General features: G+C 36.2%; 1 long non-coding RNA gene across 4 annotated transcripts; it reads right to left on the reverse strand.

Moving 5' to 3' along the window:
• Positions 1-3,771: 3,771 nt before the first annotated feature.
• On the reverse strand, positions 3,772-44,774 carry LOC143667995 (uncharacterized). Of its 4 annotated transcripts, XR_013168225.1 has the most exons (4): positions 44,651-44,774; positions 42,835-42,961; positions 16,861-16,980; positions 3,772-3,988 (listed from the first exon to the last, which is right to left on the reverse strand). It is a non-coding gene; the product is annotated as an uncharacterized LOC143667995 (long non-coding RNA). The 4 variants fall into 4 exon arrangements; XR_013168224.1 differs by lacking the exon at positions 16,861-16,980; XR_013168226.1 differs by lacking the exons at positions 3,772-3,988; positions 16,861-16,980 and adding an exon at positions 11,595-11,689.
• Positions 44,775-72,089: the final 27,315 nt, after the last annotated feature.

A 72,089-nucleotide genomic window follows, 5' to 3' on the forward strand; every position in this document is an offset into this window, starting at 1 on the left:
TTCTTTATGTCTCATCCTGACACCAGTGAGCACTGCAGCTCACCATAGGCTGATGTATTACTTAGTTAAGTTTCTCTAGAGAAACAGAATCAACAGGGAACACTCGCAAATATAAAATTTATAAAAGTGTCTCATGTGACTGCGGGAATGCAGAGTCCAAAATCCACAAGGCAGGCTGTGAAGACGACGACTCCGATGGAGGGTCTGGACGAACTCCACAGGAGAGTCTCACCAGCCAAAGCTGGAATGGAGCCTGTCTCTTCTGAATCCTCCTTAAAAGGCTTCCTGTGATTAGATTAAGCATCACTCATTGCAGAAGACACTCCCCTTTGGCTGATAACAAATGGAATCAGCTGTGGATGCAGCTGACGTGATCATGATCTAATTCTATGAAGTGTCCTCATTGCAACAGACAGGCCAGCACTTGCCCAACCAGACAAACAGGTACCACCACTTGGCCAAGTTGACACATGTCCCTGACCAGGACAGCTGGGGAGAGGGGTACGGTATCTCCTGCAGATAGAGTGAAATTGACTGAACTTTATCACAATTTACCAACCTGTTCCCTGTTTCTCCCAAGGTGCTGCACAGTTTTCCACTGGACTCCAGAGTTTCAAATAGTTGCTTCTGGCAGTTTCTGTTAGTTGAATAATTGTTTTGACTCAGGGACTGATTCCTAGAGTGTCTTACTCCACCATCTTCCCACCTATCTTTCTTTAGAGCTACAAATACTAGTAGTGGTATGTGTATGTGTGTGTGTGTGTGTGTGTGTGTGTGTGTGTGTGTGTTGGGGGGTGATGGATGGAAAGGACAACTTGTATTCTTTTAATGACCTCAGTCTGAAATTTTAACTTTGCCATTGAATGACTCTTTCAAATGCAGTCATTGTTCTTGGATATGATATCTCAGGTACTGTTTCTTCAATTCTTCTAGAAATTCTTTGCGATCCCAGTGTCTTTTAAAAAAATATTTTATTGAGTTAAAATATACATTCAATATAATTTATACACTTTTAAGCTCAGAATTTATGAGTTTAACAAATGTATTCTTGTATGCAACCATCACCACAAGCTATAGTATAGTTTCTTCACTCCCCAAAGTTCCCTGTGCCTTTTGCCGACAGCTCCTTCCTCACCTACCCCAACACTGGGCAACCACTAATCATCTTCCTGTTAGCATAGGTTAGATTTAACTTTTCTAAAAATTTATGTGAATAGATTCATATTGTTTTTACTCTTCTTTTGCTCATTATATTATTTTGAAATTAATCCATGTATCAGTAGATCATTCCTTTTTATTACTGTATGACATTCCATAGTATGGATAAGCCAAGTACTTTTCTATTCACTGACTTGCTGATGAACATTTGAGTTGTTTCCGGTTTTGAGCTTTTAGGAACAAAGCTTTTTGGAACATTCATAGAAAGACTTTGTATAGAAATATGTTTTAATTTCTATTTGGTAAATATCTTGGCATGGAATTGCCAAACTATATGATAAGTATATGTTTAACTTAGTAAGAAACTGGCTTACTGTTTTCCACAATGATGATACCACTTTAAATTCTCATTGGAAATACATGAGTACTGGTTTTCCACATCCTCTCTGATACTTGGAATTGTCAGGTTTTAAAATATTAGGCATTCCAGTGGGGGTATAGTGGTATCTCATTGTGATTTTAATTTGCATTTGCCTGTCAACCCTATAATGTCGAGAATCTCTTCACCTGCTTTTGGTTATTCATGCATCTTCTGTTGCAAAGTGTCTGCAAACCCCTTTGCCCTTTTATTATTGAATTGATGGTCTTCCTGTTACTGAGTTGTAACAGTTTTTTAATATATTCTGGGTACAACTCTTTGGCCACATTTATGAATTGTGAATGTATCTTTCCTAGTGTATAGTTTACCTTTTCATTTTTGGGGGTGACTTTCAAAGAATAGGAGTTTTGAATTTTGACAAAGTTCAAATGATCATTTTTAAATTGCTTGTCCTTTTTGCGTCCTTTCTAAGAAATCTTTGCTTACTCAAAGGTCACAAACTTCTTAGAAGTTTTTTACTTTTGGCTTTTATGTTTAGGCTTATCATTCATTTCAGGTTAGTTTTTGTATACCCATGTGGAAAGCCATTTGTGCCAGCACTGTTTGGTGAGAAGATTGCTCCTTTTCCATGGCTCCTTTATTGAAAATTGATTTTACATGTGTAGATCAATAACAGGAATCTCAGTTCCATTCATTCTTATATCTATCTTTGCAACAGCAAAACTGTCTTGATGATGTAATCTGAAAGTATTTCTTGAAACCAGGTAGTGTAAGTTGTTTAACATTGTTCTTCTTTTCAAAATTGGCTTTTCAATTTTAGGTTTTTTGCATTTCTATGTAAATTTAAGTTATTACAAAAAGTCTGTTGGGATAATGGTTATGCTAAATCTATGGATCAATTTGGTGATAATTGACATATTAATAATATTGAGTCTTCCAATTTGTGAACATGATATATATATATACATTTTTTTTTTCTTTAACCTCTTTCTCTAATGTTTTGTGGTTTTCAGGTTACAGTTCTTGCACATATTTTGTTAGGGCTAACCTAAGGTTGCCATGTTCTTATGCTATTTAAATAGCAATTAAAATTCCATTTTAACTGTTGCTATAATAGAAAAATACAAAATTTTATATTTCTTGTATGCTGTGATTTTGTTAAACTCACTTATTTGTTCTAATGGCTTTTTGTATATTCTTAGGATTTCTGAACATACAGTCTTGCTATCTGAGAATGTAGATAGTTTTACTTCTTCTTTTCCAGTCTTCATACCTTTTATGCTTTGTTTGTTTTATTTTGACTTATTGTACTGACTAGGATTTCAATACAATTTAGACTAGCAATGATAAATCTTCATCCTTGCTTGCTCTTCATCTTAGGGGGGGAATTTAGTCTTTCATCATTGTATTTAGGGTTCTTTAGAGAAACAGAACCATCAGGAAATATCTTTCTCTCTCCCTCTCTTTTTCTAGTTTATAGTGAGATTATAAAGAATTGGCTAATGTGACCATAGGAACGGGTGAGTCAAGACCCATAGGGCAGGTCACAAGATGGAAACTCCAATAAAGGTGATGACAAAGTCCTCAGCCCCAATTCCCCAGGTGAAGGTAGAGGCTGGAAATTCCAGCAAAAACCAATACTGAAGTTGAGTCAAAACTTCTCTTCTGACCTCTGAAATCTTCTGTTCTGGCTTTTAAGATTTGGAGGCTCCCCACATTGTTGACAGCAATCTCATTTGTTGATTACAGATGCAAGTCATATATTAAAATATCCTCACATTAACAAGCACATGAGTGCTTAATTGAACATCAGCACACTGTAACTCTTGTAGTTTGAAGCAGTATGTATCCAGAAAAACATGGTCTTAGATTTAATTCACATTTAAGTAGGACATTTTGATGAGGTTCTTTAAATTAAGTTGTGTCCCACCTCAATCAGGATGGGTCTTAATCCATTACTGGAGTCCTTTATAAGAATGAAATTCAGAAAGAGAAAAAAGCCGTAAGAAGCAAGAAGCTGAAATTGCCATGAACAAATAAATTTCCACTGTTTAAGTCTAGCCGTTTCATGATATTTGCTTAAGCAGCCTATGAAATGAAAACTTAGCCAAGTTAACAAATGAAATTAGGTATCAGAATCATTAAGTATAGTGTTTAGCTGGAGGTTTTTCATTGATGCCCATATTTGTTTCCTAGGCCGCAGTAACAAAGTGCCACAAACTGGATGGCTCGAAACAAGAAACATTTATTCTCGTCTAAAGGTTAGTAGTCTGAATTCAAGATGCTGTGAGTGACATCCTCCTTCCAAAGACTCTAGAGGAGATTCTTTCCTTGCATCTACTGGCTTCAGTGGTTTCTGGCATCACTGGCTTGTACGGACTTATCACTCCATTCTCTGCCTCCATCTTCACATCATGTTCTCTCTGTATCTCTCTGTGTCCTCTCCTCTTCCTAAAAAGACAACAATCACTGGATTTAGGGCCTTCCCTGATTCAGTATGATTTCATCTTGATCTTTAGTTAATGGCATTTGTAAAGACTCTATTTCTGAGTATATCGTATTCTTATGTTCCAGGTGGATATAAGTTTGTGGGGGGCACTGTTCCACCCATTACAATACCCTTTATCAAGTTAAAAAATTCCCTTGTATCCAGATTTGCTGAGAGTCTTTATTATGAAAGGATAAGTTTTGTGAAATGTTCCTTTTTTCATCTTTTGAGGTGACCAAATGGATTTTCTTCCCTTATGGTGAATTAGATTAATGTTTGCATGTTAAATCCACCTCACATTCCTGTGATAAGCCCCACTTAGCTGTCATGTATTTTCCTTTTGTATAATGTTGGATATAATTTAATAATTTTTAATAAATTTCAAAACTAATTAGTTAACATTAAGTTACTAATATTTTGTTAGGGAATTTTACAACTGCATTCATAAAGGATATTGTTCTATAGTTTTCTTGTACTCACTGTAGTTTTCCTTACTTGCAACAGTTAATTTTCATTTTACAGTAATAAAATCCTTTATTTCCAGAAAGTATTTGTGTATTTTCTTTTTAAAAATTTAATAAAATTCAACAACAATGATCCAGGCTTGCAGTTTCCTTTGGGGGAAGGCTTTGAATGAAAATTTCATTTGTTGAATAATATAGAGTAATTTGAAATCCCTGTTTCTTCTTAAATCAAGCCTGATAATTTTTGGCTTATATGAAATTTGTTCACTTCATCAAAGTTATTGAATTTATATTTATATTATTCCCTTATTATCTTTTTTTATATCTGTAGCATCATTTTGATGTCCTCATTTTTGCTCTTGATTTGGCAATTTTTTTTCCTCCCTTTTCCCTTAGTTCAGCTATAGGTTTGTCATTTTTTGTGTGGATCTTTTCAAAGAAGTAGCTTCTGGTATACTTTATTTCTTTTGTTTTCTGTTTTTTTTTCATTGATTGCTGCCTTTTGAATTATTTCTTTCTTTGTACTTATTTTGGTTTTAATTTGCTCATGTTTTTTTCCCTAGTTCAGAGAGTAAAAACAAAAAAAAAAAAAAGGAAAAAATAAACAGTTCCAGTGAGTTATGGAAAAATGACAAATAGCTCGACATATGTGTCACTGGATTCCCCAAAAGAAGGGGATGGGAAAAAATTGTTTGAAAAACTAATGTTCAAAAATAGTAAACATATAAAAACCTCAATAAACCTAGATAAATACACAAACACATAGGAAAAGCATACTGTATTAGTTAGGGTTCTCTAGAGAGACAGAATCAACAGGAAATATCTGTACATATAAAATTTATAAAAGCATCTCACATAACCATGGGAACGTAGAGTCCAAAATTTTTAAGGCAGGCTGTGATGCTCACAATTTCAAGGGAGGGTCTGGATGAACTCCATGGGAGAGGCTGTCAGCTGAAGCAGGAGGAGAGCCTGTCTCTTCTGAATCCTCCTTGAAAGGCTTCCAGTGATTAGATTAAACATCACTCATTGCAGAAGATACTCTCCTTAGCTGATTACAAATGGAATCAGCTGTGGATATAGCCAACATGATAATGATTTAATTCTATGAAATGTTCTCATAGCAACAGACAGGCCAGAATGTACCCAACCAGACAAACAGGTACCACCACTTGGCCAAGTTGACACATGAACCTGACCATGACAGTCCACCCCTTGTCAACTTGGCAGCTATACACATCACATTAAACCATACCTAATTTCTAAATAAAAAACAATAAAATGCACATTTTTTTTCTTTCACCTCACAGTACTCTACTGTCTTGCATATAACTGGAAACACATTAAATCTCTCCAAAATAGGGTGCAAGTCCTTGGTAATATTCATTCTTAAACTTGATATCTTACAATTTAGATAGTATAACACGAACAAAACCGCATTACAGTCCTCATTTCTGTAACTGATCACATGGTTGTTGTTCATATTTATCACTACCTTCTTCCAATCCCATTCCATGTTCCCTTTCTCATAAGCAAGCATTTCAGCTGGGCATGGTTCTTTGCCTGGTGGGGTGACCCAAACCTTCATTCCTGAAGTTTCAGAACCATTGGTAGTCCTGCCAGGTTTGGGTTATTGCAGTTTTCCATTGATTTTAATCACAGGGCGTGGTAGTACTAAAAGACACCCTAGGGGATCTCCTATGTTCCAAGAAAACTCTTCTTTACCTCTATTATGTAGTTGCAGTCTTATTTCCCCCTGATAGTCAGGGTTAATCACCCCAGCCAATAATGTAATACCCTTCTTGGCTTGTTGATCCATGGGCATGAGTAGCCCAAAGTGACCAGGCGACAATCTTAGTCCAAGGGAATCATTGTTCTTTCCCCTGGTGGAAGCACTCCCCCTTATAGAACAAAAACCTGTAGACCAGCAGTGTTCAGGGTCACAGGGACAGGAAGCAAAACTTTTCCTAGTGGATCATTAGGGGTAATAGCAAGGGGTGCCACTCCCATTTCCACCCCTTAGTTCCTGGACCCATGATCCTAGCTATGGGAGAAGCAGCACCATAGAGTGAATGCTGATTCAGAGCATATACAGCTTCCTGGAGAACATTACCCCAGCCCTTCAAGGTATTGCCACCTAGTTGGCACCGCAATCGAGTTTTCAAAAGGCCACTCCACTGTTTTATCAATCCAGCTGCTTCTGGGTGATGAAAACATGGTAGGACCAGAGAATTCCATGAGCATATACCCATTCCCATACTTCATTTGTTGTGAAGTGTGTTCCTTGATCAGAAGCAATGTTTTGTGGAATACCCTGATGATAGATAAGGCATTCTGTAAGCCCATGGATGGTGGTTTTGGCAGAGGCATTGCATGCAAGGAAAGCAAATCCGTATCCAGAGTATGTGTCTATTCCAATTAGAACAAATTGCTGCCCCTTCCATGAAAGGAGTGGTCCAAAGTAATCAACCTGCCACCATGTAGCCAGCTGGTTACCTCAGGGAATGGTGCCATATCAGGGGCTGAGTGTGGGTCTCTGCTGCTGGCAGATTGGGTACTCAGCAGTGGCTGTAGCCAGGTCAGCCTTGGTGAGTGGAAATCCATGTTGCTGACCCCATGCATAACCTCCACCCCTACCACCATGACCATTTTGTTCATGAGCCCATTGGGCAATGACAGCAGTTGCTGGGGAAACAGGCTGACTGGTATCTATAGAATGGGTCATCTTCTCCACTTGATTATTAAAACCTTCTTCTGCTGAGGTCACCCTCTGGTGTGTATTCACATGGAGCACAATTATCTTCAGGTTTTTAGCCCACTCAGATAGGTCTATCCACATACTTCTTCCCCAGATGCATTCTCACCAATTTTCCGAGGTCTTTCCAAGTCCCTGACCATCCAGTCAAACCATTAGCAATAGCCCATGAGTCAGTATACAAATACACCTCTGGCCAGTTCTCCTTTCAAGCAAAATGAACAACAAGGTGCACTGCTCGAAGTTTTGCCCACTGGTAAGATCTCCCCTCACAACTGTCCTTCAAAGACACCCCAGAAAGGGCCTGGAGTGCTACAGCTGTCCACTTTTGGGTGGCACTGCATATTGTGCTGAACCATCTGTAAACCTGGCCCAAGTTTTCTCTTCCTCAGTCAATTCACTGTAAGGAACTCCCCAAGAGGCCATAGGTCTGGTCTGGGAAGGAGAAGATAATGTGGCAGAAGTGGAGACTATGGGCATTAGGGCCACTACCTCATGTAACTTACTTGTGCCTTCAGGGCCTACTCTGGCCCTGTCTCGTATATACCATTTCCATTTTACAATAGAGTGCTGCTGCGCACACCCAACTTTAATGGCTTGGTGGGTCAGACAGCACCTAGCTCATGATAGGCAACTCAGGTCTCATGGCATCTTCATGGCCCAAGGTTAAGCATTCAGTCTCTACTAAAGCCAGTAGCCGGTCAAAATCTGTTTCTCAAAAGGAGAGTAGTTATCTGCAGCAGATGGTAAGGCTTTCTTCAAAATCCTAAGGGTCTGTATTGTGATTCTCCTATAGGGACCTGCCAAAGAAAGGCTCCAAACAGCATCTCTATTTGTCACTAACACTTCCAGCACCATTGGATCTGCTGGATCATGTGGTCCAAGTGGCAGAGCAGCTTGTGTACAGCAGCCTGGACCTGTTGCAGAGCCTCCTCTTTAGGTCCCTGCTAAAAATTAACAACTTTTCTGGTCACTCAATAACTGGGCTGGTGTAGCACACTCAAATGAGGAATCCAAAGCGAACAACTAGGCAATGTGCCTCTTTTTTGGTCGTGGGAGAGACCAGATGCAGCAACTTATCCTTCACCTTAGAAGGGATATCTCTACATGCCCCACACCACTGACACATAGAAATTTCACTGAGGTGGAAGGTCCCTGTATTTTTGTTGGATTTATCTCCCATCCTCTGACATGCAAATTCCTTACCAATGAGTCTAGAGTAGTTGCTACTTCTTGCTCACTAGGTCCAATCAACATGATATCATCAATATAATGGACCAGTGAAATGTCTTGTGGGAGGGAGAAACAATCAAGTTTCCTGCAGACAAGATTATGATGTAGGGCTGGAGAGTTGATATACCCCAGAGGTAGAACAGTGAAAGTATATTGCTAACCTTGCCAGCTGAAAGCAAACTGTATCTGGTCGTAATCTCTGCAATCCCTCCAGGAATCTGGTATTGCTTCTGATTTACTATTTAGCTAGGTAGGGGCAGTTCTAGTGAATTCCACTTGGCCTTTCCCACCACACCATAATAGCCCTCAGTGCATGAGTTAGAGAGCCAATGTGGGGATTCTACCAGTTGCTCAGTATGTATACTCCAATTGTATATTCTGGAACTGGGGAAATAACTACAGAGTGGATCTGGAGGCCCAGTGGACCCACTGTGAGATGGGTTAGAAATATCTTCCAAGTCTTTTGCTTCAGGGCATTCATTTGCAGTTTCATCTGGTGAAACAGGATTAATCACTTAGGGCTAATCCCTTCAGGTGGAGGTTGGGTGGCCAACTCCTCAAGGCAGGCTGGAGGTGGGGTGGCTATGCCCTCAGGGCAGACTATTACACTGTTATCTAAAGAGGACTCAGTATAACCTAGGGTTTCAACCTTGCCCTTGGCATCGTTATCAATCCATATGTCACCATCCCATTTTTTAGGGTCCCACTCCTTTCCAATCAATGCCCTCACTTTAATGGCAGACACCAGGCATGATTGAGATTTCAGTTTACATTGTAAAGTTGCCACTCTAACAATAAGATTCTGAGTCTGATTTTCAGAGATCTCAAGTCTACAGCTACAGGAAATAAGATTTTCCTTCAGGATACTCACAGAAACTTCTACATCTGTCAAATGGCACTTAAGCTTCTCATTTGAAGCCTTAAGTCCATCCCTTTCACTCCTTAATGTATCCAGTGTATCCAACAACAATCAGCCAACATCTCTATACCTCCTATTTCCATAAAACTCCATAAAGGTGTTAGAAACATTATTCCCCAGACCCTGGTTTCATACAAGCAAAGCATTAAAAGAATTGAAAGGTGATATTTTGACTATCTCTTTTGCCAACTCACTCCATGGATTGGCAGTATCATTCTGATTATAGGACTCAGAGTCCTTAGTGCCTTTCAGTCCAGTCAGAGTAGAAAACCATTCATAAAAAACCATTTTTATGTTTCTGTTTCATAAGAACCCCTCCTGGTACCAAGTTGTATTAGTTAAGGTTTCTAGAGAAATAGAATCAACAGGAAATATTTTTAAATATAAAATTTATGAAAGTGTCTCACGTAACCATGGGAATGTAGAGTTGTTAGTTAGCTCATGGCTGGGGGTAAGCGACCATACTGAGTCAAACACACAGCACACAGTCATGAAGAAACGACTCAGGAGACAACCCTCAGAGGTAAGTGGAAAGCATTTGCTTTATTGAGGAAGTGCACAGGCTTATATAGGCTGGGAGCATGCAGGGACATGTGTCAGGCTGGGATTGGTCACCATTGTTGCTAGGGTGGAGGGCAGATTTAAGGTTAGCGCTTTTGGAGTGAACCACTGCCAGTTCTGGGAAGAAAGCCGGTCACTTGTTAGGCCATTTTGTGTTGCCTTGCATCAGCCATGGCAGCCATGTTTGGCCTTATGACTTCTTCATCATAGAGTCTAAAATTCTTAGGGTAGGCTGTGAAGCTGATGATTTGGATGGAGGGTCTGGACGAACTCCACAGGAGAGGCTCACTGGCTGAAGCAGGAAGAGAGCCTGCTTTTCTGAATTCTCCTTGAAAGGCTTCCAGTGATTAGATTAAGCATCACTCATTGCAGAAGATACTCCCCTTGGCTGATTACAAATGGAATCAGCTGTGGATGCAGCCAGTGTGATCATGATTTAATTTTATGAAATGTCCTCATAGCAACAGACAGGCCAGCACTTGCCCAACCAGAAAAACAGGTACCACCACTTGGCCAAGTTGATGCATGAACCTGACCATGACATATACCAAGACATTATATTCAAATTGATGAAAAATAATCCTTAGAACAGCCTTAGGAAAATGACATATTACATAGATGGCCAATTACAGGAAAGATGTTAGATCTCTTGTCAACAACTGTGCACCAGAAGACAATGAAACAACACTTCAAAGTGGTGAAAGAAAAAACATCTTAACCTAGAATTCTGTATCCATTGGAAATACCTACAGAGGTGAAAACAAAAGAAAAATATTTTTGTGCAAATAAAAACTGAAAAATTTTGTCAATTACAAGAAATGTTAAAGCAGCAGCTCATGTGAAGGAAAATGACTAAATAGAAACTTGATTCTACACAAAGAAATAGAAATGGAAAATATGTGGGTAAATAGGAAATATGTTTTCTTTCACTTTAAATGTTTTTTAAAAATAATTAAATGTTTAAAGCAAAGTTATCACAATCTCTGCGACATTCATAACATACGGGGAAGTAAAATCTACAACATTCTTATCTTTGCTCCTCTTTAAATATTGTCTCCTTTCTCTAACTGCTTTTATGATTTTCTCTTTATCACTAATTTTTAGCAATTTAACCATGATGTGCCTTGTGTGATCTTCTGTATTCTTCTGGAAGTTCATTGGATGTGAAGGTTTATAGTTTATATTATTAGGACATTTTTTTCTGGGGTGGGGGAAGGTGCACGGTCCGGGAATCAAACCTGCGTCTCTGGCATGGCAGGTGAGCATTCTGCTGCTGAGCTACCTTGCACCACCCCTAACTGTACAGTTTTGGTTGTTGTCCCTTCAATTATTTTTCTGTTCCTTCCCTTGTTTTTCCTGTTTTGGGGACTTCAAGTTCAAGTATGCTTGGTACTGTCCCACAGCACACTGATTCTCGGTTAATTTTTTCAATCTTTTAACTGTCTCTGCCTCATTGAAGTTACTATTCTACATCTTCAAGTTCAATGATCTATTCTTCTACAATTTTTAATGTGCTTTTAATCTCAACTAGTGCATTTTCATTAAAAATATTGAGCTTTATATCTTCAGAAGTACCATTTGGATATTTTTGTACTTTCCATTTCTTTTCATTATAATACTTGTTTTAATGTTCTTGCCTGCTAAATCCACCAACTCTGTTTTGTCTGGATTTGTTTCTATTGGTTGATATTTTTCATGCCCATGGATCATATTTTCCTTATTCTTTTCATGCCTGGTAATTTTTTAAAAATTTTTTTTTAATTTTAAATTAAAAAATATGACAACAAAGAAACACAAACACTCTTAATATATAATCATTCCATTCTACATATATAATCAGTAATTCACAATATCATCACATAGTTGCTTCTTCATCATCATGATCATTTCTTAGAACATTTGCATCAATTCAGAAAAAGAAATAAAAGATAACATAAAAAGAAATAAAATGAAAACAGAAAAAAAATTATACATACCATACTCCTTACCCCTTCCTTTCATTGATCATTAGCATTTCAAACTAAATTTAACATTTGTTCCCCTTATTATTTAATTTTATTCCATATGTTCTACTCATCTGTTGACAAGGTAGTTAAAAAGAGCATCAGACACAAGGTTTTCACAATCACAGAGTCACATTGTGAAAGCTATATCATTGTTCAATCATCATCAAGAAACATGGCTACTGGAACACAGCACTACATTTTCAGGCAATTCCCTCCAGCCTCTCCACTACATCTTGAACAACAAGGTGATATCTACTTAATGGGTAAGAATAACCTCCAGGATAACCTCTCGACTCTGTTTGGAATCTCCCAGCCATTGACACTTAGTCTCATTTCACTCTTCCCCCTTTTGGTTGAGAAGGTTTTCTCAATCCCTTGATGCTGAGTCTCTGCTCATTCTAGAATTTCTGTCCCACATTGCGAGGAAGGTCCACACTCCTGGGAGTTGCCTGGTAATTTTTACTTGGAAGCCAAACCTTGCGAATTTTATGTTGTTGGTTGCTGAATTTTGTCATGTTCTTTTTTTGAAAAATGTTTTTATTGAGATTCTTCATACACATACAGTCTATCCAAAGTATAAAATCAATGACTCATAATGTCATCACATAGCTGTGTATTCATCACCATGATCAGCTTTAGAGCATTTGCATCACCCCAGAAAAAGAAGTAAAAGAAAAAAAAAACCCTCATACATCCCATACCCCTTACACTTCCCTCTCATTGACCACTATTGGTTCAATCTACCCCCAATTTGTTTTTATCCCTTATCTGACCCCTATTACTTATTTATTTTTGTCCTTATTGTTTTATTCATCAATTCATAGCCTGGATAAAAGGAGTATTTTCACAATCAGGCAGTCACATTGTAAAATCCATATGGTTATACAATTGTCTTCAAGAATCAAAGCTCTACTGGAATACAGTTCAATAGTTTCAGGTACTTCCCTCTAGCCCCTCCAATATGCCATATATTAAAAAGGGATATCTGTATAGTGCAAAAGAATAACCTCCAAGAGAACATTTTGACCCTGAAATCTCTCAGAGATTTCAAAACTCGATTTTGTCTCATTTCTCTCTTCCCCCTTTTGGTGAAGAAGGCTCTCTCAAGCCCATGATTCCAAGTCCTGGATCAACCCCTGGATGTAGGAGTTAAAAAGGTTATTGTTTAACCTAAAGCTTGCAAACTGTGAGGAAATGCAGACTTGAGCTTTCAGGATCTGGAACTTCAATAGAAGCTGAGATATGCAGATAAAGCACAATGAGGTGTGGAAGAGACTTGCTTAAGGGAAATCAACATCCTAGTGTTAAAAGTATTTACTTCCTGGAACTTATTTTTGGATTATATAGTTTTTGCATGCAAACAACCTTTATTACCTTTCTTTCTAGTATATAATTTTGTACTTGGCTGAAAATAAACTTGTCTGAAGACTGATGTCTCCGGATCCCCTGATCCCAGTCTCTCTCTCTTTTTGCTTTAACATTCCTTAAGGTCATAGCTGCGGCCAACACCTGGAGTCCTGTCCTACATTGCCAGGGAGATCTACACTCCTGAGGGTCATGTCCCATTTAGGGGGTGGTGGGCAATGAGTTCACCTGCCAAGTTGACTTAAAGAGAAAGCCTACACCTGAGCAATAAAAGAGGTTCTCTGGGGGTGACTCTTAGGCATAATTATAAGCAGGTTTATGTTTTCCTTTGCAGGTATAAGTTTCATAGGGTCAAACACCTATGAGGGCTTAGCCTGTTGAATTGGTTATTTCCACTACTTACAAGAATACCAGAAATTCTGCAAATAGGGAAGTTAAATATTTTCTCCTTTCTCCCCAATCTCTCAGTGGGCCTTGGCAAATAGATTTTTATTTTCTGCCCAGATTACTCTGGGATGTATTGTGGCATCACACTAATCTGTACAAACAGCAAGATCTCCCACCTTATTCAAGATTCTATGTAATGATGATGTTCGAAAAAACTGACCATACAAGTTAAATTAGATAATGCACAGCCCAAAATATACACTTTGTACCAAATAAGTTTCTTCTCCTTTGGTCTTAAACAGAGGTTGAAGTTTCAAAATATGGACCATGTCGTCTTTTACTCTGTATTCTGATTTACTTCAGCCTATCCAGATCAGCTTCACTTGTATCTCTAGTCAAAATTTGACCACTTTTTCACCTTTTTAAACATTTGCTGTATGGGGTAATGCTAACTTTCATAGCTTCAGAGCTCTAATTCTGAGTCTCAGGTATCACACAAATACCTGAAGTTCTAAGGAATAACCAAGCTACGCACAAATAGCTCAACATCTCAGATTCAGAAATAACAGATGGGACTGCTGTAAGAGCTAACAATCCTGGGTCTTTTACAATAAGCCCCATCCTGATGACCTGTGCTCTGGACTTCAATTCTCCTAGTTTGTATGTTATAGTTAGTCCATATGAGTGAGGTATGGTTATATTTATCTTTTTGTTTCTGACTTATTTCATTCAACATATTGTCCTTAAGTTTCATTCCCCTAGTTGCATGCCTCACAACTTCATTCCTTTTTCCAGCCACTCGTACTCCATTGTATGTATACACCACAGTTCGCCCTTCCATTCCTCAACCCTTGTCCCCTTAAACCCCTGCCATCCATTGTGACTGATAAGCACCATTGCCATAAATACCAGTGTGCAAATGTCCATTCGTGTTCCCACTCTCAATTCCTGCAGGTATATATCTAGCAATGGAGTTTCAGGATCATATGGCAACCCCACCTCTAGCTTCCTGTGGAACCACCACATTGCCCTTCTGAGGGGCTGCATCTCTCAGCTTCCCTACCAAAAGTGAATAAGTACATCTTATCATATTCTTTTAAATATTTTTAGGCTTTGTTCTGGCAGTCAGTTAAGTCAGTCAAAATCAGTTTGATCCATTTGAGGCTTGCCTTTAAGTTTTGCATGGGCAAGTCCATAGTAATCTTTAGACTAAGGCCATTCTGAGGACTGTCCTCAATACTCCTTATATTGAAAGATCTTTTCACTTTGGATTGTGGGAATACAAACTATTCCCAGACTTGGGTGAACTTTGGAAATGGCTTGATTGGCGCACACATTTTGGCAGTTGTTCTCCTATCTTGTAGAATGTCATCCCTTGCAAGCATGTGTCAATACTCAGCCAAAGTATTTGACCCTTGGAGTTCTCTCTCTGTGCAGCTACCTCTGCTTGAGTGTTCTGGCTCATAAATTCCAGATGCTTCTTCTTTCTCATATTCTGATATTTATTTCCTCAACTCAGTGTGATTTGCAGAGCTCTGTCTGTGGTCCCTCTCTTTGTGCTGAGCCATGGACACTTTCTTCATTCAGGAAGCTAGAGTAATTGTAGGGTTTATCTCATTCATTTTCCTTCCATTTGGAATCACTATCATTGATATATTTTGTTTGGTTTACTCATTGTTTAATGTGGAAGAATAAATTCAATCCTTATTTCTTTGTGGCCAGAAGCAGATGTTCATGTACTAATATGATTTTAAAAATTAAAGCTGTAGTAGGATTACAAACTTTTAATTTGATCAAGCAAATATGACCATTTATATTTACTATAACCATTACTTCATTGAAGAAAGGATATTTTAACAACAAAAATTTAGGGAAAACATACATTCACAATATAGGATAATCCTTTCCATTGATTGCATTTAGTTTCATGAAAAATTCACATTATAAATTTTCCCATTCATTTTGCCACATTTGACTGAGAGTTTACTTATCAATCAGTGCCAATCTTTGGCTTGTGGTCTGAAGCCATTGATTCAGGACATGCTCTCATTTTCCCATGTCTGTTTTGCAGATGAAGAATTGAGTTTCAAAGAAATTAATGAGAAAGTGGTAACTACTTAGCAACATTGCTGAGGCTAAAACTCAGGTCTCTGGACTCCCACAATAGTGTTCCTTTTCCTACATTGAATGACGCTTTCTATGTGTGTTATTATATTCAGATTAAGCTAATAGACACTAAATATTATCGCCCCATTGAGATGTTGCATCTCACAAAGTTATCTTGACACTTCCCCCTTAGTCTCTAATCTGTGTATTATTATTATGATAAAAACACTATCTAACATTTGAATAGAGTGCTTCATACTATCAAAACTGAGTTCATGTCATTTTTCTGCTACCAGAAATTAAACAACAAAAAATTAAAACAAAAACCCCAAGACTTCATAACACATTTAAACATATTCAAGTAAATATTTATTGAATTGCGTTGCATTTGAAAAATGTTAAATTTAGTAATTAACCTTAAAGGAAATCATTCACCAAATATATACTCTATTCATAAATCAATGAGAAGTTACTTAAACAGGCTTTCTCCTACAAAGAACATGAAATTTTTATTTGAATGTCTCCAAGCAATTAAAATATCTATTATTAGAAACTAAATTCATTGTCTCTCCATCAAAAACCTTTTTCTACAACTTTTCCTCTCATCTGATTGCTCTGTTACAGAAACTTAAAAGTCATACTTGCTGCCTCCTTCTTTTTTAAATGCCATATTCAATAATCTTTAAGTTTTTCAACCGTATATCCAAAACACATATCGAATCTTTGTACATTTCTTCATCTGAATTATAAATCACTATCACTTCTAACCTATACTTTTGTCTGGTTTCCTCACATCTACATCTGTTCATATTCTTTACTCAGTACACATGGTGATTTATAGAAAATTCAAATCTGCCAGATGACTTGTGGGAAGTACAGAGGTCTGCACTAAAGCTTCCAACTGCTCCCTGACATTTACCAACCTCTCTGAGTTAGATAGTTCCACAAGACTAGTCTGGCCAATCAACTGTGGGCAGAAGTGACATAAGTTGGTTCCAAGCAGATGTATAAAAAAACTGGAATCTGACTCAACAAATACCTTTCTTCTGCTGCAAGAACTATGGCGTTCATATAGTCCAGAAGGTGAAGCTAACAAGATAGCAGAATTTCCTTCAGCTTGGGTTTCTGAATGAGTCTATGGAGATGAGTCTCTGTTGACCTATAAGGAATATTTAGCATGAATAAGAAATAAGTTTATCTTTTCTTAAACCAGTGGGATTTGGGAATTACTGTAGCATAATTCAGATCACTTTGGATTTTCATTAATTGTGCTGGTTGAAGCTGTTATGGACCCCAGAAGAACATGTTCTTAAAGCCAATCCATTTCTGTGGGTGTAAATAGTAAGAACTTTTGATTAGGTTATTTCAATTGAGACATGCCCCAGGTGGGTCTTACTCCTTTTGCTGGAATCCTTTAGAAGAGGATGAAATAGAGAGAGAACAGAAGCTGAGAGAGAAGGACACATACAAAACACAGAGAGAAACCACAGAAACAGAGAGGAAGCCACTGAAGCCAGAAGCTGGAAGCAATGAAAAGAATGGAGAAACCAGCAGGTACTGCCATATATTTTGTCATGTGATATAGGAGTCCTGCATTGCCCACAGCCTGTCTTCAGAAAGAAGGTATCGTCTTGTTGATGCTTCGATTTAGACATATTCATGGCCTCAGAACTGTAAGCTTGCAAACTAATACATTCCCCCTTGTTAAAAGCTAGCCCATTTCTGGTATATTGCATTTTGGCAGCTTTAGTGAACTAAAACACTGATCATAGGATGAAGTCCTAAACCTTTAATAAAGTCTTGGATGAATAAAATCTGATTATACTTCATTACTCTTTTTGCATAGATCATTGGTTTTCACTCTGGTTTTCTCTCTTTGCTAAATATTTTTTCCTCAAGTTATAGCATATCCTGGCAGCTTTGAGGGTAACTGAGAATCATCTCTTGTATCCTGACAGTCACTGCAATTGTGCTAGTGGAGAGGGGTAATTATAGCATGTCAGCATATATAAGGTGGAATTTTTGCTAAATAGTATATTTTTCTTAGCTGGTATTAAAGTGGCTTTGTTAGTTCCTGAATTGTCATGAGTGGTCTGGGTTTGGATGGGAAAACAATAAAACAGTTATTGCTAATGAACAAAGAAACTGATTTGAGGTAGTTTTAAAAAATAAAAACCAGCAAGTGAAAGAATTTGCTGGAAAGATATTAGGGTATCACATAGTACCCAAGGGCATCTGTGTTTTCTGAGCTACTGGAACAGTTGTTGAATAAATATATCTAAGCCAGGTAATAGTCTTTCTCTCTCCGTCTCTGTTCTCTGTTGCGCTCACCATTTCTGATTTATTTTTCTGTTTATTGGCATTAATTGCTTCTTTTTTGATCATGGAGATATGATGTCTACTCTCAGTTCTGAAGTTGACAATATCTTAGCTCTCTTCGTAAGGCAGACACTAATCAGCTGTCTCAGTACTTATTCCAAATCCCAGGAAAAATATTGTTAGCCTAGGTATGGTCAGATGTTTGCCCTTGATTAAAGCAACTGTGATCAGTGGTGTAAGATATATTTTTAAAATTAGTTCAATTAAAAATTTTCCTTTTTAATTCAGAAAACAGAAGCATCAAAAGCATTTAGGATTTTTTTTTTTTTTTTTTTTTTTTGCGTGGGCAGGCTCCGGGAGTCGAACCAAGGTCTCCGGCATGGCAGGCAACATTTAGAATTTTATCAACTGAGATGTTTTCTGGGAAAAACAGTATAAAATACATAACTGAGATAACCTTTATTCTATAAATATTTAAAAGCTAACAGCTCACAAAAACACTTTACTTGAATAGGATCCTGCAGAGAATCGTTTTAAAATAACCGTATTTTTTAGAGTCTAAAGAACTTTAATTACAATTTACTTGCATTTATTTGTGACCTAAAGTAATATTTACCATAATGACTTTATTTCAAATGTTAAGAGTTCAAGAAAAAGGAAAACAACACTGTTGTTTCTTATTAATTCACTTAAAGCACTTAACAATCCAGAATCATAGTTAACAACAAGAATCAAGTTCAACTTTTTGGCACAAAATGAAATCATTACTATAAAAGGATAACATATAGGTTACTGAGGTTTCAATTATACTTCTCTCTTCACTTCCAAAAAAAATTTGCCCATTCCCCAAATATAAATGCCACATTATTATGTTGAATGGAAACAGTTTTAGGAGAACTGCATGGTATCGGGAGACACAGATGTCTGGGAACCCTCTGCACCGATTTTTGAGGAGCAGCCGCACATGGGCAGGTACAGGGTGGGCTCAGGACACTTTGTTCTCCCAAATCAGCACAGTCGTGATTCACTGACCAAGTAAGTGTCAAGAAGTACCACAAACTCCTGCTCCACTTCCATTCCTGCAGTGCAATTTTGGTCATTGCTTCTTTTGAGATGAATATCCAAAGAAAACCAAATTTTCACAGTCTGATTTTATTTCTGATTTTATTTTACAAAATCAGAAAGCAACTTGTGCTGTCCTTTGTCTGAATGCAGAATACATAATTGCTTGGTTTTTGCTCATTTTAAAGTCACTCTTAAGAGGAAGTAGTTTTGCAACTGGAACAGTGGTAGCTTCCTGGCCTCAAGTCTGAAGGTGCTCTGGTGGGGACACCAGCCTCAAGTCTCTCAACAGTTTTTCTGTCACTTGGTCTCCCCAAGCTGCTGCTCAAGGCCTTGCCAACCAGATCAGGGTCTTACCCAAAGTTGAACCCATCCCCTTGAAGTCCAGCAACCAGCAGATTCCCACTAAGGCCAAGTCTGGCAGAGTAAGGCATAAAATCTTGAAAGTCGATCATGGCCTCTGGGTGCCCATCTCTTTGTGTATGAGTGGGGAGATATGGTAGAAGAAGCAGTTCTTGAAGAGATGGAATAATTGTGAAATGAGAAAAGATCCTGAAGGAATTTCCCTCCATTGGGAATCTGGGAAGCATGGTTAAGAACAAACCAAAGGGTTGATAGGTTAAATTAATATACAATGCTCATGAAGAATTTATCTTGAGAAAAACACAAAATCTTAAATGCGATAACAAAGTTTATTTAAGGATCATGGGAATTATTAATGTGTAAAAGACATGAGCAGGTGATAAAATACATGAATACATGATAAATTTTGCCTTACTTTTTATAGAGGCTTGCTTTGATAGTCAAATGTTTCATCATTTAATGAGCTAGATATGTCATATACATTGCATATAGTTCCACTACCCCACCCACACTCTTCCACCTTAGGGTCATTTTAAAGGAACTCTGGTTGTGTCATTGACTAGACAGATCAAAGCAATTAAAAAATTAAAGGCTCTAGAATTTCCAAAAAATAAAAAAGAATTCAAGGACTCTGAAAGGCACTGAGTATTATGGAGGTGAAGGTGAGCTTTGATTCCTTAGCCAGAGATCTCCAAAAAGTGTATAGAATGCCTAAGTTAAAATGCTTAAGAAAGAAACCACCAGAATTTCTAATTAATTTATTCTTAACCTAAGATTTAAGAAAGAAATGAAGCTTTGCTGATGTTTTATATACAGGTGGTACCGGAAGCCTAGCTTAGAATATTAGGCTAGAGGTGTCAAAGGCAGTAAGCATTGTAGTTGAGATCATAAACTCTATAACCATAGACCCTGAGCCTGATTTCCATCTCTTATACCAAGTACCCGAGTGACCTTATGTGAAGCTCTTAAATTTTCTGTGCCTTTCTCACTTGCAAAATGGTGATGAAAATAAGAGTGATTATTTAATAGAATTGGTTTGAGAATAATTGAGCTACTACTTGTAAAGTGCTTGAAAAGGTTCTCATACACTGAAGCAATATAAGAGTGCTTGAGAAAAATCACACCCTGAAGTGACAAGTGGACATTCTGCAGCCTGGAGGAGTTGAGCATGGTGCCTTCCCTCATTTGTTCAATTTTAGCATTGTGTTTCAGATTGCAGTTAAGATGTATCTTACTAAATGGAACTCACACAGATTGCATCGCTTAGTTTTAGTGAGTACAGTGATTTTTTTTTTTTTGGCTTTTACAATGGGGATTTATTAGCTCACAAATTTACAGTTTTAAGGCTGTGAAAAAAGTCCAATTAAGGCATCAAGTGGAAGATACCTTCTCTGAAGAAAGGCTGATGGTTTCCAGGGTTCCTCTGTTAGATAACAAGGCACATGGTTGGTTGGTGTCTGCTGGTCCTTTGCTCCTGAGTTTTATTGCTTTCAGCTTCTGGTTCCAGTGGCCTCCTCTCTGAGCTTCTGTCGGTCTCTCTTAACTTCTCTGGGGATTTTCTCTCTAAGCTCTCTCAGTTTTTTCTGTCCTTCATCCTCTCACAAAGGACTCTAGTCAAATCTCAATTGTTGAACCTAACCAAAAGGTCCCACCCACAACAGGTCTGCACCTACAGGAATGGATTAAAACCACACAGTGTTTTCTGGAGTAGATAACAGCTTCAAACCAGCACAACTATATTTCATTTTACAAGAAGGATCACATTTTTGGTGTCTTTCACTATTTTTCTGTAACCTAGGACAGTTTCTAGACCCTTTCCATTTTTCTTATTACTCTTTATTTAACCTGAAATATAATAATGCTTTTAGTTATTCAGGGTCCCTTATGCTTCTATATACATTTTATGATTGGCTTTTCCATTTCTGAAAAGAAGGCTGTTGAAACTTTGATTGGAATTACATTGGATCTGTAAATCATTTCGGGTGGAATTGACTTCTTAACAATATTAGGTCTTCTGATTAATGAGCATGGAATGTCCCTACATTTATTTAGGTCTTCTTTGATTTATTTTAGCAATGCTGTTGTTTCTGTGCCAAATGCTTTTTTACATTCTTGGTTAGATTTATTCCTAGGTATTTGATTCTTTTACTTGCTATTTCAAAAGTGGATTTTTTCTTGATTTCTTCTTCCAATTATTCATTACTAGTGTATGGAAATACTATTGATTTTTGTGTCTTGATCTTGTATCCCACCACTTTGCTGTACTTGTTTATTGGTTTCAATAGCTTTGTTGATTTTTTCAGAATTTTCTGTGTATAAGATTGTGTCACCTGCAAAAGTTTCACTTCTTCCTTTCCAATTTGGATGCTTTTTATTTCTTTCTCTTGCCTAATTGTTCTAGCTAGAATGCCCAGGACAATGTTGAATAACAGTGGTGAGAGTGGGCATCTTTGTTTCATTCCTGGTCTCAGAGGTAAAGATTTCAGTCTCTCACCACTGACTATGATGTTAGTTATGGGTTTTCCATATACGCTTTTTATCACGTTGAGGAAGTTTCCTTCTATTCTTAGTTTTCTAAGTGTTTCTTTTTGTTGTTGTTTTTAGTTAGTTTGTTGTTTTTAATCAAGAATGAGTACTAGATTTTGTCAAATGCATTATCTGCATCAACTGAGCTGATCATGTTTTTTTCCTTTGTTCTGCTAACGTGGTGCATTACATTAACTGATTTTCTTATGTTGAACACCCTTGCATAACGGCTAAATCCCACTTGATCATGGTGTCTAATTCCTTTGATGTGCTGTTAGATACAGTTTGCTGGTATTTTTCTAAAAGGCTTTTTGCATTTCTATGCATAATGGATATTGGTATGTAGTTTTCTTTTCTTGTAATACGAGAAAAGAAAAATTTGATATGAGGATGATTTTGACCTCAGAGAATGAGTTAAGGAGTGTGCCTCCTCTTCAATTTTTAAGAAGAGTTTGAGGCAGATAGGTTTTAATTCTTTTTGGAATATTTGATAAAATTCCCCTTTGAAGCCATCAGGTCCAGGGTTTTTCTTTGTTCGGAGGTTTTTGTTATTTGTTTTTGTGTTTTTTTAAACGTTTTTTTAATTGTTAAATATAACATATGTACAAAAAAATAGAAAGAAAAAGCAATGATTTTCAAAGTATATTTGTTGGGAGGTTTTTGATTATGAGTCAATCTCTTAAGTGGTTATGGTTTGTTGAAATCTTCTGTTTCTTCTTGAGCCACTTCTTGAGCCAGGGTACATAGTTTGTGTGTTTCTAGGAATTTGTCCACTTCATCTAGATTATCTAATCTGTTGGTGTATAGTTGTTCATAGTATCCTCTTATAGAGTTTTTTTATGTCTGTGAGGTCAGTAGTAATGTTCTCCCTTTTATATCTGATTTTAATTTGGTGTGTCATCATTCTTTTTTTCTGTCAGTCTAGCCAAAGGTTTATTAATTTTATTGATCTTTTCAAAGAACCAGCATTTAGTTTCATTGATTCTATTTTTTTCTATTTCATTTCTCTCTGCTCTGATCTTTAGTTCCTTCCTTCTGTTCACTTTGAGTTTGGTTTGTTTCTTCTCTCTCTTGAGTCTCCAATTTTGAGGTAAGGTTTCTGATTTGAGATAGTCCTTAATTTTTTTCCTTATTTAAAAATATATAAGCATAAAGGGCTATAAATTTCTCTCTCAGAGCTACCTTTGTTGCATTAACAGTGAAGTTTTTTGGTATCATTAATAAATAATAAAATCACCAACAATTAGTTTTTCATGTGACTTAGAATAAGAGTCCTTGACTTTGACTCTTCATGGCTCTATTAAAATTTTTTCTCCCTCAAAATCACAGTTTCCAGGCTATTTGCTATTTATATTTTCATTATTTGAGGTATATTTTAAGGCATTTGACCTAATGCAAGAAAACTGATCAGAAAAGAATGCAATCACATTAATCACAGAATCAGAATTATTGTATCAGGCTTCAGAAATCTTAAGAGGTTGTTGAGGATCAAATGAAAGAGCAGATACTATCTTTGCCTTGAAAAAGTTAAAGCAGACTCTGAAGGGGGAACCTGTGCAGATAATTGTTGTAATTATCAGGAGGACCCAAGTAGTTATATTGTTCAGAGGCTATTCTACCTGTTTGGAAAATAGGTGCAGGTAATTGAGAGAACTTTCTTAAAGTATGGGCAAGACCAGCTTCAAGAATCCATCTTGTAGGGGAAACCTGTGTAAACTAAACCTTCCTGGTACCTATGCCATTTTTGCATAGTCAAGTAGGTCAGGAAACATTTTAAGTTTCTTAGAGAAGGCAAAAACTCTGGATAAGTGGTATTGAGAATTCTGGGAAATAGCTAGTGAATGTTTTTACTTGGTTTCCTAAGATTAAGGATCAGGAAGTTTATCCCGGGCCCCCCTTCCATTTTCTTTTACATATGCCTAGAGAGCCAGAAGTTCTCAGAGAGGAAAAACTAATTAGACTGATGCAATTGTACAAATGTTGATAGTATTAGATCAGAAAAACTGGGCCACATACTGGCTTAGGCAAAGCACAATTTAAAAAATGAGTTTAGGGTTGAGATCTGGTGAAAAAACAAAATACAGATAGTTTTGAATCTAAAGTATAAGGGCATCAAGAATAACTTACTTTTTATGCTAATGGCACATTTTTGGAGGGATTAAAAACAGCAGAAGGCTGTTTAACTCATTTTTTAGTAAATTGATAAATAAGGAAGTAAATGTAAGTCAATCTTAACTGAATGCTGCATATAAAAAGTGAACAACTGAATCTTTCTATAAAGACAGTCTGCTTCTCAGTATCACATTTATATTTTTAATGTATTTTATGGAACTGATAATATTATTGAGGATTTTGAATTTATCTTTGTCTTTTAATCATTAGTTAATATCAGCTTTCACTACTCACCTAGTAATATGGTTCTCTGTGTTAGTAGTACAGGAAAAAAACATAAGCTATATGGCATTTATTATTCTCCAGGCAGTCGCAAAATCAAATAAAGCAAGAAATGAGACTCACTGTTCCCAATTTCACATCTTTTCCTGAGTGCAAAATGATCTGGGTTTAGTGAGAAACTTTTTGCCCCTGAAACCTCAGAAAATGTTCACTTGGGCTAAACTCAAGAAAGGTTAGCATTAAAAAGAAGGGAAAAGACACATTTTAATAATCTGAGTGGAAGAAAGTATAGACTTTATAAATTCTTAAAAGGGGCTCATGGCATGTTTATGATGAATTCGATTATCTTGGCCTTTGAGAGAACTTGGGTAAATGTCTTGTTAAGTAGGTTGAGAGTGGTATCAGTGAAATGGATTTTTGTGGGCACTAAACTCAGTTCTGGCTTTCCTAGTCTGTACATGCCTTGGCTTTTCCGCCTGTCTCAGGTATGTTTGTAACAGTTGGAGATTCTGGGATTGATTTCCTCTACTTCACATAGACAAAAGCCAAATAGTATTCATATTTCATTCCCAAATTCACCACAAGTCCAAGCTTTTGCCAAATATTCCAGTCCAGAATTTATTCCTTGCAGACTTCCTTTCTTATAAGGTGTTATTTATGTGAATGTATCAGAATTTGATAACATGACTTTTAATTAACCAAAAGGCAATAGCAGTACCCTAGATGCTACTTATGAGAAAGTGTCTGTACGATAACAGTGGTCTTTTCTTGGAGAATTATAAGTACATATATCGAAATGAGCTGCCAATGCCTAACAATAAAATCAGACTTGACAAAAAAGTTCTGGGTTATATGTAACTTAAAATGCCCTTTTATTTACAGATTGGAGGGTTCCAGCTGATCTTCCTGTTGATACTTATATTCTTGCATAGTAGGAAAATAATTCCAGGAATGTGAAGTGTGGGGGAGATTGTTGCTATTATCGCCAAATTTGCAATGATGATGTGGCGCTTACCAACGGGAATGCATAGTTTGGAGAGCTACTTTTGGATTTTGGTGGGGGCTAAGAAAGGGAGGTTAGGTAAGATATTTTATGTCAAAGACTGAAGATGAATGTATTTCGATGAAACCTGAAGGGAAAGGGGAAGCCAGAGCTTGTGATTTTACTTAAGCTACAGTCATTAAAAATATGCTAATTGGAGCAAAAAACAATTATTTTTTTCTATCACAGTTCTCTGAGGCCCCTCCAGACTCTACTGATAAAACTAAAGTTAACTGGTGATAGTATCACTGACTTATTGTGCAATTTGTTATCCCTCCTAGGTAATTGTAATTTAACAATAGCTTTCTGCACTTCAATGCAAAGGAGTGACTCATGGTAAGCCTTTTAGTTCATTTTCTGTTTCTTTTTTTTTTCCTAAATACTACCAAAAGAGATAGATTAAAATAGTCTTCTAGGTCTTAGGATCAATTCAACAGCTATTTAATAAAAACTTATTATTTGTTAGAGATTGTTTTAGCTATGGGAATCCAAAGATGAATAAAATACAATATTGGCCCTCCATGAGTAACTGAAGATATAACTGGAATGAAGGTGTTAGAGTCTTCTAGGCATGGGCTGAGAGTCCCTAAGCAAGAAGGGCTTTTCATTGTAAGAGTGTGAAGTGTAGAAGTTAGGGTTAAAAGTCATGAGATTCCCTTTGGGCATGCGAATCACTAATGCTTGACTTCTCCTTGTTCAGGAAACAAGTCTTACTTATATCCATAATTTTGGCACCTGGAGTCAGACTGGTTCCATAACCTACCAATTATGACCTTGAGCACATTACACAAGCCCCAAATTCTTCATCTGTGAAAATTAGGAATAATAAATAAGTGCTTATTTTTGCAAAGATGTCATTCAATATTCCATGCAAAGCACATAGCACAGTTCCTGGTACATAGTAAGAACTCAAAATATGTTGGCAAATGTAACAAAAAATTTGGTGTACCATGTGGCCCAATCTGCACATTTTGTTGAGTCAAAGGAAATAGATATCCGACTCCAGATATCCTCATAAATAATTAGGGTTTGGTGTTTTTTCTTAAAAAGGCTGGCCCTGATATTTTATAAAGCCCAGCATATAAGAAGCTTTCCAGTAATACCCTCTTGGCCTTGTTTTATCTCTCCAAATTCCACAGCATTAATGGCAGCTGCTAAAAACCTCTTTCACTTTCTCAGGACCCTGATCTGTCACTAAACTCATACCTTCCTTGTTGGCCCATTCATACTCTTGCTTATGCTCCCTGCCCAGGTAATGACCTCTTCCCCCAACCCCTATTCTCCTGAAGTGTGACCAACTCCACTATGCATGCCTTGGAGAAACCCATGTCTTCTTCCACTTGGAGAATTTATTTTTTGTAAGCATTAGTCCTCTTGAAATTTTGATGGAGTAAATGTCTTTTGTTATTACATAGTAATAACCATTATTATTAAATGAATAATCAGTACATGACTCTGCCACTGTATCTTCAAAGAAGCCATAGACAACAAATGAACTGTGTCCCCAATAAAACTTTGTTTTACAAAAACAGGCAGATCATAGTTTGCTGGCCCCTGTGTAGAGCTTGTTGGCTCTTGTAAGGACTTTGACTTTTACTCTGACGATACAGGACAAAATTAGAGAGTTTAGGCAGAGGGGTGAAATGATCTTTCATTTACAAAAGATTATTCTGCTTCTGTGTCGAGAACTAACTATAGGGGAGCAAGAGTAAAAAGAGAGGAACAGGTGGAAGGTTTACTGCAAAAAAGGATGGTGTCTTGAAAGCAAGGAGTTATGGGATTCTGAAGATATTTTCAAGACAAATATTTATAGGATTTGCTGGTGAATTGCTTGTCAAGAAAAGAAGAGTAAAAGTCTTGGAGTGGATGTCCAGTCAGGAAACATTTAGATGCAGGGGAATGCTGGCCTCCCTGGTTTTATACAAAAAAGCTGGCTCTGTGCAATTGTGAAGTTGGATGGGTATTCATTGATACTCTTTTTTAAATGAGAAAACCATTGATCTGCCTCATTTTGTAGTTTGAGGAGATTTAAGAGAGAATGTGAGAAGTTCTAATGACATACCTTTCAGCTCTATGCCTGAAAATTCTAGTCTGACTGGTGAAAATTCTCTTAGCCTGTAGGGGGTGATGGTTGCCTATCTAATAAAAAGGGAAAAGGCTAAAGTTGACTTGATTCTTTGCATTATTTTACAATTTAATGTATGGAGAGCTGAACCTTAGTTATATTTCTAATAAATTATCTACCTATTTCCTCAAATTTAAGATGCCATTATGCTTACCCACCCAAATAGAAAAGCATCATTGCCAATTAAAATGAGATCCAATACCTTATCACATCAATAGTGAGACACATTCTGGTTTTAGAGCTTGTCAAAGTGTTAAAAGATATGCATTAAAATCAATGAAATACAGCATGATAAAACAGCAGCAATGTAAACTGGAAATAAATGAAAATAGGGGCTTTTGTATCAGGTGCCTGCATTTTATAATAATGCTTTATTTATCTGCCTCTTTGAAGGTTGTAGCGTTCACTATACATGAATTTTCAGAATAACTGGTGCAACTGATAAAAATAACTCTGGTTTAGTTAACTATAAACTGTTAACTATAGTTAGATAAACTATAACTATACATGGATGGATATCTTCTTAAAATATATTATACATTTTACCTAACCCAACCACTTCATCTTAAAAAGATCACACTGAATAATATTCTACCTTTTTATCAGTGACTCAAAGTCATCATTATAAATATTTTATTTCAAGACACCACTCTCTTTTGCTTGAGTCCTACCTTAATGGCTGAGCATCTCTGTCTCCTTCGGAGATTCCTTCTCATTTCTTCAACTTCTAAACATTGGGACACCCCCAGGTTCAGTCTTTGCACATCCAGTCTTCTCTTTCCACAATTGAGCCTCAGGTGAGCTCATCTGACTTCATGGCTTTAAATACATTAATTATTACTCTCTGAACTTCTCTCACTTATAGCCTATTGTGCATTATCTTTTCCATTTGGATTTCTAATGAGCATCTCAAAGTTGACATCGCCAAATGAACTCCTCATTGTACCCCTGAAATTTCTTCCTCTTGCAGTCATTTTGATTTCAGTAAATGGCATTTCTATTCTTCCAGTTGTTCAGGTAAAAAAATTTAGAGTGATCTTTGGTTTCCTCTCTTTCTTTCATACCACATATACTAATGCGTTAGTAAATCTTTTTGGTTCTATCTTCAAAATATATTCAAAATCCCAGCACTTCTTGCTATCTTAATACTACCACCTTCTCTCACCTCTCCCTGCTTCCACAGTTGCCTCCATTCCACTCATTTTCTACATGGTGATTATAGGGATCCTTTAAAAATGTGATCAGATTTTGTCATCTCTGTGCTCAAAATACTCCAGTGGTTTCACAAATCCTTCAGGGTAAAATCCCAAGTCCTTCAAGGCCCTACATGACCTAGTCCTTTACTTCCTCTCTGAATTCATCTTCATTCATTCTTCTACTGACTTTGTTTCAGTCCATTGGCTTCTTTTGTGTTCCCCTAACACAAGATTTCTCAACCTAAGATTTCTCAAGGCATATTTCTCAATATGCTTTGTTTTGGGGGCAGGGGGAGGGTTGTCATATGCATTGTAGGATGTTTTGTCACTTGCCAGGCCTTTCCTCAGTATATGTCTCCAGGCATTGCCAACTGTCGTACAGGGTCAAAATTGCCCCTGGGGAGATCTTCCCTGAACTACAAATATGCTGCTTCCTTAGGACTTTGCACCTTCTTTCCTCTCTGCTTGGAACACCTTTCTCCCAAGGACCCACATGGCTTTCTTTTTTAATTCTTCAGTTCTCTGTTTCAAGTATCACGTCAATATAATCTAGCAAAATCACCTTCATTTTCTGTCAACTTTGCATGGTTTTATTCTTCTTTGCTCCATTTATTATTGCTTTACTATAGCTACTTAATATGTCTAGGTGTTTTCTTCAATGTGGAGGGAGCACAAATAGGGTAAAACTCTTGGCCTCTTGCTCGCACCAGTCCAGTTAAGTGGAATGACTTATCTGATTGGTAAACTTGGTAAGAATAAAATGACATTTCTGGCTTAGTCCTCATTTTTTTACTCTTGGAGATGTGTTTCCCACAGTCAGGAGGCTTGCCCTGCGTAGTATTTGTGATTGTGTGGTTAATTTTGCCTCAGTCTGAGGTTTAATGAATCACCTTTACCAGTAACAAAAGTATTATTTTAATCATTGCATGCTTTTCATTCTTATATCTCAATTTATTCAGAGCTTAGTCAGGAAAAATGAGTGAGGTTTTTACAAGACCCCTGAGATCCTGACCTCAGATGAATTGAAAAAATGGAACAAAAGAAAGGACTGGAAACTGGGGAAATAAAACAATGGGTGAATGATTGAGGATCTTGGTTGGTGAGAAGTGAGTAGCTTTTGGTTTGGGACTTTATTGTGTGGGTAAGGTACACTGACCTTAGGTATTTATTAAAGATTATACTTAGCAGTTTTTAATCACTGTGGTCTAGGCAAGAGGCTTTAGTCCTTAGGCCACGCAATAGTTTGGATGACTATTTCTTACACAGGTGTTTCCATTGTCCACTATCTTTCTACAGAGGCAAGACTGCAGGTTCAGGGCCTCAAGAAAGCAGGGCTTCTTGGGCTTCAGCAAGGGCACAGGAATCTCTTGGGCCTTGGCCAATGCTGACTGTGTGGGTAGCTCTGGCAAATGTCAGCAAGAAAAGGTGGCCCCACATTCCATTCAGTATTTATAAAGAAGGGTCTGTGGAAAGCTATTTTTGGATTTGTGTATACTTTCCATAGATTCAACAGTTACCCTTCACGTGTCTTAAGTTGATTCTTTAATTTTATAAGGGAGAAATATTCTATAGGAAGAAGTTTTTGTTTGTTTTCTTTGTTCGGTTTTTTTTAGGTCTAAACAATCTTGAACAGAAATAGAGGAAAAAGCCACTGAAGCCTAAAACCAAAGATATCTCATCACAAGAGTAGGTTGAACATGGTGACCCTAGAGAAAGCCCACATTTCCTTTTCTAACTGGGTGCCATAAAGAGAGACTCAAAAGGGAAATGGAAATCAAGATATGCAAAAAGGAAAAATAAAGTTATGAGGGAAAGAACTGGCAATTGGGGCATTTACCAATGCACAATTTCAACCTGAACAGAAGACGGTAATTTTCAAATGCCGCCCACTGAAAGAGGAGACAGGATGCATAGGTAGATTTCCCATCCCCCATATGCTAAGTGTTTAATGCCAAAATGAACCTTTCACTGAGAGTTCTCCCATCTGAGGGTAAGTTCTCCAGGTCTTGGACTTTGGACAACAAGCGTAGGCTAGCAGACATCTTGGTAAAAATGCCTATTCTCATTTTTATAGATAACATAGAGTCTCTACAGCACTAAATAGTTGGTTTAAGAATTTTTTTTTCTGGGATAACAGTTCTGGCAGTGGGGATTTGTTTATTTTCTAATTTAGTGGGTACTGGCTGGTTTTGTGACATACTTGTGTGTCTAATTAACTTTTTGGACTCCATAATGAGGTACATCAAAGCCTTGGCACTATACTTCTGCAGCCCCCAGGCAAAAGGCAGTAAGCACACACTGCAACTGATGAAAAGACCCAAACTTCACCCAGGCAGCAAGAACCCGTTTAGGGCAGAATAAGAAACTCAGGAAGAAGAATTTTAGACCTGAATTTTGTTGAACTTTAATGTACATAAGCAAGAATATTTGATGCCTTTGAATTTTGATAATTTTGAGCATTACATTGCAAAGAGATTTAATCTTTGAACTTGAAGTTTTTCTCTAAAATTATGTAATGGAAGGGGTTTATATCCTAATGTGGGGCATCTCCAAGTCAACATATTATTACAGAGTGCCTTTAATTGTTTATTTTTACTAAAGAACTTCTAATATGTTGTCTTGAACCATGTGACTTTTTATAATTATAATTATAATTAGTGAAATAGAATAGGGAGGGAATTTCCAAACCTGGCGCAGATTCACCTTGAGCAGATTTAATTATCATGCTATTACAACCCATTTTAGGGTGTTCTGAGAGCAAATATAAGCCAATCATTCATAATCACAAGAATAGACCCCAAAAAGCAGTGGTGAAGTTATTTCATGAAGACAGCAGCAGGATTGTCCTAATAAATTGCTGATCTGTACTTTGAGAAGGACAGTAGAACCCATGATTGACATTAGGCTTAATGGTTAAGCACAATGGATTAAAAGTCTGTGGTATGTTGAAGAAGGGGGCGGAAATGTTGATGTCTCTTTCTATGTCCAGAGAGCTTAATTAGTATAATTCTAATGATATCTCTCTTATCCTTTTCTCATAGCATGCCTGAGGAGAGGAAATGACTTATCAGATATGAAAAATTTGGAAAGAATCAACTGCATGCTTGGGGTTCAGATCCTCTGTTGGGAGAGAGCTTCCTAATGAACTCTCAGCCTCCTCCTGGTCCTATCTGCCACAAGTCTTAACCTGGGTAGTTCTTCACATGGAGACCACCTACCTTGACCAGGCTTGCCAATGACTGGATGGTGTCTACCACTCAAACTTAGTCTTAGTTAGATAAAATAGATAGAAATAGAGCTGATATTTTGACCTACTATCAATCACACTCTTCTCTTTAAAAAAAAAAATTGCATGAAATCAGAGCAGAGAATAGTTATTTATTGAATTCCCTTGAAAATAGCCATACTTATCACTTCCTGATATGTTATATATATATTATGTGTCTCTCTGGTAAAATACAAGTTCCAGGACAAAACTTGTTTTGTTTGCTGCTGTATCCCCAGTGCCTGGGACTAACAGAAGGTTGGATCTCAATAAATATTTGTTAAATGAAGACATCAGTTATTATGCCTTGACAAACTGGAGTAATGACTTCAGGAATGATTGAGGTTTCCTTGCCTTAAATATCAACATGTATATTGTGAACTGTTAATCTTTCTTTGCCTTCCCTTCCTTTTCTTTCTTCCTTCCTCTCTGACCAAGTTCTAAATATTTTTTAGTTATCCTCTGCACCCAGCCCCTCTAATCTACTTTCTATCTCTGCAAATCAGCTATTTCTAGTCCTCTCTTCTAAGTGATATCATACAATTTTTGTCCTTGTCGGCCTTATTTATTTCACTGAGCAAATGTTTTCAGGTTCTTCCATGTGCATCATGTCTCCTAACTTATTCTTTCTTACAGTCAGGTAATATTCCATTGTGTGTCTGTACCACATTTTGTTTATCCATTCATCTGCTTATGTACACTTGGGCTGTTTCCACCTTTTGGCTATTGTGAATAATGCTGCTATAAACATTGGTGTATAAGTATCTGAGACCCCATCTTCACTTACTTTGAGTATATACCTAGAAATGGAATTGTTGAGTCATATTGTTATTCTTTTTGAGAAATTACCACATTACATTTTTCAGTGGCTGCACTGTTTTACATGACCAGCAATAAGGCATTAGAGTTCCAAATTCTCTGCATCTTTTCCAACACCTTTTATTTACTATTTGTTTTTCGAGGCATGATAGATATATATTTAGACAAATAAAAGTTGAACAAATGTTGAGTAATAGATCTGAATTACAAGAAACACAAAGGAAGTTCATTAATCATCATTAAATGCAAATTAAAACCACACTGAGATACCACTACACTCCCATAAAATACCCTAAATTAAAATTGCTAATAATACCAACTGTAACAATGGATGTGGAACAATTGGAACTCTCATATACTGCTGGCAAGAATGTAAATCTGAACAACCATACTGTTTGAGATGAAACAGGAGATCTGTTTGCAATTTCTGCTGAGGCTGACTATTATATATACCCCTTGACAGCAATTCCACCTCTGGTTATATATATATATCTCAAGATCAATGAATGCTTATGTTCATAAAAAGATATGTACAAGAACACCCAATCAGCACTGCTTATAATAGCCCCAAATTGGAAACAACTGAATTGTCCACAACACTAGCATCCGTAAATAAATTGACAAATATTCATGTCATGGAAGACAGCAATGCAATAATAAGTAAGGAGCTATTGGTACACGCAAGGATATGAACAGCTGTTTAAAACATGATGTGAAAAAAAGCATAATATGGAACAAAAACAGCTTGATACAAGAGTATTTATACTGTATGAGATACCTTTTTTATGAAGTTCATGAATAAGCAAACTAATCTACATCAACGCAGGTTAGATAGAGGTACATTTGAATGTGGGTATTGGTGTGAATTATAAAGAGGTTTCTGGGGTATGGTAGTGTAATATATTTATATATATAACTTTTTGCATGTTTACATGTATTTTATTAAATAGATTTTTATTATGGTACAATTTTAGATTTATAGAAAGTTGCTGAGATAATTCAGAGACTTCTTATGCCCCCTTCACCCAGTTTCTCCTATTGTTAACATCCTATATAATCATGAGTACATTTGTCAAACTAAGAAATGTAAATTGGTACATTAATATTAGCTAAACTCCAGACTTCATTCAGACGTAACTATTTTTTCCATAGCTGGCTTTTTTCTGCTCCAGGGTCTAATCCAGGATAAACTGTTACATTTGGTTTCCATGAAATTTGTTACTGGAAAATGGGGTGCATTTTATAGAAGGGTTATCACAATGCTCCCATTTTAAATGAATATAGTAAGCTTTTATTGTGTACACCAATGCTCTAGGAGTTTGTCAGCAAATCTGATTACTTCAAGGTAAACAATAAAACCAGTTCAAGGATAGGTCTGAAGACCAAAACTTGCTACCTGATATATTCATAAGGATAATTCACCTGAGATTCCTTAGCACTCAGGTTGATTTCCTTTTGTATTTATTGAGACTTGTTTTGTAACCTAAGATATGGTCTATCTTGGAGAATGATCCATGTGTACTAGAGAAGAAAGTGTATTCTGTTATTGTTGGGTGAGGTGCTTTCTATTGTATCTGTGAGGTCTACTGGTTTAGAGTATTGCTTATGTTGTGTATTTCCTTGTTGATCTTCTGTCTAGAGGTTCTACCTACTACTTTTTAATAATAGCCATCCTTGTGGGTATGAAGTGGTATCTCAATGTGGTTTTGATTTGCATTCCCCTAATAGCTAAGATGTTGAACATCTTTTCATGTTTATTGGCCATGCGTATATTTTCTATGGAGAAATGTCTGTTTGAGTCCTTTGACTATTTTTTAATTGAGCTGTTTGTCTTTTTGTTGTTGCATTATAAAAGTTCTTCATATATTCTGGATATTAAGCCCTGATCCAATATATTGCTCACAATATATATTTTTTTCATTCTGGAGCTGATCTTTTCACTTTCTTGATAAATTTTTTTGATGGCCAAAAGTTTTTCATTTCTATGAAGTCAAATCTATCTATTGTCTCCTTTCATTGCTCTTACTTTTGGTGTCATATCTAAGAATCCACTGCCAAATCCCAGTGGATGAAGGCCATGAAGATTTGTCCCTATGTTATCTTATTGGAGTTTTATAGCTCTACCTCTTATATTTAGGTCCTTGATCCATTTTGGGTTGATTTTTCTATATGGTATGAGGTAGAGATCTAACTTTCTTCTGCATGCAGATATCCAGTTTTTCCAGCACCAATTGTTGAAGAGATTATTTTTTTCCTATTACATGTACTTAGCACCCTTGTCAAAAATCAACTGATCATTGATGTGTGTGGGTGTATTTATAGACTTTCAACTGCGCTCCACTGGTATATTTGTCTATCTTTATACCAGTACCACATTGCATTGATTACTATAGCTCTGTAGTACAATTTTAAATTGGGAATTGTGAGTTTTTCAGTTTTGTTCCTTTGCAAATTGTTTTGACTATTTGGGGTTCCTTGACATTCCATGGGTTTTTCCATTTCTGTAAAAAAGTCTTCTGGAATTTTGATAGGAAATGCATTATATTTGTGGATTACTTTGGGTAACATTGACAGCTTAATGATACTGACTTTTCCAATTCACAAACATGGGATTCCTATCATTTATTAGGTCTTCTTTAAGTTCTTCCAGGAGTGCTTTGTAGTTTTCAGTGCACAAGTCTCTTATATCCTAGGTTAAATTTATACCTAGCTATTTAACTCTTTTAGATACTTTTGCAAATGGAATTGTTTTATTTCCTCCTCAGATTGTTCTCTGATAATGTATTATTGCATGTTGATCTTGTACGCTGCCATTCTGCTGAACTTATTTAATATCTTTAATAGTTTTCTTGTGAATCTTTGAGAAAAAAATATAGTCATACTGTCTGCAAATAGAGATCATTTTACTTCATTCTTTCCAACTTGGATACCTCTTGTTTGTTTTTGTTTGCTTGTTTCCTTGACTAATGGTTCTGGTTAGAACATCTAGTACAGTGTTGAATCGTAGTCAAAACAGCCATTTTTGTCTTGTTTCTCATCTTAAGGGGAAAGCTTTAAGTCTTTCATTATTGAGTGTGATGTGATTTGTGGGTTTTTCATGAATGGCTTTTATCGTGTTGAGAAAGCTGTCATCAATTCTTAGTTTTCTGAGTTTTTTTAATCAAAAAGTATGCCAAATTTTGGCAAGTGACTTTTATGCATCTATTGAGAAAATAAGTGTTTTTTTCTTTGATCTTATATGTAGTGTATTACATTGATTGATGTTCATACCCTTGCATTTCTGGGATAAATCCCACTTGATCATGGTGTATAATTTTATTCCTAAGAGTACTAAAGAAGTTCATCTCTTACTACGCTCCACCATCTTATTTTCCAAGCTTCTGTGTACTTAGAATAAATAGCTTCAAAACAAGTGCCTAAGAATCTTTCCTTAATAAAGTACATGGACCTTTGATAATGATTGAATCTGTTGCATAGCATTTTTCTTACATTCTGGGTGAGAATGTAAGAGCTGAGTGAGTTTTTACTAGTGAAATTTTTTGGTAAATGACATCTTGATAAGTGAGCTTTTATATTTTATTATTATAAAATTGAGAATTGTGTACATATGATTTGAAATTGATGAGAAATAGATTATGTTTTACCTATGTCAAGGCCAACAGACAGCCATGTTATATTTACATGTTTGGCTTCAATTTACCTAGGCTTTGTTTTTTAAATGTTTTCCTTTAATGCACTCTTTGTCTGACTCTTCTCCTCCTTCTGGATTTAAGCCTATATACTTTTGGACACTCATGTATATCCTCAGGCACTCTCATTACTTAAATTTCTTCCCCTCTTCTGTGGCTAACCCTTGGTAATGTTAGGGTTTTGAATTAGGAATGGTTATAAGACAAAACCACAGGTTTTAGCTTAATTTAATACATTTTTTTCTGTGTTGGGGTTGTGAGTTCAAGTTCGGTTAAGAGTATAGCTTTTCATTGACGTTTCGTTATTGTTGTTATTGGCCCTGATGTTCAAAATTTTACTTGGAACCTCAGGAAAGGGGTAGTTATGGTAAGATTCTGGTATTCCTGCAGTCAGTGGTCATAATAGCATCTTAATATTATCAAAATTCCACTACAAACCAAATGAGGCTATTTTCAATAGAAATAGTAATAACCAACCCATGGTTGGCAGCTTTTGAGATGGCCCCAATGATCTCTATCTCCTGGCATTCATGCATTTGTGCAACCCCATCCCCTGGAGTGTGCTTTGGACCTCGGACTTGCTGGACTGTGATTCTGAAAGCCAGCTGCCATGCAATAAGCTGCTCTAGGCAGAGACTCACAGTAAGGTACTGAAGGCAGCTCTGGCAACAACTGGTGAAAAACAGAGGCCCTCAGTCCAACATCCCATGAGAATTTAAGTCCTATCAACAGCCACTGAGTGAGCATGGATGTAGATTCTGTCTCTGCGGAAGGCTGAGATGACCGTAGCACTGCTGAAACCTTGATTGCAGTCTTATGGAGAACCTGAGCTAGAGAGCCTAAGTAAGCCATGTTTGAATGCCTGACCCATAGGAACTGTGAGATCATAACTGTGTGTTGTTTAAGGCCATTAAGTATGGGGGTGTAATTTGTTGCTCAGAATTAGATAACTAATACACATCCTAAATCTATCATGAAAAATTATTTTTAATAACTTACCTCTCAATTATGATCTCATTCAATTTTCATTAAAAGCAAAGAACTGGAAATCACCTGACTTGCAAAAGGATTTGTTACCCAGTAATTAGAGTCATTTACTTTCTGAGAATTATACCCAAAATACTTTACCAAGACTTTATCAAATAATCTTCGGTAAAGTCTCTCACCTTTTCCCTTAGAAGCAACATACTCAGAAAATGTGGAAAAAATTAAATAATAATGTTCATAGATTTTTGCCAATACAACATTTTTATATATTTTTATCTTTTTCCATTATTAAGTACAGTTTTCTTAAAAACCTTGCAGTTGCAAATTTGACTCATTCAATTTATATACCATATATACCAAAAGCCTAATTTACAAAGTCAATCTTTATGTTTAAATTAATTAACCAAGTTGGACTTACTTTCAGTCAGAAAAACCCTGACTTTATTTAAAATTTTTAATTAAACATGTTAATATGTATTTAAGAATCTTATATAAACCGTTGAGAAATAAGTTATGGTACACACCCTGTAAGACCCCATCCAAGAACCAACCAAAGTGCTGGGTTTATTTTTTGCCTCAAAAGTGAAAAGATGGATTGGCCTCTGATGGAGGAAGGAGAAGAAAGTGTGTTTGTCAAGTGTTCATCTCAGTAAATGAGCACCAGGAAGAATTTCTAAATTTGTAAGTAGATAATTTTAATTTCCTTCCTTATCTTCAGTATGACAATGCATGACTTTTCATAAGGAAATGCCTTTGGCATTTATGTATTTTGGGGGACCATAAAGTTGTTTGTAAAATAATGCTATTAATCTTGTTCATACAAATATATTATTATAGCTATTCTATGAAGGAAGATATCCTCCATAGAGTAGGAAGATATCCTCCAAAGAATAGATCTGATAATTGTTTATTCATTGGATTTTAGGAATTACATGGAACACTTTATGTGAAAATGTCTAGTATAAATCTTAACACTCTGTAGGCACAGTTTTTTGTTAATGCATCGATTTAAGAATATTAGGCAGTGTTCTAAATGTAATGAGGTTAGCACAGTAATTTACGCCATGTACTTGTACATTTGGTAAGTGTCCAACAAGCGATACCTATTGTTGACTTACCCTTGTGTCCTTTCGAGTACCTAACACATAGTCTCTGTGGTTGGAGATTTGCTATACACGTTGTATTAAAATAAGGAAGGATTTGGGGGAGAAATAGTCAATGGCTGCAATGGACAGGTGAGGGCCTCAGGGGGTTAGGATATCAGGAGGTCAAAGAATGTGAGTAAATCTTTGAGGTTGCTGAAGATATTTCAGCCTCCACAGTTTATTACCTATGTATTTGCCTGTGTGTGTGTGTGTGTGTGTGTGTGTGTGTGTGTATGTAATGATTGTCACTAGCCCAGACCTCTCTTCTCTAGAAGGAGCAACATAGAACCCTGGTCCTTAAGATAACATGAGAATGAAAGCTGGCTGATCCAGTGGCTGTTTAACTTTGGAATGGGCTCCCAAGTGAGGTTGTGAAATCCTATTCTCTGGCTGCCTACGAAAGTAGAATATTTTCTAATCTGTCTGGTATGTTAGGACAGAAGATGAGATAGGAGTGCAGAAGAATGGAGATACCCTCTGAAGGTCCATGCAGTCCCAAAGTGTTGTTTGTTTGCTTGGTTTTGTAAAGGAATGCATAGTGTTGGGTAATAGGGAAATAAAACTGTCTCCTATCAATAAGACATTTTAAAAATTAGGATTTGTAGTCCTTGGGAATTTTCTCAGAAACTAGTCAATAAAATATATTATTCTTCTTCCTTGTAATCTTAATTTTAAAGGATATTGTCTACTTTTATACTTTGTATATTTTTTCTATTTGTGTATGATTTATATAGTGTGCCTCATTGCAATTGTTAGACAGATTTCCTTTTTCTCCTAGTTGGTGTGCTTCTTCCAGGAAGGTACCTTGTCTTCTTTATTGCTATATTCTTAGATCTGGCATAACCCTGGGACTTAGTTTGGGCTGAATGAATTTTTGATGGACTAAACTGATCTGGATAGAGCCTGCCCCTATAGCACTTAGTACTTCTTTCAAAAGCATTTATTTTACTCATTTTTGGGTTATTGCTATTTCCACTTACTTTATCTTCAAAATTACATTTTGCTGTTCTTATGTCTATGATAGTGTATTTTATGGTTAAGAAATGGATCCTAATGGACTAAAACTCTGCTTGTGCAATATTTATTAGCTATGTGACCTTGTCTAAAGTACTTAATTCTCTATGCCTCAATGTCTTCATCTGTAAAATGGGACTATTGACAAGTGCCCATCTCAAAGGTTTTTGGGGAGGACTAAATGTAATGAGGTATATAATGAGGTTAGCACAGAAATCTGTGCTATATACTTGTACATATGGTAAGTGTTCAACAAGCAATACCTTTTGTTAACTTACTCTTGTATCCTTTCAAGTACCTAACATATAGTCTCTGTGGTTGGAGGCATGCAATACAGGTTGTATTAAAATAAGGAAGGATTTGGGGGAGAAACAGTTAATGGCTACAATGGACAGAGATTTGTATTGGATATTAGTCAATGTTTAAGTATTTAACATATTTTAATTCAATGTATTTTAATTATTCTTATCATAATAACTATTTTTTTTTTCACATGGGCAGGTACCGGGAATCGAACCCAGGTCTCTGGCATGGCAAGTGAGAATGCTGCCTACTGAGACACCATGGCCCGCCCTAATAATTATTTTTTAAGAAGATGTTCTCACCTAAACCTTTGTCAATCTTTTTTATAGCCTTAGAGATATTTACAACCTTATTTAACATTATGTGTTTTCTCAAGTTTGTCCCTTTTACTCTACTAGGAACATTCTCACAAACTATCATGGATTGTGAGGATCTCATTTCAAAGAATGAAATTTTAACATGTTGTTCCAGATGGAATCAGCCTTTCTTGAGTGAAGGTAATCTCTTATTGGTGCTTTAATTTAGACATTTTCACAGCCTTAGACCTATGAACTTGCAATTTAATAAGTTCCCCTTTTATAGTATGGTATATTGCATTCTGACAGCTTTAGAAAACCAGTACATATATGGAGTACATTTATAACACTATGTAAATTTAAAAATTTTAGCATTTATTTTCTCAGGGTTACACTATGGGAGTAGCTTTAGAACCACTTAGAACATTTTTTTGTTTCTAAGATAGAAATAGTTAACATATAGAAATTCTACTGTTCATTTATTAATCTTTAAAGTTCAACAAGTTCAGCTCCATCTATCTCATTGCATTTTTACATCTCAAAAAGCATTAAAAATTAAACTAGGATGATAGTTGAGCTGGTCATTTGCCTGTTTGCTCTCAGATCCATTTCTGTGGCTCTCTTGAAAAATGCCTTCTGGCTAGGTTTGGCCAGTCCCAGATGCTGGTAGGAGATTGGAGTACAAGAGGCCTGGATATTTCAAACTCCCTTTATTTGTCTGACACTGATTATAGCCTTCTTTGGTCCTAGTTGTCTCTGGGCAGACACTAATAGAACCAGCTCTTATGGCACAGCTTGGCTTTAGGGCATGGTCCCCTCACTTCTCTCTGTTTTTGCCCTTGTGGACCATGGTGTGCTACCTTCTGTTCCTAATTTCTACATTACCTCATTGACCCACCTTTGATTTATCAGCTCTTCCAAACACCTTTAGAGTATTCATGTCTTTGTATTGGATTACCTGCCTTGGGCTCTAACTTTTATGGTAGGTTATTTACGCATTTTAGCAATTTAGATAGATTAGCAGAATTTTTGCAGCAGACCCATAGTAGACAATGCAGAAGTTTCTGGAATGTTCCTTTGAGTTCAGGGAGTAAAAATGTATCTTTTAGATCAATTTTAAGGACTTGGCTACTTCAGACAACTATTTCTGAGACCGCAGTTCGTACATTATCAAAATTTCTGTTCTTTGTAGTTGTAACTTTGCCTAACGTTCTTGTTCAGTTTATGGGTAAAAGACTGAGCAGAGGAAAGAGAATGCATAACTGTGCATTCCTCTTGTCAAGTCGGAAACTCTTCTGTGACCTTTAGGCTTTTCTGCATTGATCTTTAGTTTTCATGGAATAGGGAATAGCTGTTCTCAGAAAGGGCTGGGAGCTTCTGTTTGACTGCTAAGAGGGTATAATGCAGTCAGACAAGGAGGCTCAGCATAGCTATGAAAGATCTTTCTCCCCTGCTCTCATCTTCTCTCTCACAAGGAGGAATATTAAAAGTATTGATTTAGTGTTCGCTTCGGCAGCACATATACTAAAAAGTATTGATTTATGCCATGGGAATGATATTAACAGTAAGCTTCTCAGAGTGTTCTGGATATATGTCAAATCTTGAGCAAAGAAAGTGTCAGAAGCAATTGCCAAAAACACCAGGTTACTGCAGGCCCAAATGACTTCCTTTTCACTGCTATTTGATAGATGTAGTACCAGGGATTGGATTTTGTTCATTTGCCGCCTCTGGGTTCTAGTTTTCATTGCTTCTAATTCTTATAGGCTCCTTTGAAAGATCACAAAATAAGATAACTGTGCAATGATGGTTTCAATCCGAGGAGGACTGATTCCTTCCATTAAATGGTATCATTACTTGATAGAAGAGAATGCTATTTGGAGATAAAGGGCCAGAGAGACCGCATCTATTAATTTCTAAGATGCTCAAGATTCATAGAGCAGACACATAATTTCTTTTCACAAAAACAAACTTGTAACCACATCTAGAACAACAAAATTCTCCAAAGTTCAGTGAGAGAATATTTCCTGCCAATAACTTCATGACCCTCAAATAACTTAAATTTATGGCTTGAGATAATTTTTTTCAAGGGAAAAATAAATTGGTGCTAAACTTTGGCATATGCCTAATGTTTTTTGGACATATTTTGTAAGATGTCTTATAAAGATTGTCTGGAAAACTTCTTCACAACTTTGTATATTTTCTTTTATCCATTTCATTGCCAAAATGAATTAATCTAGGGCCAATAACTGTCTTTCAGTCTCAGTCTCTTTTTTTCCTTTTAAACCATCTGAGACTCTTATCTGAGGTAGTCGTCCAGAAGACTAGTGATGGTTCTAGGTAAAGATTTAGACACTGAAGTTTAATTCAAAAAAACGTTTGCTTATTATCTACTCTGTGCAAAGCAGTTGGGATATAAGGTGAGTGAGGCAAGTTCTTCAGACAATAGTTTCTCAAATTTTAGCACTTACCAGAAGTACATAGAGGGCTTGTTTCACCACAGATTGCTTGGCCCCACATCCAGAGTTTTTGATTCAGCAGGTCTGAGGTGAGGGACCAAAAATTTGCATATCTAAAAGCTTCCCTGATGCTGCAGGCCTGTGGATCACGAAAAGATCATAAAACATATGATTAAAATGTTACTTGTATAATGTATTAAGAATTCACAAGACTGCACAAGGTAATTTAATGAGGGAGTGATTAAGCCCATTGTAGGAGGGAGGTGGTGGTCAGAGAAAGCTTCTGTCAAAGGATGACACCTTAGCAGGGTTTGGGACCTGAATTTAAAGAGGAAAGGAATTTCTGTTAAGAATTATCAACACATGGACATGTACAGATGTGTGGCAGAGCCTGATCTATTCATTCATTCAATACATTTTAACTGAATACCTATTAGGCCTTGATAATAAAGTGATGAAAAATAATGTGCTTATGGAAATTCTCACTAGTGGATGTCTTGGCTGGAGCATGAGTGACAGAGTGGAGTGATGGGAGATGGGCCTGGAAAAATGGCAGCAGCTATTAGTGACTCACAGATGGTATGTGTGCCATGATAAGGAGCTAGGATTTTACCCTCTAGACACTGGGAGGTATTTTGGGAAGATCCCCTGGCAGCAGTGTAGAGAAAAAGTTGATGGGAAACAGAACAACAGTGCCACAAGGAAGACCAGTCATAAGCCTATCAAAATAGTCTGGGCAAGAGATGATGAAAGACACAACAAAGTTGTATTTCATTTGTTCATAATATGACATTTAAACATAGTTTTTGTACATGTTTTCCCCTCTATATGCCCATCACTTATTTTCTTCTTCCGTTTGGAATGATGATTGCTTAGAAGCTATGTGCTGAGTTTCATATTAAAAGTTATAAGGTCCTATATGGATTTTAGCTTTCTTTCGTACTGATTATCTTGCAGAACCACCTAGGTGAATAACAGGGAGTAATTTAGAAAGTTGGAAAAATAAAATTGATGAGTTACTTTTTGACTATTTAAAAAACCATCTTTAGATAAGTTTTTTCCTGTTAAGTTCTTATCTCTAAATCTAGTCAGTGAGTCTACTGGCATTCTACATTTAAAACTGTCTGATGGGCAGGACATGGTGGCTCAGCAGGCAGAGTTCTGGCCTGGCATGTACAAGACCCGGGTTCATTTCCCGGTGCCTGCAGATGCTAAAAAAAAAAAAAAAAAAAAAAAACCTGTTTAATGTATTATGGAATAGTTTTGGGCATTGATAAAATTTTATATTGAGGACAGAACACAAAGCCTGTATTTCCTTTGGCTAACTCCACGGAATATTAAATCAAGGTGATGAGACTTACACAGGTGACCTTCTTTATATTGAAATTTTCTTTGGCCAATTTGTGTCTTTTTTGTTTTTGACACTTGCCATGACAAAATGACTCACTTGGTGAAAACATAGTTTCAATATCTGTGGTAAGCAGAACTTCTAACATGTCTCCCTAAAAATGTCATGCCTAATCCCAGGAGTCTGTGAATATAAAGAGATATCATGCTCATGATTATGTTACATGGCAAGTTGACCTTGATAAAGTGAGAACATCCTTCTGCACCTGATCTTATCACATGAGCCTTTAAAAGCATGAGCTATCTCTAGCAGGTAGCAGAAGGGAAAGCCAGAGGGATTCAATATGTGAAAAGGATTCAAGCTACCATTGCTGATTTGTAGATGGCCACAGACAACTGAGAAAGAACGAAAGTGGTTTCTAGGAGCAGTGAGATGTTCCCCTGTTGCCACTTAGCAATGATATGGGGATTTTAGACTTACATTTACATAAGAACTGCATTCTGTCAACAACCTGCATTAGCTTGGAACTGTATTTCTCTCCAGCCAGGCTGACATCTTGATTTTGACTTTGAGAGACTATGAGCAGAGAACCCAAAGGCAATCTGGATTTCTGCCCTGCATAACTATGACATAATAATTGGGCATTGTTTTAAGCTGCTAAATTTGTGGTAATCTGTTATGCAGCAATTGAAAACTAATAGAACATCCTAAAATTTTAATTCATGACTGCATTTGAATATTTTAGACTTCTAAGATTTTTAAATTCTGAAGGTGTTAGTAAAAAGCATTTTTTTTTGGCATGGAAATTCAGCTGATCTAAGGATTAATAGATTTTAAAAAAAATGTAGATCTTTTTCTCTATAACATGAAGAGAATACCCATAGCATCATGCTCACCTTATGGAGAGTGGCATTGTGAACCCCAAATTCAAGCTGAATGAAACAAGTCAGAATTTGGGGAAGAAAGAGTTAAGGAATACATTGGGTAGAGATTTGTACTAAATGATTACTGCTAAAGTTTAATTCTCTGGACTGTGGGGGAACACTTGAGTTTTTGTCACAAATTACAATTTCCTGTGAATAATTTCGGAGTCTGGGTAAGCAAGTCATAAAAATCTATTAAACATAGCATATCTGTCTCATTTTCCCTGGAAAATAACTTATTTGGGGGGAGCAACTGATATTTTCACTTCCTGCCTATTGTCCACTTTCTCATTAGGTTGATAAATTTCACTTAAATGTTTCCATATGCTTCTCCATTTTGTGGCTTATTGTACATAATTGTGCATTTCTCAGACTTTGCATTTTGAATATTTTCCTGATGATAGATTCTTCTCACTAGATTACAGCAAGAGAAAAAAATGAGAGGGAAAAATTAAACTGCTATTATGAGGATTAATGACATCTTTTTAGAAAAGGTTTAAGATGGTAGCAGATCAATATCATTAGCTTACCTTCAATCAGTGTCATATTAATAGCACCTGAAATAGCACTTAGAAAGCATATGGTATTTATTGAATGAATAAATGGGAATGCTGAATTTTCTGTGGATTTTTTTTTCATTATTGAGCTTGAATAGCTTCCAAATGTGTAATAGCTCATATTTTCCTTTTGTGAATTTTTTATTCACATCTTTTGTCATTTTATTGATTAATTTTTATTTACTATTTTATTATTGATCCATAAAACTATTTATATTAAAAACTGTGCCACAGTTTGCAATACTTTGTTCAATTTACTGTTTATGTTTTAATTCTTTGATTATAGAATACTTTCATTTCATGTAAAAAGTTATTTACTTTAAATCAAAGGAAGCCCTTTTTTATTTAGGGATCATATACTCACCTATATTTTCTTCATGCTAAATATATACTTTTTAAGCAGTTAGTCCATTAATGCATTTGACATTGATCTTGGTGTTTGCTTTGAATTTAGGATCTGTATTGATTCTTTTCTGGTAAATCAGTTAATGATTTTAGTTGCAAGAAATTCACTTGGCTGTTTAAGTAGAAAAGGAGTTTTAAATGGATATTGGGTAAGTCACAGAATCACCAAAAGGCTTAGAGAACCAGAGTGGAGGCTACACAGCCAGCATTGTCCAATACCTACTGCGACCCCTGCTGAGTGATGGAGCCTGCAGTTTACACCACTGATGCTCCTGTCACTGGACATTGGATACTCCAGCCACTTGCTGCCCTGTATACTCAATCTTGCTGCCAAACCTATGCCACTGGAGAAAGTTCATAGTTCATAGAAGGGGTATAGTTCAGACCCTAGCTCATTTTCATACCTGCATTTTTCAACCACAGGTTAGAAGGTAAATTTTTCCTGCCCATAAAACTCACTCGGTGGAGAATTCTCCAAAGGTGGGATTGGAGTCACATGTTGGCATTACATGGTTTTCTTTCTTGAAACTGCAGAGAGTGCATCATTATAAACATTAGCCAGACTTGGAATAAACTCTGCTTGTTTGTGAGGACTTCTGGATTGTAGGGTATGGGGCCATGGAGATGTGTAGATGCTAACTCGGTGTAGAGTTAAAAATATGATCTCATGGTATAACTGATGGATTTGAGTAATACCTTTGACATAGTCCAACTTCGTGACCTTTGAAAAATTAACATTTTCCTTAGCCTTAGCTTTTGTGTAAACTGAAAATAATAATAGCCACTGTACTGTTTTAATGATTATAATTAAAATATAATTTTTATATTTATATTTTAAATATATATATTTAAAATTTAAATATATATATATATACTTCACAAAGGTGAAGTGCACAGGGCATGCTTGGCACAGAAAATCCCTGTAATAAATGTTATTGATTTCAGTCATTGTAGGTTCAGTTTCTGCTGCAACTGAGCTATTGTCTCTGCTCATCTATTTTGATACTTTAAATTTCAGTCAAATATGCAATTCTTCGGAGATCTGGTGCCAACTCTGATAGACATCAAATTCAAAAGAATCTGAGTAGCTTCTTCATACCACTAAGACACCATGTTCTCTGGGCTTAAGATATGAAATAATATGATGCATCCTAATTCTGTGTTAGTGTTATTTTAATTAGGAAAATTTAAAACTTACAAAAATTTAGAAAGAATAGTTCATTGAATCAATGCTTTTCACCCAGAGTTAATAAACACCAAGGTTTTGCTACATTTGCTTAATCTTAGTTAAATTAATGCACTACTTTTGATTGGAATTTAGCTCTGGAGACTTTCATATATACATGTTCAACTTTTTTTGGTAAGAATACTTCAGTGGTAGAACTGAGTGCTTCATATTGTGTCACAGCAGGAAGCCTACAACATCTGGTTGTCTCGCTTTTATGATGTTAAGATTGATCATGGGTTCAGGTGGTGACAGCCTGATTTTTCTGTTATAAAATGCCTCATGAGTGCTTTCATCTAATGGTTCCACCCACTGATGATCTTTTCCTGGCTCAAATATTTCATTAGGAGTTACAAAATGGTGATTTTTTCCAGTACTATCAGTCCTTTCCCATTTATTATTTGGAATTCTCTCATCAGTTAGGGCATTTGGCTGCTCTCAAATACAGGAAATCCAGGATAAAGTAGAATAAATGCTCAATAGTTTCTATTAATAGCCAACATTCAGAATAAGAGTTGGTGTTCTAGTTACTTCCAGTTATGTCAGTGAGTGTTTTACTCTTTTGGTGATGGTGGAGGCACTGAGTAGCTTTCTCTTTTACATGGGCTTTTATTTAGTTGACATGTTCAATCAGTTTCACTCAGAACTTTTTTGATGCTCAGATTGCTCCAGTTTTGGACAATGGGCACCGTTTTATTTTGGCTCCTGTGTTCTATATATATATCCTATTGGTTATGAGCTACATTGAACAGCATTTAAAAATCCAGTAGGAAGTCATAAATTCTGGGTATGCGGTAATTTTCTATAAATTATATCTTTATATAAAAACACATAGCTGAAAGATACATAGTTATAATGACACACAATAGTCAATAAAATATAACAAATTTACTGGTAAATTAAGCCCAATATCACACATAAAGCACATATTGGCACTGTATTTCAATGAATCTTGGTGGCTAAAAAGCAATCTACAAGATTAAAATACATGTGAGCAAATATACATAGAACCAGATATGCTATCTGGAGAGCAGTTGAGGAAACATCTTAATAAATAAATTAAACAACAAAATGTATCTATATGAGTTCCTACATAGAAAGTAAAAGAATATGTAAACAAATCATTCGATAAGATAATTAGCACAAACATATAGCAAAATAATTTTAAAGGAATTACATACTTACACTAAATGCAAATATTCCAAGATGTGTTAGGATATTCATTGAGTATTAGTACGAAACAGGAAAGATGTAAGGATTCTAATGGAAATTTGTGTTCAGTGGAGATCATAGTGTGTAACAAACTCTAAAGGTTTTGGTTAGCATCTTCAAAACCATGTAAACTGTCAATCACAAAGCTTGATAGTCCATCATCACAGGAGAAGTTCTGTGGACTTTTTCTATTTCATTAGAAACTAGGTCATCATTATCTTCAAACAACTGTTTTATAAATGCTATTACTATGTTCATTTGAAAAATCTATACCAATAAATTGAACCTAATGTGATAAGAATACCTTTTTACTTTTGAGTGATGGATTATAATTTTAATAAATAATAAACCTAAATATAAGTGAAACAAACTGTGAACAAATTCTGATTAGTTGTTTGTACTGTGGCTTGCTAGTTTTGAAAAAAGCAACTACAACAATACAAATTTCTAAAAGAATATGAATTTCTTTCTTTGCTGTTTGTATTGCTTTAATATTTTTTATTGCTCAGCTCTGCTCATTACTAGAGATGACATTATCACTTTGGTTTTAGTGGATTACTAATCTTAGATGATCATCTTAGATTGTCAGCCCTGTATGGCTTTCCAACCATCATATGGGCTTTTAGTATACTGGTAAATTTGCAGTTTTTTTTACTGATCTTGTTGTTGGAAAAAAGGTGTGTCTGCATGCTGGAAGATACAGCTTTCTTCTTTATAGTATCCAGATGTAAACATTTTCAGGGATCTTCATATATGCTCTGAGAGCATATAAATTACCTCTGTATGCAGTGAATTTAAGCCTCAATGTTACCCAGAATATTATATAAAACACCCTTTGACTTCTTTGATTATCAGTATCTGTTTTTTATGAAAGCAAAATTTCTGAAAATCCTCATTCACAGATGTTATAAAAGCAAACAGAATCAGTGTTATAATAATAAAATATATTATATTTTATTTTATTATAATAATAGAATATATTATATTTTATTTTATTATAATAGAATAAAATAATAAAAAATATAAATATATATAATTTGCTTTGCCCAGAGAGTGTGAATTGGTGTCATGGAGCATGAGAACCGAATAAGTCTCATATTCCATCTGGGTCATTTTACTTCCATATTTCTCAAAGCAATGGGGTCATCTTTGATAAATTTTGTACTACTAATGCCATGACAGGAGGAAATGGATTACAATTGTTCATTTTAATATTAAGGGCTAAGGAGCTGAAGAAACCCTCAGAAGAGTTCTGCAGGGTTTCCAACTCTAAGTTCTGCCTGCTGAGAAATCTAAAATGATTTGTCAGTATCGATTTTATCCTTGAAAGACTTCCTTTGGCATTTTGGTAAAAAAAATGCTCATGATTTTTCAGCACTGGGACCCTTGGATCTGAAGATTTACCTTATGCACATGATCAGAATTATTTGCTGAGTAAGCCAAGCAATGAATGCGTATCTCTTTCAAATTGTTCTGAGTGGGCTTTTATTTTTCTCTTTTTGTCTGAAGTTTAGTTAAGTGTATTGATTTGTCTCCTGTAATGACAGTGAAATGTCCATACAGTAGAAAACCTTTTATAATCTTATTCTACTTTTTGACAAAACTTAAAAAGGTGGTGATTCAAGGATCTGGCTCTGATGAAGTTGACAACTTTCACAGCAGCAGAAAAGAGTCCTTTTAGTGTTGTTGGCAGAATCCTTGAGAGCAGTGAAAGCCAGTCTGTAGAGCAATGCATTCCGATGTCACAAGTTGCTTCTTTATTCACCAAAGCAACAAAACTCGATGTTTTGCCAAGCATCACAGGTGCTCCATCTTGCACAAAATACCAGATCTTTCTTTTAAAAAGTTGAAGTTTTTCTTGGCAAAGAAACTAAGTTGATCACCCTTGGAGTTTCTAAAAGGGGCTCACAAATAGGAATTCTTGAAAGAGTTCATTTGTCCTTATACAGACATAGTTTTATCCAGTTGAGCATTGAAGGAAAATGATTTTTGCACCATGATTTGATTAAAATATTAGAGGCAATGTAAGTGATTCTGTATTGGGTAATAGGACTTTACTGTGACACACTTTTGATTTTAATTCTCTGGTCCAAGCCAGAAGTCAGTTGAACAATGTGTATGGTATATTGTGTCAACACAATCTCTCAAATCATGCCATTCTCTTTTCATCTGTTAATGTGGTCAGTAACCTTGTAGGCTGCTTCAAGGCAAATTTTGCTTTGGGGGGGCAAATCCATGTTTTGGTAAAATATGGCCTTTTCAAATTGAGCCTCCTTTTCATGATGAAGATTTGCTATGTTCTATGAATTTTCAAAATGAAGGTCAAAATGAATTTTCAATATGAATTGCTTTGGCTTCTTTGGCTAAGTGCCTCCATTGGGAGATGGAAATACTGAACTTTTATATTTCATTAAATTTGGCACTGACAGTGTTACTCCATACAGCAACTGTTAAAGAAGATGAAAAAGAGATCAGACTTCAGTTGGAGATATGAATGAAACAAACTTGGTTAGGACTAAGGTAAATCAGAATACAGAGTAATGGATGATATTGACTATATTTTAAAACTTGAACTTCTGTATGAGACCAAAGAAAGAGAGATGTTTATTTTGTATAAAATTTTTATTTTCTGTAGCATACTATCTAATTTAACATGTATGGTCAGTTTATTTATACAACATAATTACATGGAAACTAGAATAGAGAATGAAACCTTGTTATTTTGTACAGGTTAATGTAATCCCCCAATACATCATACAGTATTTTGGTAGAAAATTAAAAAAATATTTGCAAAAACCCCTTGAGGGATTGGGGGGAAATATGGAAATATGAAACCTCCCCACCTGGGGAATTCCTGATATTCGCACCAGCCTTAGGAACTCCAATGTAACAAGTCAAGTCCTTGATCTTGGGGCCTTCCCATATGAAACTTATTCCTGCAAAGGAGAATTTAAGTTTACTTATAATTATGCCAAGTGTTCACCCCCAGAGAACCTCTTTTGTTGCTCAGATGGGGCCTCTTTCTCTAAGTCAACTCTGCAAATAAACTCATTATCCTCCCCTTATGTGGGAAATGACTTCCAGGGGTGTAACCCTCCCTGGCAATGTGGGACATGTTTTCTAGGGATGAACCTGGACCTGGCATTATGGGATTGAGAATATCTTCCTGACCAAAAAAGGGAAAATAAATGAAACAAAACAAGGTTTTAGTGCCTGAGAGATCTCAAACAGAGTCAAGAAGTCATTCTGGCAGTTATTCTTAGGCATTATGTAGATATTCCTTTTCAGTTTCTAGTGTATTAGAATAGCTAGAAGGAAATACCTGAAACTGTTGAACTGTAATCCAGTAAACTGGATTCTCAATGATGATTGTATAACTCTAAAGCTTTTATCTTGTGACTGTGATTGTGAAAACCTTGTGACTGACACTCCCTTTATCCAGTGTGTGGATAGATAAGTAATGAACAAATGAACAAACAAATAAATAATTGGGGGATAAGGGATATGCAATGCTTTGGGAGGTCTTTTATATTTTTATTATTATTATTATTTTCTTGGAGTAATGAAAATGTTCTAAAATTGTGGTGATGAGGGCACAATGACATGATGATATTGTGAGTCACTGATTGGATACTTTGGATGGATTATTTGGTGTGTGAATATATCTCAATAAAATTGCATTAAAAGGAAACCAAACTGTACATAAGTGTTATTTTTCTTCCCCTCTTTACCCTCCCTCCCTGCTTTTTAAATTTTAATCAGGCCTAATCATCATCATAATTATAATAATAGTTTTTAGTGTATCACCATCAACTTCTGGGTTAGATACTATCATTATTCCTATTTTAAATATAAGGAAAATGAGGCACAGAGATTAGGTAAATTGTCCAAGTCATACTCCCAGTAGATATCTGGGACAGTCCAAACCAGATAGTCTCCTGCCCTAAGTCTCTAACTCACAGCAAAATCATTATTATCTTGTCATCTGTTACCCTATACATGTTTGGAATTAAACATTACTTCAATATTATAATTTTAGATACAAACATTTTTCTTTTCTTTTTCACAAAACAAATTTCAAAGTAACAGCAAAGGAAAACATTTTTCTGTTTTTAGTGGGGACCCCCCATGGACCACAGATCAAATTTTTTCCTTAGTATATTTTCAGAATAGTATTTCTAGTTAATTGGCTGATGCTGAGGCACTGGAATCTGACACTGTCTTGGGATTATAAATTTGGCCTTCCAAAATTCAGGGCTGATTACAAATGCTTTCTTGATGCTTGCAAAAGATGTTTTTATAATACTGGTTATACTATCACCTTTTTGGCATTCTCACTTTTTAAATGCTGTCATTTATTTAAAGAAAGTCAGCCCTAGAATTTCTAGGGACCCAAAGTTGTCTACATCCTAGAATCAGATAATGTATGAACCTGTATATATACAGCAATCTCTGTCTCTTCCTGTCTAATAAAAAATGCTAATACATCTTCAATTCCCTCTTGAATTTTTATCATAGTTTCCACAGTGATTTGACACAGTCTGGAATAAAACTCTATAAATAAATGATGCTCCCTGGGAATGTTTTAGTTTTTTTGTAACAATTACAACATACAACCATTTTCAGGTCATTTCATTAAACAATCCCCATTTTAAGGTCATTTTATTAAGTAATCCCCAATTAGGTGTACATTTAGAGGGAAATAAGTCACAATTAAACATCTCCTTGCCTTTACTAAATTTCTTGAAATTAGCTAATGCCAAAGTAGATAATGATCATTCACGAGCTTCATTGAACTTAGTAGAACTATATTATTTATTTATTTATCTATTTTTTTTTTGCATGGACAGGCACCAGGAATCAAACCTGGGTCTCCGGCATGGCATGCGAGAATTCTGCCTGCTTAGCTACCATAGCACCACCCTATTTTTTAAACAATGCTTTGCTTGTTCTTTTATTGTTCTTCCTTCATTTAGTTAATTTTCATAGATTTTGGCCATCAAATCAGATGAAATACAATTTCCAAAAGTAAAGTGTTGATTTTGCTGCACAGCTGATCCTGCCATGTTCTTGTCCCTCTCAGTTGATGGCAACTCTCATAGCTTACATTTAGCCTGTTAGCAAATTCTGCCACCTCCATGTATAAGATGTATCCAGATTCTGATCATTTCTATCTTCACCACTACCATCTTGAACTTAGACACCAACATTTCTTTCCAGGTTTAATGTATTAACCTCTTAAGGCTTCTACCTTATTACCCCATGGTGTGTTCTGCACCTAGCATACGATATACAGGTTGTATGCTGTCATTCCTTAGCTCAAAACTCCTTAATGGCTTTAAACCTAATTCAGAATAAAATCCAACATTCTTGGTAAGGCTTTTTACGTGTTCTTGCCTTTGGCTATCCTCTTACATTAGTCAAATTCTCACTGCAACAATGTCTATAACACAACCCCCAAATCTCTTGCTTAGCACCATACACAGGTCTGCATAACAGCTTAGGCAGCACTATTGCAAGCTGTGGGGTGGGTTTAGCTTTACTCCGCATGACCCTCATTCTGGCACTAGTGGATCCCCAGGGAATAATCTTTTTATGGCAGATGGCAAGTGCACTAGAGGTCAAGCCATATACCATGAGAACCCAAAGTCTCTTTCCTCAAGGCACACTGGCTAATGCTCTCTGACTTCATCTCTATATTTTCCCCTTCTCTCACTCTACTCTGGTCACACCAGTCTCCTCGTGTTCCTTGGACATCTCTCTAAGTAGGTTCCTGCCTCATGGCCTCTTCACTTTTGCCTGGAAAGCTCTCCTCTTCACCCATTGCTTTCTTTTCCTTAAGCCTCTGCCCAAGTGTCATCTATCTGAGAAAACTCTCTTAATCTGTCTAAAAAAATTAAGCCACTGTCACTCTCTAGATTTCTTGCTCTGTTAGCTTTTTTTTTCCCTCTTATGTGCTGTGCTTCTGACAACATGTTTAAGGACTGTTTTCCTAACCTTAGTTCATGAAGATTTTTTCCTATGTTCTCTTCTAAAGTTTTATAGTTTTATATTTTACATTTAAATTTATAGTCCATTTTGCATAAGTTTTTGTAAAAAGGTGTGAGGTCTAGGTCAAGGTCTATTTTTTGATGTTCAGTTGTTTCAAAACTATTTTTTTAAAAACTATTTTTCCTCCACAGAATTGCTTTTGTACTTTTTCAATTTGGGTATATTTGTGTAAATCTATTATTGAGTTCTCTATTATGTTCCACTGATCTATGTATCTATCTCTCCACACTGTTCTTAATAATGTAGCTACATAGTAAGTCTTAAAATAAGGTAGTGTGATTTCTCCAGCTTTATTCTACTTTTAAAAAAAAATTGGGTTCCTTTGCTTTTTCATTTAAACTTTAAAATACATTTTTAAGAGGAATTGCATTGGGCCTAGGACTTAATTTAGGGAGAGTTGAAGTCTTTATTATGTTTACCCATGAGCAAAGATATTTCTTTTTTTAACTTTTTATTGTATAACATAGCATATATACAAAGCAAATAAAGAAAAAAACAATAGTTTTCACAGCACTCTTCAACAAGTAGTTACAGGACAGATCTGAGTTTGTCATGGGCTACCAGATCATTATCTCACATTTTTTCTTCTAGCTGCTCCAGAACATTGGAGGCTAGAAGGGATAAACATTTTTTTTATCATCACAATTGACTTTTTTTTTTTGAAAAAATAACATGTATACAAAAAAAGCAATACATTTCAAAGCATAGCACAACAATTAGTTGTAGAACAGATTTCATAGTTTTTGTTATGGGTTACAATCCCATAATTTTAGATTTTTACTTCTAGGTGCTCTAAGATACTGGAGACTAAAAAAATAACAATATAATGATTCAGCAATCATACTCATTTGTTAAACCCTACCATCTCTGTATAACTCCACTATCACCTTTGATCTTTCTATCACACTCTTTAGGGGTATTTGGGCTGTGGCCATTCTAACATTTTTATGTTGGAAGGGGCTGTCAATAATATGGAGTAGGGAGATGGAACTGGCTGATGTTCTGGAGAGGCTGCCCCTCTAGGTTTCAGGGCTTATCTGGTCCTGGGACCCATCTGAAGGCTTCAGGTTTCTGGAAAGTTACCTTAGTGCATGGAACATTTCTAGAACCTTATATATTGCCCTAGGTGTTCTTTAGGATTGGCTAGAATGGTTTTGCTTAGGGTTTGGCAAGTTATGATAGGTAGCAATGTCTAACTGAAGCTTGCATAAGAGTGACCTCTAGGGTAACCTCTCAACTCCATTTGAACTCTCAAACCTTATTTGTTACACTTCTTTTCCCCCTTTTGATCAGAATGGCATTGTTGATCCCTTGGTACCAGGACTGGACTCATCCCTGGGAGTCATCTCCCATGCTGCCAAGGAGACTTTCACCCCTGGATGTCACGTCCCACGTAGGGGGGAGGGCCATGATTTCACTTACAGAGTTGGACTTAGAGACAGTGAGGCCACATTGAGCAACAAAAGAGGTCCTCCAGAAGTAATTCGTAGGTATACCTATAGGTAGGCTAAGTTTCTCCACTACATACATGAGCTTCACAAAGGGCAAGCCTCAAGATCAAGGGCTTGGCCTACTGATTTGGGGGTCCCTAATGTTTGATATATTATCAAGGGTTTCCCATGTGGCAAAGTTTAATAGTTCCATATTTTCTCCCTTCCCTCAAAGGACTTTGCCACTACTTTCCAATTATCTCCTTAATATATTCTAGGCTGTATCCAGACATTACATTAAGCTATACAGGATTAAAAGCCCTCACTCTTACTCTGGGCTTCCTGTGTTTCAATTGTTTAAATGAGCTATCCAGACATGTTGGGTTATGTTACAGATTATTTAGTGAACAAAGATCTTTGATTTCTTTCATGAGCATTTTGTAGCATTCAGGATACAGATCCCATTCACGTTTTGTCAGATTTATACCTATGTATTTCATTTTCTTTGCAGCAAAATGGAATTGTTTCCCGTTTAATATCTAGTGCTTTTTAAGTGTTTGGTTCTTAAAATTTTGCCATATGTTTTATGATTTTTTTTGGATAATGGTGATTATGCAATAAAACATGTATGATTTTCACTCTTTTGAATATAGTCAGGTAATTTTCTTGGCCTAGTATATAATAGTTGTAAATGTTCTATAAATGGCTGCCAAAATACCCAATTCTGTTTATAGAATACAAAATTGAATCTGATCATTTTTTTCAACCAACATTATCACTTATATTTTTAAATAAGGTTCTAACACTGAACCATCCATGCACCCTTCTGCCTATTTTTATATGATCTATTAAACAATAGAATGATGTATTCAGTTATCTAATTTAAATGAGTTTGTTTCTATAATTTTCTTTTTGTACATTTAATTGCTTTGCTTTTTGCATGCTTCTTATTTTACATGGTAAAAATATACGTATTTTAATCAGTGGGTGCCATTTGCTTTGGGCATAGTTCTTATAAATATTTAGACTTTGTTTTCACTCTTCTCTCAAAGTCAGTGGAGTTGTCTACTGAAGCCCTTTAAGAGGGAATCATTTTGGAAAAACCTTTAGAGCCCATGTAGCCAGACCTTTGGAGTTGAAGAAGGAAAACACCCCCACGGGAACTTCAAGAAACAAAAAGCCAGTAGAGGAAGCTAGCAGACTTTGCCATGTGCCCTTGCAGCTGAGAGAGAAATCCTGAACTTTATTGGCCTTTCTTGAGTGAAGCAACCTCTTGTTGGTGTCTTAATTTGGAACTTTTCATAGCTTTGCCTTAATTTGGACATTTTCATGACATTAAAACTATAAAACCATTTCTGGGCTCTTCTTTAGGACTCAGTAGTACCTCATGGATTGGTTTGTTGCTTTTTTTCCCTCTTTTAGGTAGTTTTTTCCTTTTTCCTTTGTAATTTATGTTCTGGGAAATATTTATAAGCTTTAATTCCACATTAAATTTGACTTTTTACATTTATAGTTTCTACTTTTTCCTCCCTCTAGTGAAGATTTTAAATATTGAATGTACTTTTATTTCCTTGCAGTATTTCTTAATTTCATCCATCTTCTTTTTCCTTGAATTTGAGCCAGTTGTCTCTTCTTCTCTTCTTTATTTTTCCCCATGACCAATTACTATTGTCTTAGAAGGCATGCTTTCCTTTTCTTACTTAAATATGAAGCAGATAGTTTCTAAAAACTATTGTCTGAGTCACATAACAAATCATTTTGAAAAGTAATGTTTTGCTCTGAACCATCTTATCAGCCCAGAATGGATTGTTTTCTGTATACTCACCCTTAGTTGTCCATAAATGCGGAAACATTTACACTGACTCAGTGTTTGCAAAATGCAGAGTTTGTAGCTAATTCAATATGGTCTACTTCCTGGGTTGATGTGCTCAGTTCCTAGGGTAATTTTTGTGAAAAATCAAGCATTCAACATTTGTAGCTCTTCAGGACTGCAATATATAAACTTTCTAATATATTAGAAAATATTATTCTAATTTCCGCTGTATAACTCCTTGATTCTGTGAGTAGATGGAGTATGTTAAATACTACCCCTCCCAGCATGCATTACACTAAGTACTCTTCCAGTCTATTCCCCAGGCTATTATAGTTCCCATGTGGAGAACTATTACAACCTACAGAGAGTGGCACCACCCACTTTCCTACCACCTCTGGATGCTAGTGCCAGGAGTACAGTCTCTGAATATGCGTAGAAATAGAGATGCTGAAAGAGCAAGGAAAGTAAAAGGAATATGGCATTTTATGTTCCACTAGAAATTTTGATTCAATAAAGTACTGACTGTTCAGTCTCTTTTTGGAATAAATCTAGTATCCGAATCATGAATAGTTGGTGGTTGAGGTGGGGGCATTGAACAGAGGGGAAGAGGCTAATTTAAGCTTCTTTTAATCTTATTTTAGCATAGTCAGTCTCTACTTTTTAGCCTGTGATGCATGCATAAGCTATTTATTTGTTTTTCAGTCTTGATGCACTAACCTTGCAGTTATAAAATTTTCTCAACTTCTGAATTAGAGTTTTCTTTTCTTACATCTCAGTAGTACACCTAAGTATTTTTTTTTACTATGCCTCATATAAATACTTTATTGGGAATTCAAAATAAAGATTGTTAATGAAATGCTGTTTTAGTTCAGTTGTGTCTAAATGTTTAAAAAAAATGCCTCTATGTTTGACTGAGAGATTTTTTTCCCTCCAGGTTCAGTTCATCAGGAGACAAAGAATTTACTGCATCTTCCCTCCCCCAAACCACAACTTGATTTATGGTACAATTGATTTTAAATCTACTGGTCCTGCGTTTTTACAACCCTTGCTTATAATCCAACACTTAATCGCTGCATTTCCTTTCTCAAGGGCCACAGTGCTGACAACTCAGTGATTTTACCAAATGACCCCAGAGTTAGCTTCCATTAGATGCTTGGCATGGCAGATTCAATCATGCCTCACATTCTAACCCACTCTCTCATTGCCCAAAATGTAATCTCCTCTGTCAGTTATTTTCTCTATCTTTTCCTCTTCATATTATCTTATGCTGCTTTCTTCTTATATGGCTACTTCTCTGCTTTCCTCACAATGAAACCTTCTGCAAACACTGTTCTTTTAGTAGTACTCTCCTTTATGTATATAAAACCTTCTCCCTGATTTCTGGAAAGGGTGAAGTTCTTTTATTTTCTTGTCTTCATTATTTTGGTAATAATCAAATCTATTCAAACACTGTCATATGCATATATGCATGTATATATACATACATGCACAACAGCTTGATGTTAGCCATTTATGAAATTGTGGGATGGTACATTTTTGAAATTACAACAGTAAGGAGGAAACCTCTATAACCAAAAAGATTCCTGTTTCTCAGCATAAAACAAAAGTTAAGTAGGGCTATATGATTCTTCCATATGATTCTGATTTGGATATTATATTCTCCTCTACTTTCCTCACTTCTTTTTTACACTAATCAGTGTGCAGTGTAGCTAATTTCTGCTATTTTAAAAACAGCTAAGTGCTTGAGCCCACCAGTTATAAGAACATCTGCTTGGGCTGGCCAAATAAAAAGACCAGTTCTATAGACTAATATCCCCTCACACTGAACTATGATTGTAATTAAGATCAAGTTTATGGTTCTCATGTCATTTTATCTTAGAGGGCCTGCATTTACATTTTGTTTCTTGGCTAGGCTTTAATGATTTGATTCTGACTGGCTGATGACTTCAGTAAGGACTAATGTTGGTCTGACTCCTTGACTTCCTCTTGTACAGAAACTGAACATTTGTCATCCTTGCTAATAGAAGTCTTGGTGGCACTTGATAGTTAACCATCCCCCCCTTTTTGAAACTTTATTCCCTTGGTTTCCATGATGCTACACTTTTCTGGTATAGGGCTCACCAGTAGGACCAGTTTTCATGTCTTTTTCTTTAAGCATTGGTGATTGGTGGGGTTCAGGAAGTGGTAATCATGTCTTTTCCCAGTGTGGATCTGAACCAATGGAGAAATAGACGTAAGAGGCAGATGAATATCAACATACCAGTTTTATGTGATGAGACTGTATGTGAGAATGCAACTTCAGGGCACAATTGCATGGCCTAATGCTTTCTGTCAGATTTGGATGGACTTTTTCACCCAGTTGCAGGCAATGAGGAAGGAAATCCTTGGCCCTCAGAACTGGTCTTGGTATCTTCCTACAGATGAAGTAAGAATATGTGCCCAAGCTATAGGCTGACTAGTCTGAAGATGAAAGAAGATTGGTCCCCGGGACAGGCTTGTGCAGATCTATTCTTCTGTTTTACTAATCTAATCACTCCTCCTTCTTTGAAGACTCTTCTGAAAGTATATACAAAATATATTTTTAACTTTGTAGGAGTTTAATCTGATATGCACATATCATATCTGATTGATTAATTCTTATCCTTATTCCACAAAGAATAAGCCATTAATACTCCATTCATTCCTAATCCCTTATGTTTATCCCTAGGTCTTGATGGTTGATCCTTTAGAGCTTTCATAATAGCAGTTCTCATTCTAGATTTTTATTCACATGGCATAAAGTCTTCGCAAAAAGAAAGGATTAGAAATAATCTATACAAATCTTTTGTAGGCTTAGAAAGATATTATATGAGAATTTTTTTTTAACTTAAAAAGTATAAGTTCTCTACAGTTGTATATATATTTAGAAGCATAATAAAAATGATGTCTTCTTATTTATCATAAAGCTATGCTGTAATTTCCTAGTGAACCTTTCATCAGACATCAGAACATGAGCACTGATAAGGCTCTATATTTTATATGAGTCAGAAGCTTAATTTGAGAGGAGTCTTCTAAAATCTGGAGAGGTTTGTGGTTCTGAGTAAAAGTCTGATATAAACTCCTAGGATATTTTTTTGGTATTCCCAGATGAATCTGAGCTAAGTTGGGGAAAATTCTGAATGGACCCCTTCTCCGAGGCTGAGAAACCAAATTAACTTCTCATTCCTCTGCTTTGAAGGCTTTTTTTTTTTTTCATGGGCAGGCACTGGGAATTGAACCTGGGTCTCCCACATGGCAGGCGAGAACTCTGCCTGCTGAGCCACTGTGGCCTGCCCTGAAGACTTTTTTTAAAATCCCAAATCTGAACCCCTGCATGAGTGTAGGACTTGGGCTATTTCCTCATCTTGCAGATGCCCTTCCCTTGTGCGAATTCCTCACACTGACATGCAGCAAGGTAGAGACCTACTAAGCAAAGGGAAACCAGCAATGAATCAACATTTAATGAACACATCCTGTGGGTAGAGCATGATTAAAACTCTATTGGGAGATACAGAATATTGTATTTCCTTATGCTATCTTCTTCTGGACAGATGCTTCTTTTCTGATTGAAAACAGCATAAAAAGTGATATTCTCATGGGACAATGCATTAGTCTTTCCAGTAATATTCTCAGATGTGGGATAATGTTCTAACTTCCATAATATACATTGTCTACTCAATCTGCAACACCACTCTACTTCTTGTGATATTCAGGATTTTTCCCTTCTGTGTTCATGGGTGCTTCACAGATAAACTATAAGAATAGAAAACCTTAGTATCTCTTTCCCTTTCTTGGTGGTTGGAAAAATATCCACAATCAATAGGAATGAATTGGATTTTCTGGTGTCTAGTCTCAATCCAAAGTCTATATTTTACTTCATTGTTAAACAACATACTATAGGTTGTTTACTGGGCTAGGCAACTTTTAACAAACTCTTCATTTCCATTCTTTTACTAAGAAATCCATTAGAACATTGATGTATATGCAGAACCATTTGTTAATGTCTACATTCATTCACTCATTTATTTAAGTATTTATTGAGAATATGTTGTGTCTGCACTCTGAAATTACAAGGATGAGTATGATATGGTCCCTGAGATGCCAATCACCAAGATAGGAAGCAGATGTAGAAACAGGCAGTCACAGAATGATTTGATGTGTGAGTTAACAGATGTTTACAGAGATGAAGGAGTCAGAGACCTTGCGATGAGAAGGCGAAAATGGAATATTTTGGCCATGCCTTATGAAACATATAGGGAGTTTGCTAGGTGGAAGTGGATCCTAGGTAGAAGGAATATGTGCTCAGGGGTCATGTAATTATTAAGCCTGCTAGAGCTTTTGGGGTAGATAAGCATCAAGTTATGAATTTACAAGTTCGTAAACATGGAATGGCAGGTTTTCTTCCCAGCAGAGTGAGGTCTCTGAAGCAAAAAAGAAAAGAAAGAATGGTTTTTTCCAGCGAAATGTTGCAAAATCAAGTGAGCTAAGGACAATTTCATATTTATGCCTTTAGATATAGTTTTTCATATTAAATTTGTTTATCAAGTTGTAATTTAAAGTTATTTCAAGTCCAAAATATTCCTTTGGATGTATATATATTATTGAACTGAGACAGAATGATTAGTAAAATCTTGGTTTGACCATATCTTCATTTGATTTTCTCTTCTTCTTCCAAGATTATGGAGTGTGAGCAGCCAAGCCAAAACCTCTGATGTGTCCAAGAAGGACTGGGTGAGCCAAGAGTGAAGGGGCAAGACATGTCAAAAGACTCTGTGGTCAAGCCAGCCACATTCTTGGGCTCATCATCATAAATGATGGCTGAATTCTTTATAGAGTAGGGAAACTGGGGTAAATGGGTAATAGTGCACTCAAGTGACTACATTGGAGATTTGTGTAGCCACTAGCCCCCAATTATCCTGGATTAACTAAGAAACCTAGGGAGAAAGGGAAGTTGGAATTTAGTGCTATTTTGGCTTTCACTGTATTGTGAATTTGTTGTTTAAATCGTTTTCTAAATAGCTCTCCTCTTCCTGAGATTTTTCTCCCCTTTCTTATTGAAATTGAAATCTTCCTCAAAAGAGTGTAGGTCATTGGATACTGCTGCTGAAGAAAAAAGGATAGCTTGCTATTTAATGCTCATTATCATAAAATATGTTATATTTAATATTTTAGGTAGTGTTTAAAGTGGATCGGCCAATACGTGCACGTGATCATCTCACTCTAAAAGAGTCAGTTGTGATGTGAATATAATATGTCAGAGTATTCATGAGTTCGTCTTACTCTGAAAAAAATTGTGCTGATATACTATATTAGTAGTATCAGCCACAAAAATTTCTCTATAAACTATTTTTTAACCCTTCTATCCTCTGTATCTATAAGCACATTTTTTTAACCATGTATGACCATAATAAGTCAGGTTTCCATAAACCACAGGTGAAAATTACTCTCAATACTTCATGGCATACTTCATTTAACAAATGATATATTATGGCTATTTTCCCTTTACTCTCTAATAGGGTAACCATCATTTCTGCTCCCTGTGAAAAAATTAAAAATGATGAGAAAAAAGAATCAAGCATCAAGGTGTCTTTGCAAGACATATGATAACATGCTGCTTAGGAAGCAAAATCAGATGAGGCACGGTTGGAAGAACTCCAGATTTATTAACTCAACTGAAGTAGATGCTATTATAATCCCCAGCTTGCAGTTGAGGAGACTAAAGCTCACAGTTTTCAGTAACTTGCCCAGTGGAGTTGTTGCATCCTGTGTCTTGAACCCAAACACTCTAGGCTCTCAATCAACATGGTACAAATAATTTTGGCGATAGTGGGAAAAAATAATTTTTCTTGATTGAGTTTAGTTGGTAAAATATAAACTTATAAATTTTATAAAAATCATGTTTTGTTTTAATTCCTCAGATTTTTAAAAATAACTGATTTATGGATACTCCCTGCTATGTACTTATTTTGAACAATATGAAATCAGATGACTGTACTCTGTGGCATACTAGGTAATTGTATGAAGACTTAAATGACTAACATTTGGTTGGACCTCACATCTGATGCTGGAGTATAATAAAAACCGCTTCAGGGATGCTCAGGGATTCAGAGCATTCAGTCTTTGCACATAGCAGATTCTTGCTTTGTTCACATAAGTATAGTTTGTACAAAAAGTACAATACAAATATGCATGATTTTTCAGAGGGAGATTGTATTTTGGGGGTCTTCAGAATATGCTAAATAGGACATTGTAAGGTATTTAGTTGGAACAAATATAGATTAGAAAACATGCAAAACAATATGTTTGTCTATCACAACTTCTACAGAAAGAAAGTGTTGAATGGCAGATAATACAAGGTGCTGTGGTTGGACTGTCTAGGTCCAAAGACCATTCTGGCACTTGTTAGCTGTGCTTTGTTCAATAAGTCATTTTACCTCCCTGTGCCTTAGTTTCTTCATGAGTAAAATGTCGGACATTCATAGCATTAATGTTCTAGTTTGCTAGATGCTGGAATGCAACACACTGGAGATGGATTGGCTTTTAATAAAAGGGGATTTATTTTGTTAAAAATGTGTAGTTCTTCAGAGAAAAGGTAAATAACTTTCAATGAGGTTCTTTCTTATGCAGGAAGGCACAGGGCAATCTCTGCTGGCCTTCTCTCCAGGCCTCTGGGTTCCAACAACTTTCCCCGGGGTGATTCCTTTCTGATCTCCAAAGGCCTGGGCTGAGCTGTGAGTGCTGAAATGAGGTATGCCGAGCTGCTTAGGCTGTGCTATGTTGAGCTCTTTCATTTAAGCACCAGCCAATTAAATTAAACATCATTCATTGCAGTAGGCATGCCTTCTAGCCGACTGCAAATGTAATCAGCAACAGATGAGGTTCACATGCCATTGGCTCATGTCCATAGCAATAGAACTAGGCACCTTCATCTGGTCAAGCTGACACCTGAATCTAACTACCACAATTAATATCATAAACTTATTGTGAGGATTAAATAAGATAACTTTTGAAAAGCACCTAAAAAGTGCCTGTCACATAGTAAGTCTTCAGCAAATAGCTATTGTGGTAGTTTGAAGCTGTTATGTACCCCAGAAAAAGCCATGTTCTTTTCTTTTCTTTTAACTTTTTAAAATTATGTAGTATAATGTATATACAAAGCAAAGAAAGAAAAAAGCAATCGTTTTCAAAGCACTCTTCAACAAGTAGTTACAGGATGGATTCCAGGGTTTGCCATGGACTATACCATCATCTCAGATTTTTTCTTCTAGCTGCTCCAGAATATAGGAAGCTGGAAGGAATAAATGTTTTTTATCATCACAATTAACTTTTGTTTTCTTTTTGTGAAAAATAACATATATATCCAAAAAAAAAAAAAAAAAGCAATACATTTCAAAGCACAGCGCAACCATTAGTTATAGAAAACAATTCCACAATTTTAGGTTTTTACTTCTAGCTGCTTTAAGATACTGGAGACTAGAAGAAATATCAATTTAATGATTTGGCCATCATATTCGTTCGTTAAACCCTACCTTCTCTGTATAACTCCATCATCACCTTTGATTGGTCTGTCCCACTCTTTAGGGGCATTTGGGCTATGGGCATTCTAAATTTTTCATGTTGGAAGGGGCTGTCAATAATATAGAGTAAGGAGATGGGATGAGCTGATGTTCTGAAGAGGCTGGGCCCTCTAGATTTCAGGACTTATCTGGCCCAGGCATACATCTGGAAGTTGTAGTTTCTGGAAAGTTACCTTAGTTCTTGGAAATTTTGTAGAATCTTATATATTGCCCTAGGTGTTCTTTAGGATTGTCTGGAATGGTCCTGGTTGGACTTTGGTGGGTTATGATAGGTAGCAATATCTAACTGAAGCTTGCATAAGAGTGACCTCCAGAGTAGCCTCTTGACTCTACTTGAACTCTCTCGGTCACTGATACTTTATTAGTTACACTTCTTTTCCCCTTTTGGTCAGGATAGAATTGTTGATCCCATGGTGCCAAGACTAGACTTATCCCTGGGAGTCATCTCCCATGCCAACAGGGAGAGTTTCACCCCTGGATGTCATGTCCCACATGGTAGAGGAGGGCCATGTTCTTTTAATCCATTCCAGTAGGTGCAGACCTATTATGAGTGGACTTTCAATTAAGTTATTTCAATTGAAATGTGTCCCACTCCATTCAGGTTGGATCTTAGTCTTCCTACTGGAGCCCTTTATAAGAGGATAAAAACCACAGAGAAACTAAGAGATGAAATTCAGAAGAGCACTGTAGAAGCTGAGAGAGGGAGCCACTGAAGCCAGAAAGTGAAAGCAATGAAACTAGGGAGAGAAGGACTTGCAGATGCCACCACGTGCCTTGCCATATGACAGAGGAGCCCCAGATGCCTGCAGCCTACCTTCTGAGTCCAGGTATCATCCTACTGATGCCTTGAGTTGGACATTTTTATGGCCTAAGAACTGTAAATTGTAAGTTTATAAATCCCCATCATTAAAAGCCAGTACATTTCTGGTATAATGTGTTTTGTCAGCTTTAGCAAACAAAAACAGCTATCGTTGCAGTTTTGGAATGTGTGTTATGAATTGTTGTTTGTATTAATTGAGCCATGAATGAAGTCAGCCAAAAGGAACTTACTAATGAGCCATTTATTTATGCCAACTATCAGTATTCAACCATTTATGCTGATATGACAGTTAATGCGGTACAGATGTGTTTAAAAGTGAATTGCCCATGGTGGGTGGCTTATTACACAATTAAAAACATACGCCCTGTCATAAGGATTTTTGAATAGGAGAGTCCATGACAAGGTCAGAAAAAAATTGAATCAAGAGATACAAAAGGGCAAAATATGACAACTTTGGGAAAATGCAATTTGTCTTATGTTGGACTCTTGCCCAGGCCAGGCTAATTCTAGAGCCACCTCAAGCCCTAACAATTTTAGTAAATAGTTCACCAGATAGACAAACATTCTGAGCTCAAAGATATCTTAGCTTAGATGATGATAGTAATTTACAGTCCTTACCAATCCTTTCTGAACTGTCTCAAAAAATAAATATACATCCAGAAGGGCTCCTAATATGTCAGCAATATGTGAGACATACAACAGACTTGTTTGTCTGTTAAATCCTTAAATTGAAAGTGGATTAGAGGTGACTGTACTAGAAAAAGATTGCAATGTTCCGTATTTTGTGCATTGGGAATCAGTCAACTCTAAAACTTCAGAGTTAATTTTAAATGTTGCATATTCTTATCTGCTATTCATTGCCATTTACAAATGTTTACTAAATAAGTGAACAAGTGAAAAGAAAAAAAGGTTTAATATGCCACAAGTATATTCCAAGAGAGCTGACCAAGTCTCCTGAAAATTCAGACTACTAATAGAAAGTATTAAAAAGTAATATACTTTTATAGAATTCTTGCTTTATTATACTTCCAGTCCGTGGTTTCACTGGAATGCTTGCCACATGTAACTTATTAGAATCATTGGGTCTTGGTCAGTTCATGTATTTGTCTCTTGTATTAGGAAGCTACTCCAACACTCAAGTGGGAGTTTATCACCTGTTCTCCTGAATGTCCCACAATCAATTTTATGTATTCTGTGAACTTATTACTGCAGGCTAGTTTATAGGCAAATTGCTGAGATGCAGAAGTAAAGTGATTTCTGTGATGAAATGGAGCCAATAATGGTGGTGGTTCCTTGTAGGACATTTCAGCCTGGGAATGTGTACCACATGTCCTACCAGGATGACAAAAACTTCTTTTCCAGACACCATTGTTGTGACTGTTCACATTTTAGTTTTTGTCCTTTTATGGGTGTGGATACATATACTAATTTAGAGAAGAGAAAAACTAAAGAAATCATTCACACCATCTAAATTCACACTCCATAAATGACATTATTCTTGAAAGGAGTGAGGGGGGCTAAATTGTACCAAATGGGATCCAATTATGTGTTTTAATTCTTTGCATGTATTTTTTAGTACACAGAATAGGAAAATGAAGGCTGTTTTTCTTCAATGTTAAATTATTTAGTTACACATGTTCAATAGGGATGAAACATTGACAACCTTATTCCTAACAGACCCATCTACAACTAAGATGGATATCTCAAGTATGTAATTCAATGAATGAAGAAATTAATTCAGGGCTATTTCTTACCGTGCTGGTTTGAAATGATTGTGTACCCCAGAAAAACCATATTCTTAATCCTGATTCAATATTGTAGGGTGTAAATCTTTGGTTAGAGTGTTTCTATGAAGATTGACATACTCAATTGTGAATGTGACATTTTGAGTAGCTTATTTCCATGGAATTGTGACACACAAATTTGTGGGTATAGGCTTTTGATTAGATGGAGATGTGACTCCACGCATTCAAGGAGAAAAATTTTGGAGAAAACACAATTCCTTCAGAACTGACAGAGATGAAGACATTTGGGGATACTTGGAGTACCAACAGAGAGAGCAGATGCCTAGATGTGGCCATTTGGAGATGCAGAGTTCAGCAGACATTGCCAAGTACCTCCCCATGAAATGCTAAGCAAGCCTGAACCCAGAGCTGTGTCCTGGAGGACCTAAGTGAATCTGGAAGCAATAGAACTGTGAATAAGGACCAGCAGCAGCCAGCTACATGCCTTCCCATGTGACAGACATTGAGTCAATAAATCTTTTTCTGCATGCCTTAGTTTGGATGTTTTTCTGGCCTTAGGACTGTAAACTTATAACTTAATAAATCCCTTTTATAAAAGTTGTTTCATTTCTGTTTATTGCATTCTGGCAGCATTTAGCAAACCAAAACTCTTACCCTCAGGGAGCTAGTAAGAGTATTATTAAGGTTTTGTCTAAATAATGCTGCATGGAAGTATTATTATTATTATTGTCTCCTTTCAGTTATATAGAGCTGCAATGCTTCTTATTATGCATATAGTTAATTACCACTTTGTGTGCACACTACCAAAATGGGTGACAAGTTAATCTTACCAAGAAAGGAGAAAAAACATTATAATTGTCTGCCCACTTTTTGTCAGGCACTCTGACAAGCATTTTTATTCTCTATTTTACTATATCTAATCATAAAAGGCCTATTGAATTTCTCACATCCTGCTGCTGTATCAGGACTATTGGATCTGTCTTTTTTCTGAGGCAGTTCTGAAAAAATTCCTAAATTATTATCCTATGTAGTAGAAGCTATTATTAATCCACTTTTACAAATAAAGGTAGTGAGACTAAGAGAGATTGAGTAATTTACCGAGGATTTCATAACTAAAGGTTAATTCAGTTTGAACCCATATCAGTTTGACCTCAAATTCCTGCTCCTCACATAACACCTTTCAGTCTCAGACAAGGATCTTTGATTGTTCAAGTAAAGTGGAAGAAACAAAAACTCAGAAATAATATGATCACTGGTTTTAAGGACATAAAACTGTAAATTGATGAAACAAAACAAAATGAAACAAAAGTCATACATAAAAAGGAAACCTTTAGAATGTGAACATAGAAACACATAAAATTTGTATTTAGGAGCTGTTTCAAATTGCTGTTTCAAACTGCTTTCCCACATTAAGGCTCCCAAATGGAGCCCCATTGCCTTGCTTTTAGCAGATAACCTTTGGCCTATTTCACTGAGAACAACAAAGCTATTTAAAGTGAACTTTCTTAACTGCTCTCCTGCGCATAACAGAATCTTATGTTAAAATTTCCCCTGGAACAAAGGTAGATGTAGATTCCCTTCCCGCACCCACCTATATCCTCAGGACATTCTCCAGTTGACTTTACCATATCCTTACATTTTGCCAATATTTCAAGGATATAATCATGCATTCCCAGCCTCCCCCCACCACCTTTTTTAGAAGAAAAAAAACATGCCACTTCCTTCTAGGGCCTCCTACATTATAGATTGGCTGCTGCAATCTTGGATTTTCCTTTATTGCCCTCCTCGGTTAGATTTACTCTTTCCTGATCTCAGGGCTCCCTGAATTTTCTAGAGTAAATCCAATAGTAAGGCCCTAAAAAAAGATGCTTGGCAGGCATGCTTTGAATGCATTTAATTTTGTCTTCATTTTTGAAAATTGTTTGGGTATGAAAATGTAGTTTGTAGAACATTTTCTTTGAGGGTAAAGGACTTGTTCCATTGTCTACTAGCAGCCAACGGATGAAAAATCTGATGCCAGTCAGTGTTGTTTTATTTTAATGCAATTTTATTGACATATATATTCATATACCATGTAATCATCCAAATTGTACAGTCAGTGGTTCACTGTATTATCATATAGCTGTGCATTCATCATCACAATCTAGTTTTTTTGAGTGTGAAAACTAACATATATACAAAAAAGCAACAAATTTCAAAGCACACTGAAACAATTAGTTGTGGAACAGATTTCAGAGTTTGGTATGGGTTACAACTCCACAATTTTAGGTTTTACTACTTGGAGTACCAAGACACTGTAGACTAAAAGAAATATCAATATAATGATTCAACAATCATACTCATTTGTTAAACCCTGCCTTCCCTGGATAACTCCGCCATCTCCTTTGAACTTTCTCCCATTTCTTAGGGTTACTTGGACTATGTCCACTCTAAATTTTTCACGTTGGTAGGAGCAGTCAATAATATGGGTCAGGGGGATGGAATTAGTTGATGTTCTGCAGAGGCTGTGGCCCCTGTGCATTTCAAGACCCAATTGGCCTAGGAACCCATCTGGAGGTTTTAGGTTTCTGAAAAGTAATCCAAGTGCATGGAAGGTTTGTAGAATCTTCTTGTTGTACAATCTTACATATAAAGCCCTAGGTGTTATTTATGATTGGCAGGAATGGTATTGGATGGGATTGGGCAAACGAGGATACGTAGCAATGTCTAGCTGAAGCTTGACTCTATTTAAACTCTCTCAGCCACTGAAACCTTATTTGTTACACTTCTTTTTCCCTCTTTGGTCAGGATGGTATTGTCAATTCCATAGGGCCAGGGCTAGGCTCATCACTGGGAGTCATATCCCATTTTGCCAGGGAGACTCTCACCCCTGGATGTCATGTCTCATGTAGCAGGGAGGGTAATGATTTCACTCACAGATTTAGGCTTAGAGAGAGAGGAGAGAAAGGCCATATTTGAAGCAATAAAAAAGATCCTCCAGAAGTAACTCTTACGCATATCTCTGCAGGTATCATTATAAAGGCTAGGCTTCTCTGTTACATAAATAAGCTTCAGGAGAGCAAGCTTCATGATAAAGGGCTTGGCCTATTGACTTGTGAGTCCCTAATGTTTGACACAGTGTAAGGGATTTCCCCAGTGGTAAGGTCTATTAGTTTCATATATTTTCTCCCATCCCTCAAGACAGTTTGCCAGTATTTTTTGATTGTCTCCTTTACATACTCTGGGATATATCTGAGCATTACATTAAACCACTCAAGATTACAGGCCCTCATTCCTATTCTGAGCAACCTGTCTTAGGTTGTTTAAATGATCTATCCAGATAGGTTGAGTTACATTAAGTGCTACAGAAAATTTAGGTTCTGGACAAAATAACTCTTTCTTCCTTTGGTGTTATAGAGTAGGTGAAGTTCTAAAATACAAACAATTGTCTTCCTTACCACTGCTTGTTTTTTAATTATTTCATGGGTAATCAGATCTTTTCTGTTGGGAAATTTTTAGAAGATTCTTTTATCATTAGTCATCTGAAATTTTATCTGAATGCATTCACTCCTTTGAGAACACTATTAACCTTTTAGTCTGAAGTCTCTACCTCTTTTTCAACACCAGGAAATTATTTTCTGTTATTTCTTTGATAGTTTCTTCTCATGTTTTCTCTGTTCTCTCTTTCAGGGAAGTTGGATCTGCTGAATTGATTTTCTTTGTCTCTAATTTTTTCTCGGATTTCTATTCTAAACTTATTATTAAATTTTTGAATTTTGGAAATAATGTTTTTAATTTTCAAGAGTTTTTCCTGTTTTTATTTATGAATGTAATATTGTCTCAAACTTCCTGAAGGTGCTAATTACATTTTTGAAAACATCTGTTCCCTGACTTATCTATATCCTCTAGGGTCTTTTTTTTCCCTTTTCTTACTACTTTACAGTGTACAAATTGTTGAACTTTTACATATGTATACATCTGGGAGCTATCATCACAATCAAGTTAATAAACATGTTCATGACTGGCGAAAGTTTCCTCATGCACATTTGTAACATTACCATACCTCCTTGCTTTGGCCTCCCAACACCACAGGCTACCAATGATCTGATTTGTTGTCACTATAATTAATATAGTCTTCATTTTTATATAAATGGAAGCATTCAG

The sequence above is a fragment of the Tamandua tetradactyla genome, chromosome 24, assembly GCF_023851605.1.
Source record: "Tamandua tetradactyla isolate mTamTet1 chromosome 24, mTamTet1.pri, whole genome shotgun sequence".
In the NCBI taxonomy this organism is placed as follows: Eukaryota; Metazoa; Chordata; class Mammalia; order Pilosa; family Myrmecophagidae; genus Tamandua; species Tamandua tetradactyla.